The sequence below is a fragment of the Myotis nattereri genome (assembly GCF_964212035.1).
Source record: "Myotis nattereri genome assembly, chromosome: 17".
NCBI lineage: Eukaryota > Metazoa > Chordata > Mammalia > Chiroptera > Vespertilionidae > Myotis > Myotis nattereri.
The window spans coordinates 12836424-12908512 of record NC_138092.1 but is presented as its reverse complement, the minus strand read 5'-3'; the positions used below and the strand labels follow the sequence as shown (position 1 = coordinate 12908512).

The following is a 72089-nucleotide window of genomic DNA, read 5'->3' as shown; positions in this document are numbered from 1 at the left end:
GCTCCATACCCATCTGTTTAATGTGCCTACCATCTCACTCTGCTTGGGAGTATTGTTAACTGTGCATATGTCTGACACCCCCACTTTTTCATACTTCCACATTCGACTTACATAAGCAATGATATGGGAGGGTCTGAAATCAGACTGATCTGAATTCCATTTGGCTTTGGATAAATTGCTTCAATTCTATGAGCCTGTTTTGTCACCTGTAAAATTGGGATAATAATAGTCCCTTCTCAAAAAGCTGTGAAGTTTAAAGGGGATCGTGCATATAAACTTCTTAGTGCAATGTCTGGCCCATGGGAAATACTCAAAACATGATAGTTTCCCTTCTTAAGAAAAAAGCTTTTTATAATGAATAAAAATGTAATAACTCTTTGTAAAGTGTTTTATGCATATTTTTAACTAAATTTACTGGGGTCACATTGATTAATAAACTTTCATAGGTTTCAAGTGTACAATCCTATGACACAGCATCTGTATATTGCACTGTGCATTTACTGCCCAAAGCCAAGTCTTCTTTTGCCACCATACGTTGGACCCCCTTGGCCCTTTACTACTCCTCCACCCGCTTCCCTCTGGTAACCACCATACGTTGTCTGTCTCTGTGAGTTTTTGTCTGATTCTTTTCCTTGTTTTACCCAGCGACCCCTTTTCTGGGTATCTACCTGAAAAATCTGAAAACATTTATTCATATCCCTGTGTTCATTGCAGCATTATTCACAGTGGCCAAGGCATGAAAACAACCAGAGTGTCCCTCAATAGATGATTGGCTGAAGAAGATGTGGTACCTATATACAGTGGAATACTACTCAGCCATAAGAAAGGATGAAATGCTGGGTGGATCTTGAGAATATAATGCTAAGAGAAGAATGACAGAAAAAGTCAAGAACCCTGTGATTGCACTCATATGTGGGATTTATGCATATTATCTTAATCCTAATATAGAGCCTTGCGATTAGGAGACAGGTTTCCAAGGACAAGTTGACATTCTTTTACAATTACGATGAAAGACTAATTGATAAATCTGTCTGGAAGGTAATACGGTAACAGGGACCAAAGACATAACCTCTGACCCTGTAGGGCATGCATGCAAAGATGTATATGCAAAAAGGCCCATCGAAATCTTGTTAATTACACTGAATTTTAAAAATCAAACTAAATGTCTAACAAATGGTAAATAAATGTTGGTACACCCATACAACATGAATGAGGAACCTTTTAGTTGCCAATTATATATCTCAGCTCATGCTAGCTTAAGTCAAAAAGAGGACCTTCTGGAGTAACCAGGAGGGGCAGGCCTAACTCAGACGCTACTGCTCTCTAAAGCTTTCTCTGACCCACCAGGCAAGATGAATCACTCCTCTCTGTGCTGCCAGAGTAGACTTTTTCTATTTTTCTGTCTCTAATGCCTAAAACAGTGCCCAACCCCAGCTAAGAACTTAGCAAATGAATCAATCAATGATTTTATGTGAGGGGTCCAAAGGAAGCAGAGTGTTCTAGTGAAAAGAGACTTGAAGGCAAAGAGTCTTGGTGTAGGACCTACTGCCACCGCTTACTAGCTATGTTACCTCAGGCAAGCCACTCAAACAACCTGAGGTTCAGGTCTCCTCGTGTAAAAGTATAGTTATAGTAGCCACCTGAACCAATAACTGTGAGGAATGAAGAAGATTATATATATATATATATATAAATTTGCAAACCGAATCCAGCAATACATTAAAAAGATCATATACCATGATCAAGTGTGATTTATTCCTGAAATGCAGGGTTGGCATAATATCTGCAAATCAATTAATATACACCACATAAACAAAATGAATGATACGCCCATATCAGTAGATAACATAAAAAGCTTTTGACAAAATCCAGCACCATGGTTTAGTGGAGGAGACAACAACATTTACTGCGGCAAGTTGTTAAATAGAGAAAAGGCAGGGCTCTGTCTGACACAGACTTGGAGGACGAAGAAACGGGATATAGTCTGTGGTTGAAACCAGGAGACGGAAGCAAAGGGAGAAGAGTGATGAGCCTAGGCAAAGGACAAAATCCTGGGAAACAGGAACATTCATTGGGGTGCTTAAGAGTAAGGGGATAAGCAGATGAGAAAGAGTAGGCAATACTGGAGATGAGGAAGGGGCAGGAGGGAAAGGGGGGCCAGGAGGAAGGAGAGAAAACAAGTTGCCTTATGCCACTGACCAAGGATTATAGGAGCGAGAGGCTAGGAAGTAAGTGGCTAACCATGTTCAAGTTGTTTTGGAGCTGAAGCAGCCTAAGCTGTGTTAGGTAGTGTCTGGCTTGGCATGACCAGTGCCATGAACTCCCAGAAGCTCTACGTGGGGGTGCTGGAGGCTGCTCTGGGCAAAGGCTGCCTCCACGAATGCCCGGGAGGGACATTCCTTCTTCAAGTCCCTAAGGGGCTCTGCATTCAGCTGTGCTGGCTGCTTTGTTTTCTCACCGGAGCCCTCTGTTTCCTTGAAGCTGGTTGGTTTATACTAATTTCACCCTTATTCCTTCTTATAGAATGTCACAGAGTCACCCCATTGGGGCCCAATGTTTCATGAAGCTACCCCCAGCCAGAGCCTATCATCCAGGTAGCCAGATGCTTATATATATATAAGTCAATGAAACCGTGCTCTTGTGGCACTGACGGCCTGCCTGTCGGAAAGGCTTCTTTGCTCAGAGCAGACTCACCTTCACACTGGGTCCTATCCAGGCTGATGTTATAGGTGCCTGCCCTTCCTGAGCAGCTGTGGCAGAGAACGGGAGGGCGTCCCAGAACCTGCGGGGGCACAGGCGATGTCACAGTTGGGTTAGACACTCGTCATAAAGATGTAAGGAAAAGATATTCAATCCTGGACAACCAAAACGTACCTTTGGTAAAAACAAGACGTTGAGCCCTGGCTGCTTTGGCTCAGTGGATAGAGCGTCCGCCTGTGGACTGAAGGGACCCAGGTTCAATTCTAGTCAAGGGCAAATCCCTGGGTTGTGGGCTCGATCCCCAGTAGGGGGCGTGCAAGAGGCAGCCGACAGCTGATCAATGATTCTCTCCCATTAGTGATGTTTCTCTCTCTCCCCCTCCCTCCTTCCTCTCTGAAATCAATAAAAATATATTTTAAAAACAAACCAAAAAAAACCCCAAAAACCCAAGAAGTTGACTCTCAATAATGAGGCCATGGTGGGGATGTGGGAGAGAACCAGTGTCTGGGGAGATACATTTAGGGAGGTGCAGGAATTTCTTTGCAGCCAGGTAGCTTCTTGTAGTAGAGTGTGCACTCGCTACCCGTGCCCCCTGTCTTCTATCGCATTCATGGTTCTTTATAAATACTGATGCCCTCGATAGCCTCATGAATATCTGCCTATGTCATCATTCTTCAACCAGGGTTTTGGAGTGAGTCATCACTTTGGTTGGTACAGTTCAGGATTTCATGTGCAAGGTTCCTCAGTGAGAAGCAATCAGATGGGCTCCCCTCCAACCAGTATGCCGAAATTCTTTTTTTTCTTTTCTTTTTTAATATATTTTTACTTCAGAGAGGAAGGAAGGGGGTGAGAGAAATAGAAACATCGATGATGAGAATCATTGATTGGCTGCCTCCTGCATGCCCCTACTGGGGATTGAGCCTGCAACCTGGGCATGTGCTCTTGACCGGAATCAAACCCAGGACCCTTCAGTCTGCGACGCTCTAGCCACTGAGCCAAACCGGCTAGGGCCAGTATGCTGAAATTCTTAAAGCATCAATATTTGTTTGGGGCATCTTAATATTATTATATTTTCTCATTTTGTTTGATTCCTCTTTACATCTCAAACTAAGACATCTCCCTACCCTGGCTTTTAAGGGGACGGAGTTACAAAGCTTGAATGCTCAGAGATTCCTGGGCCGCTGCGGCAGAAACCGTTCATGCTCTGCGGCAGAAAAAAGTGAGAACGGCATGTCCATGCCCTGGCCTCAGTCCCCGGGCCTGTGAGTGGGCAGACTGACAAAGCCCCACGTGCCCTGGCTCCACGTCCCTGGGTTCTGGACCCCAGGCCAGGGCTAACATCCTGAAACTGAAGCGGCCTGTTCTTTCTTTCTGAAACGGCGGCTAAGTCAGGCGCTCACAATCAGTGATCCTGCCCGGCTGCTGCCCCACATCCTGTGTGCCTACATACAAACAAGCCTTCTTTGATGAGCAAACGCTCTTTGCTACTTCATGTTCTTGCCGTTGAAATGAATGACGGTCACACAGGATGTTAGTCTTGTGCGGCAGTCCTCTCTCTAGCTAGCGGGGTCTCTCTATCACATTTAAACGTTAGAAAGTCACAGAGAAATGGTAATAGCAACTGTATGGGAAAAATAGGTCAGAGAGATACAGACTTTGGAGCTGAGCAGAGCTGAAATTCCTGTTTTCCAAGAAGACAACGGTGAAATGATAAGCCCCAAATCATAGAGCTGCATTTCATGGCAAAGTGGAAACTAGGAAATAAATAAATAAATAAATAAATAAAATAGCTCGATATTACTTTTAATGTAATTATTACAAAAACAACATATGCACGTGATTTTTTAATAAATTCAAATAGACTAAAGGGTGTAAAATAAAAATAAATATATTCTTCTACTAAAAAGAAAAATGGAAACTAGGACTTTTGATTTCAAAGCCAGTGCTCTTTCCACAACGTTCACCAACGAATAGTGAGAGACTTGGGGAGTCTGCTGAACACATCACCAGAGGCCCCAGGGTCAGTTCTTTCATTCCTCAAGTTCATATATAATCTCACTCTAACCATCCAAGTCATCTATATGTCTCCATATGTCTCTTTGATAAGGGTTTGGCTAGAAAAAAAAAAACACACATAATTTTTAGGAGTGTGTTGGATGACTTAACAAAATGTACAAATTTCAACAGTGCAAAACAGAAATAATGCAATACGAGCCACACTTTGTGGCCCGGGTGTGCTGTCCTTATTTCTGTTAATGTTTGGTGAGAATGCACAGTTCAGGAGGGCAGGGATTACACTGTTCTTTTCCACGGCTTCCTCAGCGTCAACCAGAGTGACGAGAATAGAGTTAGCACTCAGGACATATTTGTTGAGTATAAGACTGTGATGGAATATTGTTAAAAATTTAGAAATGAATGTTATATGACACAAAAGATGGATATTCTTGGGATGATATGATTGTCAGACTTTTTAAAATCTTCAAATGCCTTTATATCACATTGCTGACCTAAAAAACTGATTTACTCCTATTATTATTTTTTTTACACTACATCATAAATTCCATAAGGTTAAGAACTATTTCTGTGTTATTCACCTCTGCATCCCCATGACTGAGCCCAAGGCTTGGCACAGGCTAGGCACTCCACAAATTACGGCTGCAGTGTTTCTTTTTTACAATGCAACACGAGCATTTGCCAAGTGGCCATTTTGTGATTGTCAACAAGATTTGCAGCTCTTGCCTCAGAACACTGGCTGGTTTCAAGGCTCCGTAGCTAGCTTTAACTCTTCGATGGCAAAGACATATGACAAGCCGCTTAACTTGGGGCCAGATGAGCTCTTAACATTTATAAATACAATAATAATCAAAGTGCCAATGAGCACATCAGTCAGCTTGACTATGGGACTGAAGAAATAAGAGTTCCATGAACTCTCAAAGAATCAGTAAACCTCCCTCTCACTGAGAGAAAAAACTAACTTTGGCAGCTCTCTCACCAACTCTACTTTCTCATCTAAGGGGAAAATGTTTTCCAAAGTATTTGTTCTGTTGAGAGCTTACAGATGGCAATGACTTAAAAGCCTTTTTAATACTGGTAGCACAGTGCATGATCCTAACCGAATCCCACATGGCATCAGTCGACTAGACTTGAAAGCTTGGAAGCTCCCAGAAGTACGTGCCAAATGCCTGTCAATTACATTCTGAAACAGTTGGCAAAGATGTGGGTGGGAAAGATGCCTAGATACAGGGATGACATGGAGAAAAGTACCTCGATAGGAAGGAACAAGGATTGTGTGGTTGACATGAAAAAGACCAGTATAAACAAAACACTTTCTGAACAAGAGATAAGACGAGGTATATACATTGGGTTCATGGCTTCCTACCAAAGGCCTTGAATTCCATGGGAGTGAGTTAGCTATTGCTGTCTCACAAACCACCATAAAACTCAGTGCTCAAACCAATAGGCATTTATTATTGCCCTCCATCGTAATCTTGCTGAGGAGTTCTTTTGGTCTTGGCTGGGCTCACGCATACCTCTGCAGTCTCCTGTGGCTTGGGTAGGCAGCTCTGGTCATGGGATCCTTCTCACATGTGTGGTCATTGCCTCCCTGTATGGTTATGCAGGAGTTAGCACTCTCGGCCTGATGCTGCTCTTTAGAAGGATCTGCTGGCAGCGCTGGCCCTGGGCTCACATCCGGGAACTTGGACTTTGTAATGCTATGTTATTAACTGTACTCATTTTCTATTGCAGATGTGATCAATTACCACACATTTAGTGGCATAAAAGAACACGTATTTATTGTGTTCCAGTGCTGGAGACCAGAAGTCTAAAATGGGTCAGCAAGTCTGTATTCCTTCTGGGCTCTAGAGAATAATCCATTTCTTTGCCTTTCCAAGCTTCTGAAGGCCATCTGCATTCCTTGGCCCCTTCCTCCGTCTTCAAAACCAGCAGCATAGCAACTTCAAATCCATACTTCTCCTCCCCTTCCCGCCTGCTTTTGCCATCATCTGTCTTTAACTCTGATCCCAGATAATTCAGGAAAATCTTCCCATTTCAAGATCTTCAACTTAATCACATCTGCACTGTCCCCTTTGCCGTGCATGGTATCACAGTAACAGGTTCTGGGCATTAGGACATAGACATATGCAGGTGATGAGGGAGAACAACATGGATTCACAAGCAGGAAATCCTAGAGATGAAGCGAAGTTAGAAAGCTATAGTCAATTATTCAAAATGCAATAACCAGCTAGAAAACTAAGTAATCTAATGGAGACTATTTGAAAGCTATGTTAATCAAGACCTGTTTGGGTCAAGCTTATGGTATTTATACTTATTCACTCAATATTTCCTTTCTATCCTTAATTTAAATTTTTATTGTTGAAAGTATCACATATGTCCCTCTTCTTCCCCACTGACCCCTTCTTTTCTTGAGTGTGTACTGCATGCTGGGACTACAACAGTAAATGAAACAGACATGTTTCTGTCTCGATGGAGCTTACCTTCTAGTTGGGTGCTTCGAAAAAGGACACATTTAAGCTGAGCCACAGAGACTTGCTGGTAGAAAGAGGCAGTTCTACAGAAGAGAGGGAGTTTCAAGAAGAAATGGCGTGCAGAGAGCTCTCGGACTGGGGAGAATGTGGTTCTCTGTAAGTGCAGTCTAAGACCAGTGTGACTGAAATGTGGAGAATGAGAGGAAGCTTGTACGTAATGTGGCAAAGAAGGTGAACAGATGCCAGTCCATGCAGCATTCCATGAGTCTCAATGTCATTCTAAGCATAACTGTAAGTCACTGAAAGGGTTCTCGGTTTCAAAATAACTCATGTTGAGGAGCAAGAGTGCAAGTGGGAAAATTAGAGACTTGCTACTGCTCAGTGTGGTCCAAAGACCAACAGCATCAGATAGACCAGAGCTTTTTGGAAATGCAGACTATGGCCCCCTCCCCAAATCTAGCATCAGAATCTGCATTCTAAAAAAATCCTCAAGTGATTCATTTGTACATTAAAGTTTGAGAATCACTGAATTGGAAAACCGTGGTAGCTTGATCTACGTAGTGGCCGAGGAGATGGAAGAGAGAATGTCTAAGTCATAGGCACTCAGAATTTGTGCTGGGATTAAAAGCTGTTATAAAAGGACCATTGTATTAAAAACAAAATAGAAAAGCTGCCAAGTTCTTTGGCATGTGGCTGGTTGGTATGAAATCCTTGCTAGATGCTGACGCTCAAGCTGTTGACGTACTAACTGCCTACTTTAACAACTGTCAGAGAAACATGGTGGGGTAAGGTGGTGCTTTTAAGAAATTGTTCATAGACTTCTGTAAAATGCAAGATAAGTTAAAGTCATTTTAACATAAAAAACAAACCTGGTATAAAGAGGACAATGTTCAAGACACACAGAGATGTCAGTTAGATGTAGGTGTGGAACACTAGTCTGCGATGTCAGAGACGTTTTTCAGGCAGAAGTCCAGTACCCTGGAGAGCTCCCACAAAACAATGGTTTTCTGAAGATGAAAGTCTAGGATCTATAGAGAGATGCCTTTTAGACTCAAAACCTTGAAGTCATCCTTGACTATATAGTCTTTGGGGGTAGGGGGATTATTTATTGAATTTATTGGGGTGACATCTATATCCTATCTAATAATAGACAAACATGGTAATTGACCGTACCTTCGCTACTCCTCCCATTGGCTAATCAGTGAGATATGCAAATTAACCGCCAACAAAGATGGAAGTTAATTTGCATACATAGGCGCAAAGCGGCGGAGTGAAGACTGAAGACAGCTCCGGCTGGAGCAGCGAAGGCTTGAAGGCGGCTCCGGCCGGAGCGAAGGCCTGGGTCCCGGGTGCCAGAGGAAAACCGGTGCCGGCAGCCAGGGGAAGGGAAGGCCTATTGCACGGATCTTTTCGTGCAACAGGGCTCTAGTATATATATAAAAGTCTAAGTGACTGTTTGACTGGTAGTTTTGATGCACACTGACCACCAGGGGGCAGATGCTCAACGTACAGGCATGGAAACATGGAACAGACTGATGATCTTAGAGGGAAGAGGGGAGTGGGGAGGGCAGGAAGAGATTAACCAAAGATCTTATATGTATACTAGAAACCTGGTGCATGGATTTGTGCACCAGTAGGGTCCCTTGGCCTGGCCTGTGCCCTCTCGCAATCCGGGACCCCTTGGGGGACGTCGGACTGCCGGTTTTGGCCCAATCCCCACAGGCCAGGCTGATGGACCCCACTGGTGCATGAATCTGTGCACCGGGCCTCTAGTTGGTTAATAAAATTTTATAAATATCAGGTGTATAATTCTATAATACATCATCTGTATATTTTATTGTACGTTCACCACCCCACATGACCATTTATGCCTAGTGAAGCTCTGATGATCACTGAATTAAGCTCTATGATTCCTGGGAATCATCTTCAATACCCAAGGCACTTTCTGTTCCACATGACAGAATGACCATAATATCTGATCTGACTTGCATACTACAGTGAAACTATAATCCTGAAGGAGGCCAGAAGGCTGAAATGAGGTAGAGGTGAGAGGAAGATACCCTTCTTGATACTACCTGCCCTCAACAACCCTCTCTCTCCTGGATCAGAAGTTGGAGTTTGGACCAGGTTCAGGAGTTCAACCCCAAAACAGAAGCTGTCAGAGCACTAACTACAACTCTGAAAATAAAGAAAAGGTCAGATGTGGGGAGACTCTGAAGGACAATCAGTAGAACATGGTAAAGGATGGGAAGAAGGGGAGTATGGAGCACCAGATCCCTGATTGCTGCCAGGGTCCTCCTGCTGGTCCCAGCTGTCCTGCCTAGATGCAAATACACAAAGTTCCATGAAAATCCCCCGACCCTATGAGATACCACCATGCCACTCCCATGGAAATGATTGAAATGAGGATGTAGAGCAATTAAATTTCACACACTGTTGGTGAGAATGTAAAATGGTATAACCATTGTGGGGAAAGATCTGACAGTATCTTATGAAGTGAAACATACATTTACTGTACAACCAGCAATCAAACTCCTAGGTAAAACATACTTCCAAAACCAGACTTTTACAGGAATCTTTATGGCAGCTTTGTTCATAATTCCCAAAAAGGTAGAAACAATCCAAATGTCCCTCAACTAGAGAAGAGATAAACAATTTATGGTGCATTTATATAATGGAATGTAACTCAGCAATAAAAAATAACAAAATGTTGATCACATAATAATGGTAAATCTCAAAACATGAGTAAACTAATTTTGGCATATTTATATCATGAAATATTCACTACCAATTAAAAATAATAAATGATGGATACCAGTGACAACAAGGATTAATCTAAAATAATAAGACTCTAGACATAAGAAAAGTAGATTTAAAAATGATATACGGTATGATTCCATTTATAGGAAATTATAGAAAAGACACAAACTAATCTATGGCAATAAAAATCAGGAAATTTGTTGCCTAGTGGGTGGGGCAGGAATAGAAAAGAAGGGGACAGAAGACCATTTCTGGAGGTGACAGAAAAGTTCTACATCTTGATTGGGGGGTTGCTTACTTAGGTGTATACATTTTAAAGAATTCATCCAATTGTACACTTAGGATCTAGAAGAATTATTGTATATGAAATTTACCTCACTGAAAATAAATTCTTTTCTGTAGTTGTTAATCCTCACCTGACATTTTCTCCATTGATTTCTAGAGAGAGTGGAAGGGAGGGAGGGAGGAGAGAGAGAGAAACATAGATGTGAGAGAGACACATTGATTAGTTGCTTCCTGCACTAACCTGACTGTGGTTGGGGATTGAACCTATAGCCCAGGCACATGCCCTTCAGTGCCTAAGCCAACACTCTAACCACTGAGAATACCAGGCAAGGCTAAAAATAAATTGTTAACAAAAAATCCCACTGGCCTTTGCCACATTTCAAGGACACATGTACCTATATTGAAGGATGCTTCATACCAGAAAAAAATCTGTAATACTCAACAATCTTTCTGGTCTGGAAAGAATGTGGCACAGGGGCTGCCAGTTTGCCCAAGCAGCTGATGCAAAGCTCAGAGCAGCTGGGCTTACCAAAGCTTTCATGCAGGCTTAGAACAATGCCCGTAACGTATGACCATGAAATCGGAACATGCCCACTGGAGCCTGTGTGGCATCAGAAATCTCATTTAGAGTGGGCCGGAAGCTCTTTCTAAGCCACAACGAGCCTGATGCATTGCTCAGCTGTTCTTTAAGGCAGTTCTGATTTCAATGCCAACTGAGGGGGAGGAAAAACCCAGGTTTTCAGTGTTGTGAAAATTCAGTCTAGTATAAAGGACCCTAAGAGAGGAGTCAGTGAACAAGAGGACAAGAGAATGAGGCCACATACTTGCGGATCTGCTCTTCTTTTTTCACCATCAGCAACTTGGTCCCAATTCTAGCGGAGCTTTGGAACAAGAGGGTGGGCCCTCTGTGAGCGTCCACAGACCGCATCTTGTAACAGAAGCCCAGTGTAGCGCCCTTCATCGCGCTCTGTACATGACTGCACACGGTGCGAACTGTGGCCCGTTCCTTTCTATTTCCCCACCATTGGTCAACCCAGAGCCTCTTCTTTTCCTTTTCAAGGGGACTGAGCTCTACACTGAAGTAGCTGAAGTACCTCCACAGGGTGCCTCTGGGGCCCTTCACAATGACTGTGCATCCCTGCAGAGTGATGTCCACATTTTCTGGGATGTCCACAGTCTGTGCGATTGCTGAGAATGGTCTTCCTCCTCGCAGTAGATGTAGCAAACAGCTGTCTTTCACTTTGAATGGAACCCTGGCACATTCCTTGTGGGGATGTAAAATGATTCAGCTACTCTGTAAAAAGTTGGGTGTTTCCTTAAGAAGTTAAACATAGAATTACCATATGACCCAGACATTTCACTCCTAGGTATGTACCTTAAGGTATTCAAACAAAAATGTGTATACAAATGTTCATAAAAGCTTTGTTCACCATTTCCAAAAAGTGGGAAGGATTCATACATCCACCAATGGAGGAACAGATAAAATGTTATCAAAGGAATGAAGCACTGACCATGCTACAACATGGAAGCGCCTTAAGAACATTCCGCTGAGTGAGAGAAGACTGACTCCAGAGGCCCCTGAGCTGGGAACGCGGACAGTTCCAAACCCTCGGAGCCTTTCTGTCTTGTCGATGGGGTAGAGCCTGGGTGCAGCGGTCCTCTCTGTCCACACCTCCCCCCTTCCAGATGCACAGTGCCCATAAAACAAACTAAACACGTCTGAAAGGCTCTGACCTCAACACCTGCAACTGTGATAAAGTGTTGAAACATTATTCCTTCAGATGCACAGAGAGCAATTCTAATTTAGTGTTACAAACAATACTGGATTATCTGGTTGCCTTGGCAACCCGCAGTTCTACCCTAGGTGACAACAAAGACTGGAGGCTCCAATTTCCTTCTAGCTCTGAAAATTCTCATCCTATGAAAATCTGGGGCTGTAGAGAGCCTACCAAAGGGAAAATGGTGCAAAAGTAAAACTATTAAATTTTTAAAGAATAGAAGCAGGGCCCAAGACGGCTGGCTGCCCAGGAGGCAATTTGGTGGAACAGCCGGGGAAAGACAGGCTTCCATGGGCAGAGTGTGGCATCTGAAGTGTCCACGAGCAATGGTCAGTTAACAGTAGCTTCAGTTACGCTCCGCCCACTCTGTTAACTAAGGCAGAGCCATGAGAACATGTTGTTGAAAGCTTGTTCTGTGAATTTTAGAAATTCAACTGTCACATTTCAGAAGCAGCGTCCTTATCTAGAACCATTCTCTGCGAATGCATGATGAGCGACTGCACCAGCTTTAAATACAGACACTCAGACCAGAGGGCAGGCGCTCCTGTTTGATCTGGTCCAGGGGCATCTGGAGGGCCAGAGAGAGAAGTAGCAAAACCGTCCAATGGGGCCTGAAGCCTCTGGCAGCTGCAATGGGACAGGTTGTCCTTTTCACGGGAACAAAGTGCACATTAGATTGTGACCGAAGCTCTCGAGCTAGATAAGCTAAGGGTGGCTGCTCCCCTTTCTGTCAGATACGTGGAGTTTCCTACTGGGGAAGTATGAATGATATCTGCCAATCCCATACCCTTTTGTTTACTGTTCCTATTAGTTTATCTTTGGACAGAAATATCCCCGTTAAAAGCCCTGGCCCGGTAGCTCAGTTAGAGTGTCATCCCCATATGCCAAGGTTTGGGGTTCGACCCCCTGTCAGTGCACATGCAAGAATCAACCAATGAGAGAGAGAGGGAAACACTGATTTGTTGGCTAGGGCCTGAGCTGGCTGTTTTGAGCCTTTTTCCGCAACCCCGTCTGGCTGAGAGAGGCAGCCCCACGTGTCACCCCTAAAACAGACTACTCATGATGGTTAGACAACCTGGTTAAACCTTGCCAGTTCAGGAAAATGGCATACCTCACACACTGGTTCCCTGCCTGCCAAGCTGTGGGTTCCAAATGCTGTTCACTGGCAAGATCTGCTCTGCCAGGGTCCTGAGCCCCTAAGTCTGGAGGTAGGGGGACTTGGAACAGCGGGTGGCTCCACACCTCAAGTGCAGTGTGTGCTTGGGGACAGGACGGCTGCCCTCACCTCCTTGCCAGTGTCCTGAGCCACCGGCATTCCAGTAAACACATTGTGCCGGGGACACGGTCTCCTGCCCAGAGCCCCTGTGCCCTGCTGCTGGCCCAGCTCTTCTGGGAGAGGACCTGGCCCGGGGCGCTTCCCACTTGGCTGGAGACGCTCCCTCAGGCGATTCCCCAGCTCCTTTCCTGCCCAGATTTCACCACCCCCCCCCCCCTCCTGGGCATGTCCCTGATGCTGCCCATCCCCACAGGACCCTGGGAACTGTTGCTGCACTTCCCTCCCTCCCTCCTCTGTCCCCCCTCCCCGCTCCCCTCCTTGGATCAAACACTGAACCCAGACGTCTCCCTGAGAGTTGCTGGCACTGTACCCTCGAGGCAAAGAGAACTGGCAGGAAACCCACAATGCCTCTCAGCAGGCATTTGCCTGGCACGCACTGTGAGAGCCGCTGGTAGGAACCTCCCAGCCCCTTGTCCTCTGCGCCCCTCTCCCCAGTACTGCAGCATTCGCCCCCTTTTCCTTTTCTCTTATTCCCTCCTTTTCCTTGCTCTGCCTCACTGTCTGCCTCCCTTCCTCTTTCTCTTTGTACGGCTGGGTGATGTTTTTATTCTGCCTTTTCCCCCTTCCACTTCTCTAAGTTTCTTCCTCTCTCCCACACACAACTGTAATCTGGTTGCCAGCATCTGTACAACAGCCTCCTAAAAACCCCTCTGCAGAGGCCTCCAATTCTCCTGTGTTGGGCAGAGTGACGGCTTTATATCACTCGCTGACTCAAGGCCCTGACCTGGCTCCCCGGGACCCACAGAACCGAGTCCACGCTCCGGCATGGCAGACAATGCATAATGTTGCTACTGCTATGAATCGTAATGTAAATATCTGATATGCAGGATGGTCTTAGGCGACCCCTGTGAAAGGGTCGTTCGACGCCAAAGGGGTCGCGACCCACAGGCTGAGAACTGCTGATCTAGGGGCTGGCCTGCCTTTCTTTCCAGCCACCCCACTGTTTATTGGTTCTGCAAACACATCAATTTAGTTATTGAGTAACAGATACTATACAAGGAGCGGGAGATAAAATAAACACAGGATAAATACAAGAATATTTACAAATAAAACGATGTCTGCTTCCAAATAAGCCACAGAGTGGGGGAGGGGACATTAGTGAACTGGAAGAGGTACAGAGAAAACAGGATTGACCACAAGTTGATCATTATTGAAGTGGGGTGCTGTGAATGGGGTTCATTATTTATTTTCTCTACTTCAATATGTTTTTAAATGTTCCGTTAAAAATAGGGTGGGTGGGATCCTAGCCCATTTGGCTCAGTGGATAGAGTGTTGGCCTGCAGACTGAAGAGTCTCGGATTTGATTCTGGCCAAGGGCACATGCCCGGGTTTTGAGTTCGATTTCCAGTAGGGGGCGTGCAGGAGGAGATGATCAATGGTTCTCTCTCATCATTGATGTTCCTATCTTTCCCCCTCTCTTCCTCTCTGAAATTAATAAAAATATAAAACAAGCAAAAAAAACCGTTCAAATAAAAAAATAAAGTTTCTCCTCAATAATACACCACCCGCGTCAAGCCATACTTTACCACAGAGCATATGAGTATGAATTGTATCAAATGACTTGATTTATTATTTGATAGAAGTGTCAAGTGCAAAATACTTTCTCGTGGTGTGCTGGCGTGACATACATGGCTGGTCACACATCTGCTTCTCGGAGCGAGGCCTTTCCTGAACACTGTACCTACAGCTGCCACCCCAACCAGGCTTGCTCTCTCCTGTTCAGTTTTTCAATAGCATCATCACTACCTACAATCATGGTTTACTTATTGGTGACCTACCCTGCCTTCCCCCTCAGAATGTAAGCAACCTGTAACCAGGGGCTGTCTGACGTGAACCAATGCTGGGCACACTGTAGATGTTCCTGGGCACATGGCAGGTGTTCCATGAATGAATTAGTGAGAGGCATTTACTACCGAGCAGGGCCCCTCTGCAATAACGAAGCAAACTTTTCAAAACAGTCTTGTGATTGTGCATTTATGCAGGACGTTATAAAAATCTTCTTTCTGTAAAATATGCTAAGGCAATAACATTACCTCTACATATTAACAATATGAAATGAGTGAGAGAGAGAGACCTCTCATCCCAAGAGCTTACTCTGTAACCAAAAGAAGGTCTGAGTAACATAAATAATGTCATAAAATGTTGGCGTTGTGACCTCCTTTCAGTTTTCCAGAGGTGTACTTACAGAAGTGCTGTCTAACCAAGGAACAGCCTATAGCGCACACAAACATGGAAACATCTTTAGTACACGCCTTGAGAATTCTTCCATACCAGCAATTTTATTTTTTTTAAATATATTTTATTGATTTTTTTTACAGAGAGGAAGGGAGAGGGATAGAGAGTTAGAAACATCGATGAGAGAGAAACATCGATCAGCTGCCTCCTGCACACTCCCTACTGGGTATGTGCCCGCAACCAAGGTACATGCCCTTGACCGGAATCGAACCTGGGACCCTTGAGTCCGCAGGCCAATGCTCTATCCATGGGGCCAAACCGGTCAGGGGCACACCAGCAATTTTAATGGCTACATGTTCTTTTGCTGTAGGGATTTCCTTATCGTTAGACATTTAAGTTAATCACAATTTTTTATTTGTAAGCAGTTATTATAAAAATGTACTAATAGTTAACATCATTGTGCTCAGTAATTACTTCTGTGAAATAAAGTTCTTACAAATAAAATTCTTCATGGAAGGATATAAATATTCTCAAGGCTTTTGCTAACTTTTGCTGACAACCTATTTCCGAGTTTTTGATCTATGAAACTGAGTAGATCTTCACTCCACCCTGAAGCTGGAGTGCTGCCCTGTGCCTCTCCCAGTGGGCGGGAACTTGTGCCCTCATATGCTCACCTCCCAGGTATCTACCTCCTGTCTGCCTCTGCCTGTCATGGTTAGAAGTATGTCACAGGGAGACCGTCTGCCTGACTGCTGTCCTGTCTCCCTTCCCAGGCTCCCTGCCCCGCTGCTCTGGCTCCCAGGACAGACCATTTTTCTGAACCATATTAGAGATTTCGGGACCCCTTGCACTGGGTCACCCCTGCCTTCAGTAAAGCCAGGTGCTGTCTTTCTGAACTTCCTTCTCTCTCTATGTATGAACACACACAATAGTCTCAAGTCCTATTACAGTGTCTTGGCTCTTACGATATATTTCTGGTCATCTCTGCAATTCACATAATACTGTTTCCTTGGTCCTGTACCCTTAAACGTAATTTTCAACTATAACATTGTTCCTTTAATAAAACATGATCTTCTTTACAATGATCAACTATCTCACATGGGTTCTAGGATGCTTTGTGGAAAAACTGGATGACAACCTTTAACAACCCATTAAGAGACTAGCAGCTCTATTTACCCTAAACACAAAAGAATGATATTTAACCTGTTTTTAATTTTTTTTATTGTGGTAAAAATTATATAACATGAAGTTTACCATTTTAACCATTTTTAAGTGTACAGTTCAGTGGTATTAAGTACATTTGCAATGTTGTGCAACTGTTACCACTATAATTTTCAAAACTCTTTCATCACCCCAAACAGAAACTCTGTAACACTGGTTCTCAACCTTCCTAATGCCTCGACTCTTTAATACAGTTCCTCATGTTGTGGTGACCCCCAATTTCATTGTTACAAATTGAACATAATTAAAGCATAGTGATTAATCACAAAAACAATATGTAATTATGTATGTGTTTTCCGATGGTCTTAGGCGACCCCTGTGAAAGGGTCGTTCGACCCCCAAAGGGTCGCGACCCACAGTTTGAGAACCGCTGCTCTATAACCACTAAGCAATAACTTCCCATTCTCTACTCTCACAGCCCTGGTTAACTTCTATCCCACCTTCTGTCTTTATAAATTTGTGTGTTCTATATATCTCATTTAGTGGAATCATATAATACTCGTCTTTTTTGGATCTGGCTTATTTATTAACATGCTTTCTAGGTTCATCCATGTTGTAGTGTGATTAGAATTCATCATTTTTTGTGGCTGAATAATATTCTATCATATGAATATATATACCACAGTTTACCTATTCATTTTTTGATGGACATTTAGGTTGTTTCCGCCCTGTCGCTATTGTGAATAATGCTATTATTAAATGATTAGCTATTCTAATTACCCTAATTATAAAAGAATGGTATTTAACCTGTTCTTGTGTTTCACCTCTATTTCAAATATATATATCACTAGTGAGAATCTCTTTTAATAATCAGTGCTTTAAACAGTGTACCAAACGAGTCTAATTAATTTTAACCTTAATCTAGGAATTATTTGAGGAATTTTACAAAATAAAAAAGGATTGAAATAGGTAAAGAGAGGAAGATGAGGAAAACAAAATATTGTAAAATAAAGCTAGGAGTTACATACAAAAAAATGTATAATATACCAGAAATTCTGGCAAAGTAGGTAGGTAATTTCTAAACTTCCTAGTTACCAAACAAAGAGAGGAAGGATCAGTCCTAAGAGTCATAGGGAGTATAAGATAAGCAAGCAAACAAACAAAAACTATCTACTGCTCAGGAAAAAGAAGCCTAGATGTTCCCAGTGTTAAATTACAGGAGAATTGGGGAGAACTATTTGGTATAGATTATGTCTCCCTGACTTTCTTAGTAAATATGTACTGAGTTCCATGTGGCTGTTCTTTATAGTACTTCAAAGAAACTAAAAGTATAATATAAAGTGAAACTCAAGAAAACAATGACATGGGGAGGCGATGGACAAAAGCTGTACAAATACTCAGTTCTCTGCCCCAGGGATGAAATTTGGATTTTAACAGGAATGAATGGATTATATGTTCTCAAGAAATGATTTCTTATTTATGATTCCTTATACCTAAATTTGTTATAAGAGTTAAGTAACAGAAAATATTAGGTTATATTTTGTAAAAGGAGCCTAAAAGCCTTTTACTCATATTTCTGATGAAGGGAAAATTGATTAATGAGTAATCTTCTAACCAGAATGTAGGCTTGGCATCCCCTTATTAAAATTAGAAGACCTAGAGAACATCAAAGGTTAGTGGAGATGTGGAGCAACCAGAATTCTTAAACATTGTTATTGGGAAGGTAAAATGGTATAACCACTTTGGAAAAATGTCTGGCAGTTTCTTAGAAACTAAATATGCACCTATCATATGACCTAGCAATTTCACTCTTATATATTCACCCAACATAATTAAAACATATGTTAATAAAAGGACTTGAACAAGAATGTTCATAGCAGCACTCAGGATTTTTCCAGTTTTTATGAATAATCAAAAACTGGAAAAAGCCTGGGTGTCCATTAGAAGGAGAATGGATAAGCAAACTGTGGTTGACCTGTATAATGCAATTCCATTCAGCAATAAAGAGAACAGATCAACTTATACAAGCAACAACATGGATGAATTTCAAAAACATTATGTTGATGAAAATTTGGTAGAAGAGGGAAATAACATGAACACTTATAAGTGTGCCGAGTCAAGATGAGGATTCTAATCTAGTTCCAGGGCCCAGAACAAATTGCCTAAATTTTATCATGGGGGAAATGGGATAAATAATCTCTGGTTAAGAGAATTAAATAAGCATGCATGTGATTTTATTTTGTATTTTAAGAATTTACATATAAATTATCTGTATGTATCTTTCTGTAATTTGCTTCCTTTCATTTAACCTTGATTTGTAAGTACTTGGTAAATTAGATCAGTGTGGAACAAATATAAGATTATTAGTAGTCAAAACAAAAAAGATACTGGTTGATAAGAGGCAAGAAAAAAGAAATACTATATAGCTTGAGTAGAACATCATGTAATAAATTTATTATGTTTGTTGCTAAAAGAAGCCTTACCAAAAGTACACATTGTACAATTTCGTTTATGCGAAGTTCTAAAACAGACATTTTATCCATCCATCTATGGGGATAAAATCAGAAGAGCAGTTACCTCTGATGGAGTGGGGTAGGGATCAACTGGGACAGGGAAGGGAAAATGGGGTGATGCCAATGTTCTGTATTTTATAGGCATTCAAAGGAGACCAAAACTCATCCCATGGTACTCTGAAGATTTGTGCACCAAACTGAATGTAATCTTTACCTCAAAAGAAAGAAAAGTAATTATTAACAAATATTGAACTATCACCAGTGAAGTGCATTTAGGGAAAAGTATACTGATGTCAATAACTTAATTTAAAATTCATTAAAAATATAAGAATAGACAGAGGGAGAGGTCTATGCATGATACATGACAAATCAAGTAAAATGTTAATGGTAGAATCTCTGCGGGGGCAGGGAGTAGTATATGCTTACATGCTGTAAAATTCTTTCAATGTTCCTGTATGCTTGAAATTTTTTGTATTTTAAAAAACTCCAAAGAACAAACTCGTAGATACAGAGAATAAACTAATGGTTGCCAAAGGCATGAGGGTAGGGGGATAGGTAAAAAAACAGGGGGAAGGGGCTAGGAAATACAAACTGCTAGATATAAAATAAGTTATAGGAATGTAAAGTACAGCATAGGGGACATGTCAATAATATTGTCATAACTATGTGTGGTATCAGATGGTTACTAGACTTAGTGTGGTGATCACTTTAAGATATGTAAATGTCTAATCACTTTGTTGTACATCTGAAACTAATGTAATATTGTATGTCAACTATAATAAAAATGAATTTAAAACCCAAAAGAAATTAGCAACCTTCACCAAGACTCTTGCCCAAAGTTATGACCCCTTCATTTCTCCATCAGAATGTGCCTAAGTAAAAAATAAATTAAAAAATACATTTTAAAGGAATATTAAAAGAAACCTAGATACCCTTGGGATTTTTATTATTAACCAATGATGGGCTTTAAAATGTGTATTAACAGTGTCTGTCAATCACATTTAAATGACATAAATCATAAAACATGAACATCAGCTGACATGTTCAACCCAGGACATTACTACTGCAGTTTTGAGTATAACCCACCAGGTGGCAGAGAAAAGGAATCACAGAAAACATGCACATTTCTAAGTGAAATGAATAATGGAAAAGATCTTATTACTTCTGTTAATGGAAAAGATTTGCAGAATTTTAACATGAAATTCACTATACAGGACACAAAACTCAATGTCTGATCTAAATCTGAACTCCAACCTTTGCCTGAGGACATTTGCTTATATAAAAAAAGTGGTGATTATCTGATTTGCCACGCTCGCTTGCACAATTTCACTCTCTTTCGGAGGTTATCTTTTACGATTTGTGAGAGAATGACTGCAGTCAGCCCTTCTCACTGCTCACACGATGAACCTGTTCCCCACTCCCACCAGAACCCAGAAGCCAGGAAGCTTCTCAATTCTTCATCACTGTTAATAGATCTTTAAGTGCTCCTCTTCTTACATTAGGCAAATGCTTTACCTGCTGTGATGACAATTTCAAAGTAGCAGTAGAAGTAAAGGATATAAAGAGAAAAAGAGCCCTAGCTGGTTTGGCTCAGTGGATAGAGCATTGGCCTGTGGACTAAAGGGTCCCAGGTTTGATTCCGACCAAGGGCACATGCCTGGGTTGTGGGCTCGATCCCCCCACCCCCTCCCCGCCCGTGGGGGACGTGCAGGAGGCAGCCAATCAATGTTTCTCTCTCATCATTGATGTTTCCATCTCTCTAGCTCTCTCCCTTCCTCTCTGAAATCAATAAAAATATATTTAAAAAATAAAGAGAAAAAGAAAATATTCCACAATGTAACTACAAAGAGGTTAAAAAGGAAGTAGACAAGATACAATTGAGGTATTCATAGAAATCAACATGTTTATACATGAGATCAACCTCATAATTATTCCACTTGAGCAGGACTGGATTTGTCTCCTGTAATTTTCCAGAGGGAGTCCTGGTTGGTCTGCACACTGAATTAAGACAACCTGTCCACATTTCCCGATGATTGAAGAAAATGTCTAACTTATTTGTTTGGAAGGTGGAAGAAAATAAAAATAAATTTATGGAGCCAGAATTCCTTTCAGAAAATAGACTGATCATATTTTTAGATGACGGGGAAATGACTGTCATTCTGCAGGTGTCTCAGGCCACTGGGACACGCTAGTCGGTTCTCAACCTGTGGGTCGCGACCCCTTTGGTGGTCGAACGACCCTTTCACAGGGGTCTCCTAAGACGATCCTGCAAATCAGATATTTACATTACGATTCCTAACAGTAACAACATTACAGTTATGAAGTAGCAACGAAAATAATTTTATGATTGGGTCACAACATGAGAAACTGTATTTAAAGGGCCAGAAGGTTGAGAACCACTGCCTAGGGATTCTCTGTGTACAGTGACATGACATGTGGGGTACTCAGCTATAGCAGGCAAAACAGCGGCCAACCGCTCTCAGAGACTAACTGCACTGATAATACCAAAACCTGGCTTTAACATTGAAATCCTATAGCCCCGTTTTCAGGTTTTGTTGAAAAGCACATTTCTTGGCAATTTTCTTTTTGCCTGACAAATGTCATTCTATGGGAACAGAACGTGAGAACTCTCTCACCAATTCAGAGCTTCTCCTCAGTCTCTGTTGGACTCGTCTAGCAAGTCGGCTCATTTCTTTCCTAACTAGGCAGCAACCAGGGATGTTGGTGTTGTTTAGGATCACGCCCTGCTTTAAATGCTTATTCAGCCTCATTACCAATATTCTGGACCTGCTACCTCCATTCATAGTTCAATACAGGCTTATGGATTGAAGTTTTAACTCTGCCACTCATGATCACAATTCAGACTAATCATTTATATTAGGAAATATACTGAAAAATACACTCTAATAATCACAATACTATGTTACAGCAAAAGGTAGTTTGCCTGAAAATTAAGGAACATTGTGTTATAGCAGCTTTTATTGACTAGTACACTTTATTGCAAGAGCAAGAAAAATCAGGGATTAGGATTTGTATTTTCCTCAAAAACTTTTGACTCAAAAAGAGGAAAAATTATCTTCCTATTCTTTCAATGTCCTTTCCTCATATAAAATTTTCTCCAAACTGAAAATGTTTGAAGAAGCATTTAAAAAAAAAAGCCAATTTTCAACTTAGTTATAGAACGGTTTTTAATTTTGTATATTGTCTTTCTCTCCAGTTGATTGGGTTATTTTAAAAGTGAGTCAACTACTTATAGTCAATATATACCATCAGGTAAAATACTGGCTTCCATTGAGAATCACAGTGGTATTATTATCCCTGTGGAAAAATGTAAAAACTGAAGCACAATGAGGTAACGTGACTTGCCTGGCTGATGTAACAAGTTCACATCTCCTGAATTAAGTGATTGGTGAAGACAGTGGACTAGGCCAGTGATGGCGAACCTATGACACGCATGTCAGAGGTGACACGCGAACTCATTTTTTTGGTTGATTTTTCTTTGTTAAATGGCATTTAAATATATAAAATAAATATCAAAATATAAGTCTTTGTTTTACTACGTTTGCAAATATCAAAAAATTTCTATATGTGACACGGCACCAGAGTTAAGTTAGGGTTTTTCAAAATGCTGACACGCCGAGCTCAAAAGGTTCACCATCATTGGACTAGACTCTAGGGCTAATGGGAAAAGGCCTTGGGTCCAATCCCCTGGTAGGACAGATAATAATTCACTATTATGGTTACAGATTCTAATGAGCCAAACATCTGACTCATGTAAGCCATAGGTCAAAAGATGGATCAGGCAAGAGAAGGATCTGTGTATATCCATCCATCCCCACTGACAAAAAGACAGCTGGAAGCACGGCCCTGGCGAGACCCATCAGTGGTAAAATTAAATACTAAGACTCACAAGTAGACACACATACACCTTGGGAATTTTAACTATGCCAAGTATGCTGAAGTATCCTGATGACTATGTTGGATGAACCCACACATCATATTGCATTTGTTCCAAATGACACATCATTTGTTTATTAAAGACATCCATTTCTTAGTTGTACTTTAAATTCTGAGCTATTAAAGATAGCTCTCTTTAAGGTTAACCAGTTTATGTTCTTTGTTGACTTTCTGAAATTATGTGAAAGAAGAAAAGTAAAAATGTTCAGCTAAATAAAACTAACACACTTGGATAGTTTGGGTACTCCAGATCTACTCTGGAAATAAGGATATAAAATATAAATTTCTCATACATCATACTTAGCACAGTTATAATCATATTTTAAAAAAACCAAGTTATTGCCCAGCCAGCATAGCTCAGTGGTTCAGTGTCAACCTATGAACCAAGAGGTCACAGTTTGATTACTGGTCAAGGGCACATGCCCGGACTGTGGGCGCAATCCTTAGTGTGGGGCCTGCAGGAAGCAGCCAATCAATGATTCTTTCTCATCATTGATGTTTCTATCTCTCTCTCCTTCTCCCTTCCTCTCTGAAATCAATAAAAATGTATTTTTTAAAAAGTAGGTTGGAAATAAATTATAAATTATTTTTAAAAAAAGAATTCAAGTTATCATAAACAACATCTACTCTAATCCCTCATTTTTCAGAGTAAGAAGCAAGAGCCAGAGATGATAAAAGATTTCCCTGTGCAACCAGAAGAGTATCAGCACATGGTCATGCCATGGAAAGAGCCTTAGTGGCCATGTTAACTATTGCATGACTGATACGGGGTACCAGTGGTTCACAGCCGGATGGAAGAGGAATTCTGCACCATGGAATTCATTCCAGTGCAGTGTAAGGTATGGGAAAGAGTAAAAGATTTGGAATCAGATAGATTTGGATTCTCAATCCTGGCTCTTTACTTACTAGGTCTCCACCTTCTAGCTGTATGACAATGAGAAAATTAATCTCTTGGAGTCCAGTTTCTTCATCAATAAATTGGAGATAATCAGACCTAGTGTGAAGGTCTGTTGTGAGGATTAGAAATAGATGGGAGGTGACCAATTACTTGTAGCTATTATTATTATCGTTACGAGGCTTTAAGCAATAATGAACTCAATTGCATATGGGAAGATAATACCAGGGAGCTAGCTTCATAGGGGCATGCTCAATGACTAAGTGTTCCAGAAGGAACAAGCAATAGCTGCAGTGATCATCTGCCATTCTCCATTCCTATCCCCAGATGCCTTTGTCACCTTATACTTTAAAAAACAAATAATTTATTTTGAAAATTCAGCCCAGTCCAGGGGACGGATGTATGATCCTAAAATATTACAAAGCTATCCGGCCTGCACAGAAACTGAGTTAAAAGTCTGGGTTCTCATTTGTAAGGTGTCCTATGCAAGTGAAACAACCAGCCACAGCCATAAGGAGCGTAGAATTCCCCCAGTTTACTAGGCAACAAAACTGAATGTAGGTCATTATCTCATTTGTTCCCATGGAATTTTAATCTATGGAGAAAACTGAATGATGATATGGAGCGGTCAATGCCATTTACAGAAGAATTAATACACACATTTCCAGAGAGGAGTGGGCACGCCATGCCATACAGGGCCACATGGGGAGCACTAAGTTTTGGTCAGGAGGCAAAAGCAGGAGTGAAAAGTCGAGATCAGCACCTTTATTGGGGTTGTGTGGGAAAGGCAAGGCAGGGCAGGGTAAACATTTTAGGATTAGCCAGCGTGAATCATTCTGGCAAGCTTTTCGGCTTTAGGGGTGGTCTCTGATAGCCTGGTACTTGCCCCTGGGATAACTTAGGTCAGGGAAAATATTGGTGTGGAGTGTGAGAGTTAGATAAGAGGAATAGTTGGAGGTATAGTCTCAAAATCGGTTGGTTTGCATACAAAAGGTATATTCCTAGGCAAGTTGTTATTATAATTGGGAATTAGCTAACCCTGGGAGATGCAGTCTCTCCCTGGGTCTGGAAGGCCCCCAAAATATTAAAACATCATAAGATACAGAAAATAAAAAACAGGATTAGTTACAGTTCATGCTATTTTCTACTCATCCCTTAATCACTTAGTACTCTCCTATGATATATAAAAATTACATTTTCATTTTATATATACACAGTAAGTAAACTTTGTTTCAAATTTTCATCTGGATGGAGTGTGGGGTGATTATTATTTTGCCTTTCATAAAAATAATTCTTTTAGACCCTGAAGTTCATGTTGAGTGATCAAGCATAGAAGTCCAAGGACTAGAGGGGTCTTGGAAGTCACGAGGACCAACTCTTTCGTTTTACATCTGGAGAATCAGTCATAAAAAATTCTTCTGAGGCGTAATGGCTTAACTACTATTAAAATCAAACAGAATATAATTAAGCATGTAATTAAAAGCATTAAGAGCCACGCTTAGCCAAAAAGTGGTTAAATGCCAGAGTGTAACTAAACTTGTTTTTCTTTTCTTGGCTCCTCTCCTCCAAAGTAATAGTTGAAAGTAGAGACATTAGAAAGAACTCTCTGCAGATCATCAGAAGTTAGAAAACAACTTCAGGAATCCTTTCCAGGACAGATTTCTCTATCTGGAATCAACCTGCCTTCACCATTGCAGTCAGCAGATGTTAGACAAAATCAAGACCATCAACCACGCTAAGACAGCTAGCTTTACAGGTACAATCAATGCAAAGGCCCTCACCTGATTGACACCTGTATGAATTCCTATGAGAGAAAAATGGATCACTCTGTTCTAGTTTCCTGTTTTGTTTTGTTTTTAGCCCCTGCTTAAGAATAATAATGGTTGAGATTACACACACACACACACACACACACTCACACTCACACACACACACACACACACACACCCTGGAGTAATACTCAGCCATGAAAAAGAATGTAATCTTTCCATTTGTGAAAACATGAATGAACCTTGTGGTCACTATACTAAGTAAAGTAAGTCAGACAAAGACAAATATCCTATGATCTTACTTCTATGAAAAATTAAAATTTTTTTCATAAATACAAACAACAGATTGGTGATTGCCAGGGCTGGGGGGTGGGCAAAATGAGTAAAAGGGGTGAAAAAGCACAAACTTCCAATTACAAGTAAATAAGTCATGTAAATGTAATGTACAGCATAGTGACTATAGTTAATAATATTATATTGCATCTTTGAAAGTTGCTAAGAGATATATCATAAAAGTCCACATTACAAGGGGAAAAAATTTGTATAACCATATATGGTGACAGATGTTAACTACAATTGTTTTGGTGATCTCATATATATATATATATATATATATATATATATCCATATGATACACCTGAAACTAATATGTTATATGTTAATTATATTTCCATTTAAATAAATAAATAGCTAGCAAAAATATTTTAAATGAGTAATAATGGAAAAACAGCAAGGGCAGGCACATTAAATTTGATTTCCTTTTTATTTTAGAGAGAAAGAGGAAGGGAGAGAGAGAGAAATGTTGATTTGTCATTCCACTTATTTATGCATTCATTGGTTGATTCTTACATGTGCCTGACCAAAGATCAAACCCTAAACCTTGGTGTATCAGGATGGTACTCTAACCAACTGAGCTACCCAGCCAGGGCTAAATTTGGAACTTATTTTTTCCATAGCTTGTTCAGCTGCTTGAGAGTCTAATGATAAGGATGATATGCAAATAATTAGAAAAAAATGAAATGGTAGACACCTAGGCAAGCCCTTACCTGGAATGAAACGTAGAGACTCTAATTACAGGGAGATGCCACGGGTGCTAAGAATACCTGGCTTATGATAATACCTGGCCTCATTCATTCATCTTTCTGAAGCACTGAGCACTGTGAAGCTATACAGACAGATGCCTAGAAACAAACACGGTTATACAATTATTAAAAATAAAAATCATTTTGTTACTTAGTTTTATCAGTAATACATGCACACAGTTTAAAAAAATCAACTAGTCCTACAAGACTAGTTACAAAATAGGATATTTGCTGTCATATTTCTATAAGACACCAGCTGGTAGTAATACTAATTCATCTTTCATTTACTGTTTGTCACTTCACAGATCTTAAATACTACCTTTCTTTCTTTCTTTCTTTCTTTCTCTCTCTCTCTTTCTCTCTTTTTTACATATAAAGTTACTATAATACCATATCCAAGCAGAGGTTCTCAACCAGGGGAGATTTTGACCCCCAGAGCACATCTGGCAGTGTCTGGAGACATTTTCAGTTCTCCCAAAGTGTAAATAGCCCCAAGGTTGAGAAACCCTACCATGTTTATATGTACATGAACTTTCTGGGGCAAAGTCCATAGCTTCTACCAGATTATCAAAGATGGTACAACTTAAAAATGTAAGAACCACTGGCTTTAATGGATATTTCACCTGGGCCTTGGTAACAAGTGACACATTAATCCCACTTCACAACAGAAATCACCTCTCGAGTTAAAAGGACATCCTGCCAGCCAGGTGGCTCTATCCCTTTCCACTGCCCACTCTCATTCACGGCTACACACACAGCTCTATGGATTCCCCCTCGATAGATCCTCCACGTATCCCATCCACCTCCTCTTAGCCAAGTTAATACAGTTATTTTGGTTATGGTGGCTATTCGGGATTAAGCTATACTTCACGATATGCTAAGAAAAGTCCTGCTTCCTTTAAACACAGCCAGTTTGCTCAACATCCATTTATTCAGCGCCTATGATGTTTAACACATGGCTAGACAACTGGGTCCACAGTGATGAAAATGAGCTTACATTTGAGTCCTGCAGAGAGAGATTAACAAAAAATTTAAACATAACTATTTAAAACTGCAGTATAGCCCTTGCCGGTTTGGCTCAGTGGACAGAGTGCCCGCCTGCGGACTGAAGAGTCCTGGGTTCGATTCCACTCAAGGGCCTATGCCCGGGGTTGCAGGCTCAGTCCCCAGTGGGGGGCATGTGGGAGGCAGCTGATCAATGATTCTCTCTCATCATTGATGTTTCTCTCCCTCTCCCTTCCTCCCTGAAATCAGTAACAATATATTTAAATAAATAAATAAATAAATAAAACTACAGTATAGGAGCAGAAGTGTAAAAAAGTGGAGGTGAGAGGAGTTGAAAGGAGAATGAAAAGGCAGGATAAGGCTGGACGGAACAACCAGATCACTGCATGCGACCCAAAAGCGATGAGCAGCTAACGTCTTCCGGTCTATCTTAACCCCGATATCTATAACCAGGTCACTGGAGCTGTATATACTAACATCAACTAACGTGTCCTGGGCGCTGACAGGCAAATTCGGGCGAGTGGAGGCTATGTGCAAGCTGAGCCTGTCAAATGCAAAGGCTTCCTTTTCCCCCTGTTGTTGTCAGATCTAACCACAAAGCAATGCGTGTGTAGCCCGGCAGTGGTTCTCAACCTTCTGGCCCTTTAAATACAGTTCCTCATGTTGTGACCCAACCATAAAATTAGTTTTGTTGCTACTTCCTAACTGTCATGTTGCTACTGTTATGAATCGTAATGTAAATATCTGATATGCAGGATGGTCTTAGGCGACCCCTGTGAAAGGGTCGCTGGACCGCCAACGGGGTCGCGACCCACAGGTTGAGAACCGCTGGGGGGTAGGGGATATGCAGAATAGAGCCACTGTGGCAAACGCCGTTCCCAGGTAAGTCCGCGGATATAATCACCTTTGCAAGCACCACCGCTCTTGGTGGATATTGGAAGTTAAATGCAGCGGCCCGCAAATCAAGACACAAAAACAAACGTAACCATTCTCCCAGCTGTTAGCAAGCCAGTGTATTGTTCGTCGTCACCTACACCGGCCAGGAAGGCCGAGCCAGCGGGCTTCACTGCGGCTGCCAGGCTGTGTCCTGACCTCACCTGAAACCTCAGGCTGGTCAAGTAACCGGGTTCCCGTGGGGACGAGGTGCAGGGCGCCTGATGAGGGAACAAAGGCGCGGCGCGGCCCCGTTAAAGGCCGCCGGGCCCGCCGGCCTCACCGAGGGCGGCAGCGTGCGCGGGTGGCGGGCTCCCCAGCCGCTGACCCACGTCGCCCGGCGCTGGCGCTCCGCTCCGGCCCCTCCCCCGCCTGGTGCACGTGAGGGCACCGCCGCGGAGGCGCGAGAGAAGGGACGCGGGGGCTGAGGTCTGCCCGCCACCCGAGTAAGTGAGCGAGCGAGCGGCTTGGGAAACACGCTGTGGGCTGTCGCCTGCCAGAACCGAGATCACGCGGATCCCAGGGCCCGCAGAAGGGCCCGCATAGAGAAGGCTGGAGGGAAGGTGAGGACGCCTGGGCTGAAGGTAACGTCCCCTGCAGTTCCCGTCCCGCTCGGCCGGCCCCCGCCGCCAGGCCCCGCCCCTCGCGCTTATGTAATAGGGGAGCTCTGCCATTGGCCGGCGCGACCGGAAGAGGCGCAGGCGTGCGCGCGGGGCGGGGAGGAACCCGCTGCCGGAAGGCGAGTGGGCGGGGCTACGAGGAGCGGGCGGGCGGGCTCGGGGCGACTGGGAGAGCTTCGCGCGTGCGCGGGCACGAGGCTCAGTGGCCTTCCCAAGGCTGAGGCGGCGGCGGGCGCGCGCGGCGGCGGCGGCGGCGCAAGGCGCGGGCTGTTGTGCTCCGGTCTCTCCTCTTTCCCGTCCTCGGTGGGTGGAGGAGACCGAAGCGGTGCTGGGCGAGCTCCCCTTTCCTCTGCCTCCGGACACCTCCCCCGGCCCCTTCGCGCTGCGAGGTCTCTCCGACGCAAGACTGTCCCGGCCCGGGTGAGCGGCTGTGGGGGCGCCGCTGACGCCGCAGAACGCCGGGAACCGCGGTGGGCGTTCGCTGCTGGGGAACCGGGGTGGGCGTTCGCCGGCGGGGTCGGCGGGGCGTGTGAGGGTCGCTTTGGATCGCGAGGGGCCGCCGGCCTCCCAGCCTCCCGGGGGGCGGCCGGGCTAGTTGTGCCCCGTCGCGGGCCGCGGGCAGGAGGGGAAGCTCGGCGCCTGCCAGGCCCTGCAGGTGGCCGGGTCGCAGGCCGGCCGCGGGAGCTGAGCGGTAACCTTACCCGCTGGCGACAGCAGCTGGTCGGTTCCTCGCCGCCGGGTATCCCCGTTGCCGAGGGGGCCGGGTTTCGGGCCGTCGAGGCCTCGGGGAGGCGCGTCCCAGGCCGGGGTCGTGCGGAGGGGAGTGGAGGGTCGGTGGGGGCGGTGTGGCCCTCCGGCGGCTCCCGGAGGCGGGAGAGGCGGGTTTGGGGAGGCAGGTAGGTGGGCCAGCCTGCAGCTGAGCTCGGTGGAGTGTTGGTGAAATAGACCCGAGTCCCGATGCTGTTTCATCCACCGTCTCCCCTCCACAAAAGGATGGAGTTGCCAGCCGGGGTCTGCATGCTGGCCCCTGCTCGGGCCTCTGGGTTTCGGATGGTTCTGGAGAATGAGCCTACTTCCTGGATCTACAATCTCGTCCCTGCGAATTCTGGTTTTGGTTTTGAAGCGAGTCTTCTGGGGGGCAGTGCTTACTTGTTGCCTCCTGTAAGGGCTCCCCGGTTCAAAAGAGCTCGTTATTCTTTCTACTACTTCCCTCTCCGCAGCCCCTGCAGAAAAGCCACGCCACACGGGTCCCATTAAACGCCAGCCTTTAGGTATTTGGAAAGGACTTCTTGCCCCCCCCCCCCCCCCGGGTTGTCGCATAGAATCAAGGAGCAGTTATGCGTAAGATTCTGTAGAAGATTCGATGGGCTCGAGCAAGTCCTAAATGGAGCTGTTGTCCAAAAGCAGGTGGCCTGTTGGTTTGCATTTCTGCTTTCAGAAAGGAAATCGGTGCAGTATATTGTTAGAAGTTAGGGGCCTACCCCACCACGAAGTTAGACTGTTTGATTCTGTTTCCTTTACCTGGTCTTAAGTTTTAAAAGTCAGGAAAAGTGACTACAGCCTTGTATTTATTTATGAAAGCTTTTGATGGCTTTTTGGTTCGTTTAAGATACAAGGGAAAATGGGTTAAATCTATTGTGTCATGTTCTATGTTAGGAGAAGTCATAAGTACATACAAAAGTAAAAAAAAAAAAATAAGGTGTATCTAATGACACTGCTCTGTACAGAGGACTGCCTGAAAGGGTTATCAAAATAGCCAATACCTTCTAGATATCACAGAAACCTCTGTAGTTAGTGGCCTGCCATCTGACGTGTTTTCCACTGCAGCGCGATGAGAAGGTTACCCACACCGTCCGTGTATTAACATACAGAGCACACGTGCGGGGAGGAGCTCAGATGCAGGAGAGGACTGAGGTGCTCTAACTTAGGGCACTGATGCCAGGACACTGAGACCTGATACCGTTTGGGCACATAGAGATTGAATACCTGTCATCCAGATAATATGTAAGCATCCAAATCTGTTTCCATGGGGATAGGTTTGTAAGCTGGCCATATCACTTGAACTTACATGCACTTAAAAAAAATCATTCCAAGCCAAATGGTTTCAAAAATTGGGTTTGAAAAAACACACAAAAATGGAAGTTTAATCTTCAAGGACTAACACATCTGGTAATATTTGCCATTATTTGGTAGGAATAGGGTTCTTAGGTTAGGCTAACATGCTAAACATGTTTGTAATTTGTTAAAATATCCATCTGGCTTCTTAGAAAAGCACTGATCCTCCTGTATATTTTATTTGACATTCAGGTCAGTTTTTAAAGCTGGAGAGAACTTGTCCAATTGGTGTATTTTTTCAGTTTCCCTTCTTGAGAGAAGCTCAGGTGTTTCTATGAAATGCTTTGACCTTATATTCGTTAACTACTTAGGGTTCCAGTCAGGAAAAAAGCCAGCACTCCTTTCTGGTGAAGTTGAGGTAGATCCATTGTATGTTCATGTCCTGCAATAATTTAAAAGTTTAAAATTTAGCCCAGCCAGTGTGGCTCAGAGGTTGAGCATCCACTCATGAACCAGGAGATCACGGTTCGATTCTCAGTCAGGGCACATGCCGGGGGTTGCAGGCTCAATCCCCAGTGGGGGACGTGCAGGAGACAGCTGATCAATGATTCTCTCTCATCCTTGATGTTTCTATCTCTTCCTCTCCCTTCCTGTCTGAAATCAATAAAAAAAATATATATTTAAAAATAAATAAATAAAAATTTATAATCCACCAGTAGTAGAAAGAGGTATCTTCCATTTTTATGTAAATATCCTTTCCCCTTTTATAAGGGTTATTCTCTCAATTGGGAACTAATTTAATCTTATTTAATAATTTGTCCAGTAATCCTGCAAAGACCAACTTTTCAGGAAGGTTTAGAATAGCACAGTAGTTTTATGAAACCTAAGTATTTAAGAGAACAGTTCCCATTGCTCTTATGATCCCCTTTAGAGGCATTAGATGACAGCTCTTATTTCTCTTCAAGTTGTAAGTCTCAGGTCACAACAGTGAATACTGGAAGGGGAAAGTACCTCTGCAAAGTGACCAAACAAATGATTGAGGAAGGAGGCTAAACTTTTCTTTTGTAAACTCTTAAAGATCACATATAGTAAAGTGCAAAAGTCTTAGGTGTATATGTATGTAGCTCAGTGATTTTTACAAGTGCACACACCTGTGTAACCATTACCCAGATCCAGATGTAGAACATTATCAGTACCCCAAAATCCCCCTCATGCTCTTCCCATTCACGACCTTCCAGATCAGCTTTGCCTGTTTTGAACTTTATACAATATGTGTTCTTTGTTTTGGGTGTCTTTCCTTTAAAACTGAGATGTAATCATGTTGTTTCCTGTAACATAGTTTCTTCTTTTTGAATGCTGCATAGTATTTCATTGTATAAATATACAAGTTATGTATCCATTTTACTATTAATAGACATTTGGATTCTTTCCAGTTTGGGATTTTTTCTATTAATAGAATTTGGATTTTTTCCAGTGTTGGAAACAGTAGCTCTGAACATTCTGGTACTGTGTCTTTTGGTGTACATACATTTGCATTTCTGTTGCATATATACCAATGTGGAATTGTAGGTTATAGCTACCGACAGTTTTCCACAGTGATTGTACTAGTTATTCTCTAGTAGCATTGTATGTGAGAATTTGAAAACCCATACATCTTTTTAACTTTATTGTTGAAAGTATTACAGATGCCCCCCCTTTTTTTTCCTCATTGACCCCTTCTAGCCTGTACCCCCCGCCATACCCACCCCAGGCCTTCACCACACTATTGTCTGTGTCCATGGGTTATGAAACGCCTACATTTTGATTAACAACTGTTTCTATGAAACTTAAGCTGTCAACTCAGAGTATTATGTTTAGTTTACTCTGTATTCGAGTAAATAAATCACTCTAATGCCTCAACTTCTGTTTTTAGATATGGCTCGTGGACAGCAGAAGATTCAGTCTCAGCAGAAAAATGCCAAAAAGCAAGCCGGACAAAAGAAGAAACAAGGACATGACCAAAAGGCTGCTGCCAAAGCTGCCTTAATATATACCTGCACTGTCTGTAGGGTAAGGGAATTGTAAGACATAGCTTTCCCCTGCACAGTTTTTCATTAGAGATTGGTTTGTATAGGTTAAAATTTCGCAATCATGGCAAAATAAATGCTTTACTGAAATAGTAGGTTTAAGAGCTGGTTATTTTAGTACTCCATCTTTCATTCAACAAATATTTTATTGAATGGCTCCTGTGGCCAGGCTGTTTTCCAGGTGTTGGGGAAAGGAGTGAACAAAGCAAAGTTCCTTTCCTCAAGGAGAATAAAGATGCCTTCTTAAGGGAAAACAATACACTTGAACTTTGTAAAGAAGTCAGATCCACATTCTTAATTTAGAGCTCAATAAAACTATGTAAGATACCAGTGAATAACACTCTTGTTACATGGTGGGCTTTTTTTCCTTTTATTAAGTCCATAGTTAGGATGTCTATAAAACTAGAGTTTGTTCATATTGAGGGCTTTTACTAGAATTAATGTGTTTATTAGATTTGAAGAATAATTATAGCAGCTGCTATTGAGTGCTTTCAGGTGCCAGCCACTGATCTAGGTGTTGTATATGTATGAGCCCACTAATCCACACAAACACCCAATGAGATAAAGTACTTTTATTATATTCATTTTACAGAAGAATAAATTGTCATGGGGAGTATATCATTTCCACAGGTCACCCAATTAATGCATAAAAGAGCTTGATCTTGCCTAGGGAAGTCAGTATAGTGTAATGTTTGAGAGCTACAGTACCTAGTACTAGGCTAAAGCATAGGTCTTGGGCAAATTAAGCTCTAGGGTTTAATTTCTTTAGTAAAATGAGAATAGTAGGAACTAATTTAAGATTACTATGAAGGTTCAGTGAGAATTCAGGTAACATGCTTAACATAGTAATAGTTCAGTATAAGCTACCTGTTTGCTGTTAGATAAGCAGTATTCTTCATTCTCTGTGACCACCCCTATGTGAAATGTGGGAATATGTTAGGAATTTCTCTATTACATGGTCTTTTTTTATATGACAGCAATTATCTATTATAAGCAGGCTCAGGATTTTTAAAATGTTTACACATTTATGAATAAGCTCTAACTCCTTTTTTGTACAATTTTTGTAATTAGACACAAATGCCAGACCCTAAAACCTTCAAGCAGCACTTTGAGAGCAAGCATCCTAAGACTCCACTTCCTCCAGAATTGGCTGATGTCCAGGCATAAAGTTGTTTACAGGTAATTGACTTTTTTTGTTGTTGTTACTGTAAGGCTTGTATACAAGAACAAAATTGTTTTCTGTAACTTTGAAGTTGATTTTTACCTTCTAGCTGACTTTATTGCTTCCTATTTTTCAGTTAATGTTTAACTTTACAATTATTAAAAGTCCATTTTCCCAGACCATATCCTGATGAAATAGAAGTTCCTAACTACATAAAAGTTCTATTTTCTACTGGGGGGATGGAGGGAGGCTGACCAACTCTGGTCCAAGAATGGAAAAGACATGTAAGCTTAAAGAAAATAACTATTACAAAGGTATTGAGGGTCTTGCTCAGAGAAATGATGCAGACCAACGTTCCTGAGTGCCTTTTGCAGGTATCTTACTATAACAGTGCTTAGCAGAACTTCCAAGTGCGTTAAAATATAGGGCAAGATGTAGGTACATTGTATAAATCTTGGTAGTTGCTTGAAAATAATCAGGTTATATTTTCTGTAAGAGTTTTTTTCTCATAAATGGTTGTGATGTTGTTGGTGTGAGAATTTTTTTTTTTTTTAAGTAAATCAAAGCTCAGTTTATAAAATCCCCTTGGCAGATCTATCAGACTAACTTGGTAGCTTAGGCATGTGTTTGTTTTTTTTCCTTAGGCATTTGAAATGTATATAAGTTGCATTTGTGCAATGTTTACCTTCACAGAAAATTTTGCTTATGTTTTATAGGTGAATTCATGACACCTTTGACTCTTCTACTGTCTCAGACCTTAGGTAACAAACCTGCAGCTGCTTTTCTAACAAACTGTTGATCAGCAACAATAAAGGGGCTACAGAAACACTCATTTTTATGCTGTTCCCTTTTGGGCTTCATGCAAAGACAATTCTGTGTAAATGTACAGTTGACTCTAATTTGGAAATCTGAAAATCAGTCCATCCTTGTTATAAAAAATTTTTTACAATTGTAATTATATTGATGTTCATATTGTGTAAAATAACTCATTTAATAAAGTAGTACTTTGATTTTACAACATCACAGGATAAATGGTTCTAGAAATTCTGTTCTAACTTTTCCACATTATTTGCCTTATAAAAATCTAATGAATTCATCAGCTAGAATTGTAAGCGCAATTCTTATCTCCCTCTCAGCTCAGTGGCAGGTTCGTTAAACTAGAGCAGACTCATTCATTGAATTTGTGAACACAGTTTTATTGGCAGCCGCTGATCTAGAAGAATGACTTACCTGCTGCCTTAGTATATTGCAATCATGTGTCATTTTCCCCTCTGATTGTTTCCTGTTTGAGGTTGGAATATTTCAACTTGCTGTATGACTTGGCTATAGCTGCCAGCCAGGTACACCTTGTAGATACGTGATAAATTCCTAAAGTGGTTAGATCGTTAGTAAGCCCTTCTGAAAAACTAGGTTTTGAAGTATGTCATAATGAAATAATCAGTAAGCCTAATCATTTATTACAAAATATGATGGAATATGTGTGAACTGGTATAGATTTATCTTTTATAAATTATGTTGGATTCTTTGAAAAGGCTTCAAATTCTTTCATTTGAAATTGAAACACATAATTTTGGAGGAGTTTTTGGAAGTTAATGATTTGATCAATTCTAGAATGAATTTTGCATTAACAGTAAGATTGGAATAACTTGTGGCTGGGTTAATTCCCAGAACCTTCTCCCTCCTTTCCTTTTTGAGTCATTGATTTTAGGAGTTTACTTTGTGCTGCTTCCTAAAATCAAAGACTGTGTACAGTATGACTTCCGTCTGAACTAGAAAGTATTAAAATAGGCCAGTATCTAGATTGATTTGGTTCCAGGGACAGGGAAATGGGTTGGTTCAGATGGATGAGGTAAATCCTACCCAGTTAAGGGAGACTAATTTTAGGGTTCTTCTAATTTGCTTTTGTCAGCTATTAACTTTATGAGTGAAACTGCTGTAACTCAGTTGAAATTTTAAAGTTAATATAATAGGAAGAACACTCAAATATTTCCTGGTAATTGTTTAGAGCCACAAATATGATCCTGTGGATTAAAAAATGCATTCCCTCCTTGTGCTGCAACTCATCACTGCATTTGTTTTGTAGCTGTGCATATTCTGCCCACCTTGTTTGTCTTCACTGTAAGTTTAAAATAAGATATTTTTAAGGAAAATCGTCAGTGATGATAGTTCCTTAGCAATTTCTATTCTTATACTATTACTTTAATGATTTTTTTCATGTATTTAATTTCCTGAGTTTCAGATTTAATATGTTACTTCCCTATATGTTGATTACCAGAACATTAGAGTTTGCCTAATTGCTTGTGGTGGGTATTATAGAAGTTATGGTTAAATTACAATTTAAAAGTTTTTTAAAGTGCTTTGAACATATGTATCTTTATGTTTAGCAACAAATCACTTAAAAACCGCTTACAAGTTTTTGTTTAATTTTTTTTCATTTGTTCGACTGACTCTAATTCAGAATAAAAGCTTTTTGTTCTTGTATTTAACTCTTTTTTATAAGCAGCTGAAGACATCATATTTAAGTATATTTCAGTGATGGGAATAGCTGCATTCTCGTCCTCTATGTGAGGATTATTAGTACAATCCCCTCTTTATTGTGTTTGAGCTAAATCTGCTATAAAGGAGAAATTAAAATTCTTAACTATCCTTGTTAATCAATTTGAAGATTCTTTAACAGATCCCAACAAAGTTTATTATAAAACTGTTACGGTGTCTTCAAAGACTTGATAAAATACACTGAGAGAATTGGTCCATTGTATTCTGTATTTCCATTAGTTGCCAAAAGGAATGGGGTTAAGATTAAACTTGTTTCCATTCTCCTTCGTATGGATCTACATCCCCTGTTTAACTGACACACTGGGGGCTCAGTTGTGTGCTGTAATGTCTTATTAAAGGAGATATTAAAGAAAACTAAACTAGTCTAATTTCTTCAACATTGTAGGGGTTTTTATATTGCCTATTCTCTCTTTTAATTTTTCAATTTAAAATTTATCTCTTGAGTTTAGAGCTCAGTAGTTCTAAGGATGACAAGAGATTTCTTTCATTTCTCTTTTTTTTTCCTGTAGTCTATTTTGGATCTATAGACTATTCTTAAAAATGAAAGGAAGAAGGTTGTCGTTCTGAAACCTCAACTCTATAGAATAAGTTGTTAGAAGAGGGAAGTAGTTGACTGTTAATATAAAAATAATACTAAAAAATGCTTAGGTCAGTTAATTGAATTGGATGGATAAGTCCTTTATGACATTGACTCAGACTTGAGATAGCACTTCTGGTTTTATATTTAAAATACTGTATAGCTAATTACTTACATTATAATTGAGTTCTGAAATGTATGTCACATGGATAAGATAGAATTTACCAACATTATCATTTAATCTTACTGAATCTGAATTCATTTGTGCTAGATTTTCATTTTTGTGGGGGTTTAGGGTTTGGTTTGGTTTTGGTCAGAGATACATAATTTTTGGAGTGTATAACAAATGAAGATCAACATTAGGGGGTTGTGTTTACTGTGACTTTACATTCTGAAATCTTCCAGACTAGCCTAATATTTTCTATTGTAAAAGTTTCAGAAAAAATCTTAGGCATTTCTAATGTGTAGATTTAATAAAACATCTGTCAACTTGACTGAAAAAAATAGATGTTTTATTAATAAAAGTTTATCCTGTCATTAATTGTATATTACCTTAGTAAGCTGAAAATTAAATGTCTTCTATTTTAAATGTTCTTTGGATAAACTGTTTACTGAATATACCATCTTTGGGGGAGAGGTTTTGTTTTTGATCAGCCATTCTTTAGCTCTAATTTTGTACTCAATATGGCTTCATATTTTAAAATCTGCACATGTAGAAAGACTTAAATTAATTATTTATGTCCACATGGGCATATCTGTACTGTGACGTAATTATGTTAAAATCAGTATTTTTAATCATTTTTTATGTATACAACATCTTTTTCTATACATATTAATAATAGCTTAGGTTTTTATAGGCCACATAGGTACCTCACTTTATCACTGTTTACTGTCTTATAAAATTGAGAATGTAGCTTGTATTTTGGATTCTTATTAAAATTTTAATTACTAGGAAGTAAGCCATTATAATATTTTCTCTATAACAGTGTAATAGTGTGTCTCAAAATGAGTTCCTATAGCTAGGGTGACCATACATCCTGGTTTGCCAAAGACAGTCTTGCTTTAAGTATTTCATATTAAACATCAAATTAATATTGGACAGTAAGGTAGCTCATTATAGGTTAACATTACCTCCTTTTACTCACATGTGTCATTTTATGTCAAGCAACTGCTTTTTTAAAATGTAGCTTTAAAAAAACTCATACTCAGAAATTCTTACTCATTAAATGGGAACATGTGATACTTAGCAAGGTTTGTCTTTTAAAGTCCTTGAATCTATTTTTATTTGTTATTTTAAAACTCCTAATGGAGACTTAAATATCTGGTAAAATGAACTAGATTCCCAAAACTTTGAAATGCCTTTAATTCGCAGGCATTTAACATATAAACATATTGTTTGTACCAAGTTCATACTTTTGTTTTCTATCATCTTTACACCCAAAGGACTTAGGGAAGATGGCCAGTTGGGATTAGAGGTACTGCTACCTGTTACTATAGAACACTTATTGAGGAAAGTAGGGAAATTAGCATTGGCTGCAAGTTAGATGTCTGCTGGACTAATAGTATTGAAAACTTATGGCAGATCTTTTGATTTTGATACAGGGGGCTTCTACATATTGATCTGGATCTCTGAAATTTTCTTTTTTATAATTCTTAATTTTGGAATACTTTTAGACCTACAGAGAATTGTAATAGTAGTCTAAGAGAGTTCTTGTGTCCCCTCACTTAATTTCAGTTTACCCCTATGTTCTTTTTCTAAAAATATATTTTTATTGATTTCAGAGAGGAAGGGAGAGAGTGATAGAAACATCAATGATGAGAGACAATCATTGATTGGCTGCCTCCTGCACGCCTCACACTGGGGATCATGCCTGCAACCTGGGCATGTGCCCTGACTGGGAATCGAACCGTGACCTCCGTTCATGGGTCATCACTCAACCACTGAACCACTGACCCACACCGGCCGGGCTTAATGTTCTTTTTTTTTTTTTTTTTTTTAATAATTGTTTGTTTTCAATTGTAGTTCATGTGCAATATTAAGGTGTACAACCCACACCTAATTAGTTCTATTCTTACATAACTGTGTTGGGCTTGTCAAAACTAAGAAACCAGCATTGGTGAGTTAACATTAACTCATTTGTCTATTAATTGACTTTTTCTGTTCCACGATCCAACTCAGAATGCTACATTGCATTTAGTTGTCATTTCTCCTTGGTTTCTTGTGGTCTGTGATGGTTTCTCAGTCTTCCTCTTGTTTTCCATGACCTTGAAAGTTTTGATGTGTAGGGAAGTATGTTCTAGAATCTAGAACATCCCTCAGTTTGTATTTGTTTAATGATTATATTAGGATAACAGGTTTTTGGAAAGAAGACCACAGAGGTGAAGTGCCCTTCTCACTCACCTTCAGGTGAATGATCCCCGCATGACATCACTTGATTAAGGTGCTGTCTGCCAAGTTCTCCCCTGGAAAGTTACTGTTCTTTCCTTTTCATATACTGGTTTTTCAGAGTAAGTCTAACCCTTAATCAAGGGGAGTGGGGATTTAGCTCCACCTCCTGGAGGGGAGAGTATATGTATATATGTATATTATTTGGAATTCTTCTATAAGGAAGTACTACAAGCTCATCTTGCATTTTTTTTTTCTTCCCAGCCCTAGATTGAGCCATTTCTTTAAAGAGTCCTGATTCCTTTTATTGGAGAATGGTATTTAGAAACAAGATCTGGTCACTGGGTCTGAGGTTTGTGGCAGGGTATTTTTGTGTGTGTGCTTTTTAAAAAAATTATGAAATGTTGAAATTCTCCCCACTGTTAACTAATATGATTTGAGGGTTGTAGGAAGAAGAGTATCTTTATCCCAGATTTTTAGGGTTTTCTACACATCATTGTTGAAGCATTCTCTTTTAAGTCACCAACATATTTATTGAGAATAAGTTATGTGAAGTTGCTTTATGAGCTGTAAAGCATTACATAAAAGCAATTTATTATAAAAAATGTAATTAAGTTTCCTTATCTATAGAAATTAAAATGCATTTTAGGAGATAGTGCATATGTTTATTTACATAATTTTAAGCTATATGGCTAAGTGTATAGACAATAATTTCTACAGGAATACATAAGAAGGAGATGACTTAGGAGTTGGAGAGGTTGATCTGTGCCTGAAAGGAGGGGGAGTTCGCCAGGGGAGGAGTAGGAGTGAATAGGGAATCAAAATGAGGATGGCTGAGTGAGCAAAAAACTCAGTCAAGTACATAAGTTTCTTTGAGAGAAAGTGAGTAGGCCAGCCAGAGCGTAAGGCTTGTGAATGAGAACCTTTGAGCCTACGAATGAGAGTGGGGAGCGGTCATTAGAATGGACCCATATTGTGCGATGTGTGCACACTGCAATAAATAGTTCAAATTACTCCTAACACAGTGGGCTAACCCTTTCAGGGTTTGGGGGTGGGGGAGTGACATGTTAGGAAGATAAATATTTACCAGTGATATATTCTGTTACTGTTTTGATAAGAAATTTTTTTTTTACAAACTCTTGTACTTTCCTTATTTTTTAGCGGAGTATACCGTCCATAATCTAGCCTCTGATTATTCAAGGTCGTTATGAATGCAGATTTACAGGCAGTAATTTTGCTCTGCTGTAACGCAGTGATACTGCTAGTACTCAGATGCTATATTTAGGAACGTTTGTCTCTGCACTACATGGTCCCCAGACTACAGTGTCTCTAAATGATATTTATTGTTTTCTACTTTATTATAACAGTAATACCTTTTCATTACATCTAAAAATTTGGAGAATATAGTAAAGTTGAATTTTAAATATTTACCAGGACAGATACTTTTTGATGATTATTCTCTCTCACACATATACACACATCTACACATGCATACATGCAAACACAGGGTGTCCCCCAAAAATGTATACACACTTTGAATGATTACGAAGTCAGTGTTTACTAACATATAATTCATTTTCAACATTTAAAATGATCTACAGAAATGAATAATTATTTTTGTTGATGCCTGTTTTCAAACTAATGACTGTTCTGGTCCAGGCACTGCTGATAACGCAAAGCAATAGAATCGCAAACATCAAGAGTCATTTCATTCAGTATTTGCACCCTCAATTTGTTGACTGTTGTCGGTTTTGTACCATAAGCTTTTATCTTTTATGTATAAGTTAATGCATATTTTTGTTTTTATGTAGTTATGTTTGCATGTTATGGTTTTGTCCTTTGCCATTTCAGTTAACACACATAACAAGAGGGTTTTTTCTCATGTTATAAACTTCTTGTGAAATTTTTGTGGCTGTATAATGATCCATTGGGTAGGTTTGCTATCTTTTTTTAAAAAAACAATTCCCCTGTTTTTAATCTGTGTAGAAGTCTATTTCCAACATTTAAAGATTTTTTAAATTTGATTTTTAGAAAGAAAGGGAGAGAGAGAAACATTGATGTGAGAGCAAAACATTAATCAGCTGCCTCCTGCATGCCCCCTACTGGAATCACGCCCACAACCCGGGCATGTGCACTGACGAGGAATCGACCCCCTTCACCCCTTACCCACCTCTCCCAGGCCTTCACCACTCTCTACTGTCTGTGTCCATGGGCCATGCATACATGTATATAAGTTCCCTAGTTAATCACTTCCTACCCACCCTTCAACCCCCCTCCGCCTTAAGGGAAATTTGTTATTCAAGACTAATGAAATCTGCTTTTAATGTATTGACACCTGCCTGTTGTGAAGAAATAGGAAAAGTAATTTTTATTATAGTCAGTTCAGAAAATTACAGTAACAAAATAGCCTTTGCTTCTAGATCTTTCTGATCTGCATTTTGTTAGGTTCTGTTATTTCATATTTTCATGTATGGATTTTATTGTAACAAAATAAACTGTACTTAAGCCTGGCTTTGAGTAGTCAGGAATATTTCTGATAGGAAGAGTTCCTGAAATCGGATAGGAGACTGTAAAACATGAGAATTTAAAGCTGGAGACCCCGTGAGAAAAATGACAAAGTCTAAGTTTAGATTTGGCTCTGTTTCAAAGATGAGTGAACTTGGACAGGTTACTTCACCTTTCTGAGCTATGGTATCTTCTGTCACCTTATAAAATGCAGAAACTAATACCTACCTCAAAGGGTTGTTCTACCTGAAAGAGTGACACAAGTATAAGTAATTACCTATCATTGGCGCTCATCCTTCTTTTTGCCCATTTCTTCTTGTGCTTTTCCTCATTGAAATGCTTCCATCTAACCCCAGTCTCTTTCTGTAGAAATTCTACCCATTCTTTAGGGCTCAACTCAAATGCTGATTTTATTTTTTCATGAAGCTTAGCACTTTAAGAAAAATGTATTAAATGTGGGAAAGAGAAATACATAGTACTAAAAATGAAACAAGGCTGAAAACTATAAAAAAATAATGTCAGGAGACTTGAGTTTTAGGAGGGCAAAGTTCCTAAAAAGTGGTAAAGAAAAAAAGCTTAGTTTTCAGCTAAGCATCAGTAACAAGGAATGTGTGTTCACTGGCACTGCCTTCGCCACTTCTGTTTACTCACCATGTATTTTGTAAAGTCTCATTATAAAAATGAAACAAGCCTAATATGAAATAATATGGAGGCATCTGATTTCATTGGGTGTTCACCTGGCCTTGATTAATTACAATTCATAAGGCTGTAAGAATTCACCTTAAATCAGAACCACTGTCATTCTAGGGAAGTGATATGGATGGGAAGCGACCCACGGGACTAGAGGTAGGTAATTTGTTTCTTGATTTTCAAAAAGTACAAAAGAGAACATTGAAGAAAGTGCAGAACTGTATATTTGCTCTTAGTCTCTAGGTAAATACACGCATTATCTTTTTGCTGTGAGCCTCCCTTTTTCTCATTTGGACTAATTTCATGTGCTTTCCCTGGACATGAGGAATTCTCCCGCAGCCCAGTTCCAGGCACATCCCCTCTGAAGCTGTCTGTTCTCCATTGCCCACCAGATGAGCCCCCACTCCTGGGCTGTGGCTGGCAATGCCTCCACAGTCGGGCCCAGCATGCGCTCCAGCCAACCCCTTCTGCTGCCGTATCTGATCCCAGGCTCCTGCTAAGGTGAATTATGTGCTGTACTTTAACTCTGACTGCTCTTTCTTACCTCCACAGTGTTTTGGTCTGTAAGCTAGGATGCCCTCTTTCTCTTCCATTCCTTTGAGATTGTCTCTGGCTTTTCCAGATGCTCCTTAATGTAATAGGATCACTTCTTGCATAGCTGGTTGGAGTAGTCTTTTATCTTTGCATCATTATGTATTCTGTTCTTTCTAGGATCCTTGGAACAGGAATTACTTGTTTTTGTGCCTACTTGAATGTTTATAACCAACCATGTGACTATTATCTTTAAATATAACATTTCCTGAATGACGACAAAATTCTCATTCCTTTTGCGGATTACTTTTTAAAAGCTTTTTTATTTACTTTTTTAGATGACTAAAGTCATAGGAGTGTTTGTTACAGGCAGTGCCATGCATGTAGAATACTTTATACTTGAAAAAGTATTTTTGCTTTTTTGAAATACATAAAACATCCGCAAAGCATGTAAAAAGTGTAAGATAAGATACATTATGCCCTTGAAAAAGTAAACTTGTAAAGGGTCTGTGGCAACATTTTGTTTTAGTATTTAACACACGTAGTTTGAAACTGGGACTTAGAAGTCAGGACTGAAGAGAGAGATTTGCATTAATCTTCATAACGGTGATCTTTGAAACCTTAGAAATAGATGATATCTCTAAGACAATATGTAGTCAAAAGAACAGGAAGCTGAGTATAAAACTGAAAAGCCCTCACTGTTATAGGGTGGGTAGAGATGGAGCTAGAAAGAGTAGTCAAAAGAGCAGCCAAAGGGTAAGAAGAGTACCAGGCCAATCTGGGCTCGCAGAAGAGACTAAGCAAGCCTGGGCAGTCGGGCAAGAGCTGCCATTCATTCATTGAGTGTCTGCTTTGAGCCAATGTGTGGATTAAGCACATTCTCAGCAGCAGTGGTCATTATCCCAAATGCTTTCCTGAGGTCAAAGAAGTGTAGTTTCAGGAAAACAGGAGGGGTAGAAGCTAGGAGGTAAGGAAGGAGCAGATGTAAGGTAGTGTCACATGACATGTGTTCATCCTTGCAATCAAGGCGTCCTTCAGAGCCACCTAGAGCACTGATGGCCAGGGAAACCTGTTTGTGTTTGGGCAGAAAAAGTGCTCACAGTTTAAAATGTACTGTAAGGTGTTTATTTTTTAAACACAATAAGTTTAACTTACACTTAAAATGTTGGCATAAAATACTAAGACGTGATTAAATATGCCATATTTAAGTATAGCATCTTAACCTAGCTCTTCGGTGTTTTAGTCCTCTGTGATATGTGAAACTTACTAGCCTTTATTGGTAGCATGAAAGCAGAGTATTCCTTGAGTTGGTTGGACAGGGAATAGAGATTCATTTTTAAGTTTTAAAAAAATATATAGTAGTGGTTATTTTCTTGAAAGAATTTCTAGAAGTGAAATTTTGGGCATGAAAATGCAGCCGATTTCACACTGGCTGTCCTTTGACATAGGGTACTAGGCCTGTGTCCAGCCTGTTTTGCATGGGGCAGTGGTGGAGACAGTCAGAAGCTCCTGGTAGCACTATGAGCAGGAATTTTTTTTAAGTATGTTAAAGTGCGTTTGTACCGTGTGAAGCCCTTTGAAGTGGTGCTGTAGTGGTTCTCCAGGGCGGTGCCAGCACACTGGTGTGTGGTTTCCAGCTGTGAAAAGCAAATTAACTACTGATCATTTTCTAACTTGAGATGGAGAGGAAGGGAGAGAGGGAGAGGGCGAGAGAGATCAACTTGTTCTACTTATTTACCCATTTATTGGCTGCTGCTTGTATGTGCCCTGACCGAGATCAAACCGCTCAGCCTTGGTGTATCGGCCAGGGCAGTCGTCCCTTACTTTTCCATTCATGCCATGAAACTGGTTTTCCTTTTGTTTTAATTGGTTCATTGAGTGATGGGTTGATTATTTGGGGTTTTTAAATTCAAAATGCTACTGTTGTTAAATGATTGTTTGCATTGTCTAAAGGGAAAAATGACTGCTCTTGATCTCAACGGGACCTCCTGTTCTTTAAAACCACTCAATATAAAACCCAATTTTAACTGGCCTGTGTTAAGAAAGGCCCTAATAAGAGAGCCTGTTTAAGGGAATAACACAGCCTATGGTATGTAAATCTAGCAACTAAAGTGGTGACACCTTCCTGCCTTTTCTGTTTCTCTTAAGCACTGATTTCTTTCACTGCCGCCAGAGAGGATACTGCCCCACTTATTTTGTCCTTGTATCTTTGGACCTTGAAGTGGGCACCTTAATCCTTTAGTGTCAGTGTCAACAGAATGCTGTCAGTGTCAGGACCACTGTCAGTGTTTTCACACTGGGATCCATGCACAGTTGACCCTTGAGCAAATGCGGGGCTTAGGGGTGCCAACCTGTCTACAGCCAAAAACTGTGTATAACTTAAGTCAGCCCTCTTCATATGCGCGTCCCAACCAAAAACACAGGAAAGGTAAAATGTAATTCTGTCCTGTCATTTACATGTTTTATTGACCTTTCATTAGTCTCCCAAAAATATAACAATATTTAAATTCTGGTTGTTTTGGGGGGAATGACTGTTCCTTGTCACTTGCGATGAAATAGGATAGCATGAGAATTTAGAACATGGGCTCTAGGCTCATCTGTGTTTTAGTTTCAGCCCTGCCTCCTGCCTATGTGATGTTAGATAAGTCGCTCAATCTAGCCAACCTTCAATTTCATTGGGTAAAGTAGGATGATAATGAGTTAATTACCTCTTAAATGTGATAAAACTATTAAGAGCTTGCTTAAAGCAGAGGATTCACTAAATGTTAACCAAACACAATAAGCAACCTAATTTTCTGACCCTGGCAGATAAGCTGCTTGACTATTTGGTATCTGAATTCAGAGAGTGCCAGGAACTTTGAGAAAGTCACTTGATCCTTCTGAGTTTCAGTAAAATGAAGAATGTACCTACCTCCCAGGCTTAAATGAGATAACGTCAAAGGACCTGGAGGAATATTTGCTCAACATATAATTACCAAGTGCTTTAGGGGATGCAGCAGGGGACAAAATAAACAGTTTTGGTGTTCATGGGGCTTACACAGAGTAGAGCTAAATTAATACTGATTTTCAATCAGAAAAGGCAAAGAAATGCCACATATTCAAGTTATAAAATCTTAGGAAGAGAGCAAGTTTTATTCACAAAATTAATGAAACGTCTAGTCACCAGCAGCTACAGAGATTTTTGTCACTAGTATAAAACAAGTGGCAGTGGTTGGTGATTGTCTACTAGGGCTTCATAGATACCTGAGTATGGATTTAAAGCCACCTTTCTGGTGCCACGGGCCTTGTGCCTGCATTCACCATGTTTGCCAGTGGTGACTCATTCTGCCAACTCCTGGGACAAATGTGAAATGGAATCTGGATTGTAGCTCTCGTGACCTGGAGCCCTGGTGGTGAGACAAGGGCTCTGAGTACAGGTGGTATTTTAATCTCCCATTAAAGGTCATGCCTGGGAGAGGTATGGGGAGTGAACAGATGGTGTGATATGTGGCCTCAAATAAGATAGTTTGTTTTTCCGCGCCATGGTTTATAGTATCACTATTACAAAGTTCTAAAGGGGCCCCTGGGAAGCTGCTGCCAAAATAGGATTGTAAGTTTAACAGATGAGGGAATCCACCTCTGAAGCATAAGAGGGAGAACGTGGGGACAGGGTGGGGAAGCCTTCTGACCACGGTGTGGTACTCACGCTGAAGAAAGGAAGCCCTGAGTAGAAAAGCCTCAGATTGCAGTGTATTCTGAGAAAGCTTCTGTCAGGCTATGGAGTGTCTCCAAGCCAGAGTCACCCAGGAGAGGAACCCTGTGCAGGACAGGAATAGGCCAGCACCACCCCTGCCCGGCTGTCGGTGGCTGGGGGCCGTGCCCAGGCAGGTGGAGAGCTTGGCCTAAGCACAAAGACGGGGAAGCAGTGGGCAATAGTTGGGTCTGTTAGTCAGTTAGGCTTCCCACAGCTGGTTGTCTTCAAGGAGATTTGAACAGCACTCTCTCATGGGTGCTGCAGACCCTAAATATATCCTTTTTGGTGGAGGGTGGGGAGATGTGGCATATGAGGTAGCCCTTAGGAATCCTATAGCCAAATAGACTCACATCTAGATCATTGTTCGGTATTGATCACCTATGTGCCAGGCACCGAGGGTGCAACCCCATGCATGATAGAAAGGCCCCTGCCTTCATGCACTTGGTAGTCTGCTGGGCAGACAGGAGAATGCCAGTGCCCTCCTGTAGACAGAGTGGTCACCAAATTTCTCTCGGGGGGCCAGTAACCTGGGCCTCGCAGGCTGAGGAAATAGCAAGTACACAGGCCCTGAGGCAGGAAAGAGGTCAGCCTGTGGTCGGAATGGCAAGAGGGACCATATGCTGGAGTGAAGGGAACATTCCGAGTATGGGGTGGCCTGGATGAGGTTAGAGTAGAGCAGGAGCCAGATAAGACAAGGCCTTGTCAGCTACAGCAAGGCTTTCAGACTTTAACATTTTTATTTACTTTTTAAATTTCAGAGAGGAAGGGAGAAAGATTGAAATATCAGTGATAAGAGAGAATCATTGATCAGCTGCCTCCTACCTACCCCCACTGGGGATCAAACCCGCAACCCGGGCATGTGCCCTGACTGCAAATGGAACCATGCCCTCCTGGTTCATAGGTCAACACTGAACCTCTGAGACACCACCTGGCCTGACTTTACTCGAAGTGCAATGGGAAGAACTGAAGATGTTCTAAGCAGGGGAGTGATGGGATCCAATTACATTTGGTCAGGAGCGCTCTCCTGCGGTGTTGAAGGCTAATCTGGAAGTGTGGTCATGGAACAGGTTAGGAGAGACTGGCAGTTCTCCAGGTGACGATATTAGAGACTCGGACTTGGATGGTGTCCACAGAGAAGTGGACTGATCTAAAAGGTATTCGAAAGGCAGCAGCATCTGGACCTGCGGGTGGCCTCTCAGGTGTGTGGCTTACCTGGCTGCTTAGTGATGCCATGTACTGACATGGGAGAAGGTACGATTGGGGAGTAAGGACTCAGTTCTGGACATGTTTGGGATGTGCACTAGCCAAGGGGCAATGTCAGGTACGTTGCACTTGAAGCAGTTATATCCAAGTGCATGTATGACTCGGGGGGAGACGTTGGGCTGGAGACAAATTCTTGAGTTGTCAACTTGTGGGAGGTATTTGAAGCTATAGGATTGGATGCGATCGCTTAGAACAGAGAAGAGGTTCTAAGCCCAAGCCCTAAGGAACCCTGTCAGGAGTTAGGTGGAGGAGGAGGAGGAAGATCCAGGGAGGAGGGCCAAGCAGCCCAGGGAATAGAGCACTTCAGGGAGGAACACTCATTGCTAAACGATGAGGCCAGTAAGACAAAGCTAGAAATGCTCTCAACATGAGGGCATATTGGCAATCTGAACATGGTCATTTTCAAGTGAGCGGTGAGGACAAAAGCCAAATTAGTGGGTTTAAGAAGGAATGGGAGGTGGGAAAGTAGAAATCGCATGTGTAGACCTCCCGTTTGAAGAGTTTTATTGTGAAAGGGAACTGCGGGATGGGTTAATCACTGGAGGAGGATGCCAAGTCATGGGCATCTTAAATTTTCATCTACTTGATTGTTGTTTGTTTTAAGATAGAATCTGTAAGAACATTGGGACTAAGTCTTCATCACAGAGGTGCCGCCAGCCACCGGGGTCAGCAGGGACTCCGCTGGATCAGGCTGGTCAGAGTGACGAGGCTCTGTCAGCAGGTGGGAGCCCTTGGAAGTTGGTTCTGAGCAGTGTCACTCAGATGTCCCTGACTTAGCTCTGAGGGAGTGAACCCAAATGTCCTCTAAGAATGCCGAGTGACCACCCCACAGGGCCCGCCGCTGAGGAGTACAATGAAAGAACAGCAACTGTTAGAGGCAGAGGCCTGCTCCCACCTCAGCAAATGAGCAGCAGCCACAGGAAGGACAGCCCAGCACTTGGGCCTCGGGAGCACTGAGAGCCACAGTGAAGCCAGGAATATGAGGCCTTTTCAGGGATCCCGCAGCACCCACACTGCGGATAGCACAAGAAGCCATGAGCCAAAAGTCATCTCCTGTTATTTTTGCCATAAGCGTTTCCCAACCCCTTGATTGCCTGGGGAACAACTGTTTTGCCAGAATGTGGGCTCCAAGCAAGGGCCAGAACTCACCCTGTGAAGATTCAGTAACTTCACCGAGAATGCTTGAAGCTGACATATCAAAGGGTGGGAAAATTGCTTGGGTGAACCTGTATCCCTTGATATTCATAAGAAAACGTGTGTGACATAACTTAGAGCAATTAGAGAATCCCTTAGTTTTGTTTGCATGGGAAAAGGTAAGGAATACAATACAGTAAGTCCTCTCTTACCCATGGTGTTGACAGGTTCTCCAACTTTAAGGAAACAGCTTACAACAAAATAACAGTTAAGTTCCTAAGGTATCTCATCAGTGTTATAGTGAAACAGTCTTATTCAAGGAACTATATCTGATTTCAAGTATTAAGCAAAAGGGATTTGAGATGTTAACACCTGGAAGAAATCAGTATTTCGCAGGTACCCTAAAACATGGAGCTCAGGACTGGCACATGGATGCTCTGATATAAGGCATGGCTGAGGAGTAGTGTATGTACAACACTTACAGAAGTGCACAGGGAGAAGCATTGTGGAGACGGTGGAGCAGAAAGAGAATCAAGTTATTTCACCCTGGGGACAGCATAAAGCCATCACCAGCATGTGTAGGCCATGGTTTCCTAGTCCAAGTTCCAAAAAGGTAAGACATAGTAACAAAAATGTATTCCAGCCTGGCTGGCATGGCTAAGGTTGAGCGTCAACCTATGAACCAGGGGCTCTTGGTTCAACTCCTGGTCAGGGCACATGCCAGGGTTGCTGGCTCGATCCCTGGTGTGGGGCATGCAGGAGGCAGCAGATCAATGATTCTCATCGTTGATGTTTCTATCTATCCCTCTCCCCCTCTGAAATCAATAAAAATATATCTTTAAAAAATGTATTTCAGTTATCTAAACCTTTACTAGAATGTTACTCTGCTAAAAGGGTGCATTTGGTAACTTTTGGGCACATTGACAATTTCACCTCTGAGAAGAATGAAAAATGAGGGTCAAGTATCTAGATATACTTCTCACCAATAATGAAAAATATGTCATTGTAGAGTTCGCAATTTCATATAGAAAAGGTATTGAAACTAACAGTGAAAAGTGGTGTGAAAACAAAAAAGAGCAAAAGCTTGCCGGATTCTAGTGGGAGGGCCTGGGTCAGCGGAACTCACTCGGGCCAGATGGAGTCCAGCTCACGGAGTCTTCACTTTAATGGGATGTAATGCAAAACGTGTAGAAAACTATAGGTAGGACTTCGTAACCGGTGACTAAAAGAGATTGGGGGCAAGAGAGATGAAGCCCTAAATAAGGCAGTTCTGTCACATAACCACATGTGATTGACAAGAGAAAGAAGGTACTCAGAGGCTCTAGTGGATGGGGGGTGCCAGGAGGGTGCCTGAAATAACATCAACTGTAGGACCAGCAGGACAGCCGAAGCTGGTCCCCAGGGCTTTTCAACCAGGGCTAGTTAGGACTTCGACTGTGTTTGGAGAGCAAAGGTCAGGGAGGAGTGTTTCTCAAGACAACAGCTGTCAGGAAACAGTGGAATACTGTGTAGGGAAGGATCGGTAAAGGAAGACCCCAGAAGTGATGGCAACAGTGCAGAGAGCATGGCTTTGTCAGCGTCTGTTTCTCTGGTCCAGGACCAGGCATTTCCTTTGAGTCTGCCGGTCAAGCGCAGACCTGAACTCTGAGGCAGCCCTGGTGTGTCAGGTCTCACACGTTCTCACCCAGCACTGAAAAGCTCTCCTCTGAACACACTAACCTGTGCTCGAGCTGCCGACCCACATGCCACAAGGTCGCGTGCCACTGGCTGAGGCTGCAGGACATTAGGATCCTCGGGGCTCACAGCCGGAACATTCCTTTTTATCCACCAAAGCTGCAGCCTAATTTATCGGACAATAGGCAAGGTTGCCTATGGAATAAGGCCTTAAAAATGTAATCCTTTTCTAGTGATTAGATCTGCAGCGATCCTCAGTTCTGCACATAGAAAAATACAGATGCTCAGTCCCCACCACAGCCAGACCAATTCAATCCGATCGCTGGAGAGGGGCCGGGCATGGCTTGGGTTGTTTTTTGTTTGTTTGTTTTTTCTGTTTTGTTCTGAGCTTTCTAAATGGCCCTGATGTGCAGCCAGGGTGGAGAACCTCTACTATTAAAACACTAGAAATGTTTCACTTTTTAAAAGGCTCCATTCTATGTGATACCTAGTTCTTTTCAAAGAAAAAAAAATCCTTTCCACTTCTCTATCAAAATTAGAAAAGATGAAACAAACATGGTTAAAAGAACATTCTCTATAGGTAGCTGTACAGTGTACGTATGCCTCGAGGCCCTAAATGCTTACTTTCAGAACACAAAAGACTCGCACGTGTAGCTGAATAGCCCTAGGTTCGTGCAGCTCATGAGACATGAGAATGGCCAAAGGGCAGGAAACAAGGAAATGTCAACCCGTTGTCCAAAAGGTGACTCATGGACAGTACAAGCCAGTAAGCTTGAATTCATTTCCTGGAAAAGCCACAGAATTCCAAATTTAAAAATATCTGTGAGGCTTCCAAAAGGAATCAGTAAGGTGGGAAGACCATTCCTGTTTGGGTAGATGGCGGAGGAGGGGTGGGGGGGGACGCTGGTGATGGGGTCCTCCCTCCATCTATCCAGATCACACAGCATCTCACGTTCTATCCACAGGATGTCTAGTCCTCTTTCTAGTTCTAAGATTCTTCGAAAGCTCCAGTTGTAAACCTCTTTATCATGGAAGTGGATTTTAATATAAAGAATATTGTCCCAAGGGATGCTATACTCCAGCCCAGGAATATATATGTGTGTGTTGGGGGGGGGGGGCAGCCGGACACAGATTCTCCCACATTACTTCTCTCCCAAGCTCTCCCTCTCCCCAGACACTGAAACCAGATGCAACAGACGTGCTTTGGCCCATTGGTCTCTTAGTCCAACCTCAGCTGCTGTTTTCATCTTGAACCGTCGTTGCCTCACTTGTGCTCAGTTCTTATGCAGACAACATGGCAGAGAGTCACTTCACAGAGCTGGCCTGGCCTTTCTTCCCTGCGGACATCCGAGGCCAGGCTGCGGCCACGCCGTGTGCATCCATGTTCTCTGTCCGCGCACGCTCCCCAGGCAGACTGAGTGCCTTCTGGAGACGCCCCTGAAGACTGCGTTGGAGGAGGTCAGCTTCCCAAAGACTCCTCTGTAGAAAAATCCCATGTGTATCCCTTACTAAGCCCAGTTTCCAGTCACATGAATTTTCTGGAGTATTTTTGGAGAAAACCAGATATACTGAGGAACTGCTAGGTAGGTCCTTTACAAACGTCTTTACCCCAGATGTAGACAAAGTTAAATTTATTCTTGGCATATAAATCATCAGAATAAGAAGGTAGCATTGAGTCAAGAAGGTGCTTTTGTTCAACTGCATCTAACAGAGACCCTCAGCTTAAGCACTGTTGAGGCTTGTCTCTCTCTCCCCTAAAAGTCTAAAGGTCTGCCTCTTAGGACTAGTGCAGTGTCTGCGCGGGGTCAGGGACCCCGGCTCCTCAAGCTTTGTTATCCATCAGGGAGGGCCCAGGTGGCCCACTGCACCCACATGCAGGCAGGAGAGAGGCAGGGCATGGCCTCCGCCCAGATGCAGCACCCAGTGCTTAGACACACGCACGCACGCACGCACGAGCTCCAGCCACTCCAGCTGGGCAGTGTCGTTATTTTGGGCAACCAGTGAAAACATTCTGTGAAGAGGAGAACAGACAAGGGGAAAGACAAGTAGTCTCTCTAGCGTACTCCTGGAAAAGGAAACATTTCAGAGGGGGGAGGGCCAGGAATCCTGACATCTGGCTGAAGGTCTCTGAGTCACAGCCAAGGCGTGTGCCCTCCCCACTGCTCCTGTAGAGGGAACACTCCCCTATAACCAGGCCGGCGCTCCTCCGCTCCTCCCTGGACTTGGCCCTGGGGTGTGAGGTGGCCTTGAGGTCAGCAGTTTCTGACCCACCGTCAGAGCCAGCCCACGGCCTCACTGGGACATCACCGAAACCACAAGCCTGGGCTGGACGGTGGTCAGAAACCGGAGAAGATTCTCCCAGCAGCCAAGCTAATTAGGAGGAGGACCTGCTTTCCACCTGCCTCGTCAATATGTGCACATCCGTTCTCGTCATTGCATGCCTCGCCTGCCGCACAAGCGTTTTCCATCAATTCCTGGGCGCTGCGCTTCCAGCACTCTCTCCAAAGTGCTCCTTTCCTAACTCCTCCAGCTGCTTAAAACAATTGTCTCAAGCATTTGAACAAACCCACATACACTCCCCTCTCATGCTTTTTGTTGTTGTTTAAACAAAGAGAATGCTGCTTTCAGTGTGTGTTTTTGGAAAAAAGCCAGAGAGCCCTGACCAGTTTGGCTCAGTGGATAGAGCGTCGGCCTGTGGACTGAAGAGTCCCAGGTTCGATTCCGGTCAGGGGCATGTACCTTGGTTGCAGGCACATCCCCAGTGGGGGGTGTGCAGGAGGCAGCTGATGGATGTTTCTCTTTCATGGATGTTTCTAACTCTCTATCCCTCTCCCTTCCTTTCTGTAAAAATAAATAAAATATAGTTAATTTAAAAAAAGCCAGAGACTTGGCCGACTAGCTCAGTTGGTTGTAGCATTGTCCCATGCACCAGAAGGTCTTGGGTTTGATGCATTCTCTCTCCCCGTCCCCTCCCCTCCCCACCCCTCCCCTCCCCTCCTCTCTCCCTGCCTCCATCTCTAAAAAAGAATTGCAGAATATGTTAAGTTCACTTGCCACACTGAAACTCACTGATTAGCAGAATTAAGCTTCTCCCTTCCCTTTCCAACCCCTTAAAAAAAAAAAAGCCAGAGCAGGCTCTGTCCTTCAGGGCCACGTGGCAGATCTAAAATCGCACCCTCTTTCTACCTGTGCGGAGCTTAATTAGTTTAGGTGGGAGTCTGTGCCAAGGAACGCCCGGTCTCCCAGGCGCAATCTGCCACGCAGAGCTCTCCCCAATGCGATTCCAAACTGAGCGCTGCTTGCAGTTGTGATACCAACTGTGCATTATTGGACAACAGCTCTGCCTCTCAGAAGGAAACGAATAATATGGCCCTCATTTTGGAAATATTATCAAACTGAGGCTTGAGGAGTTAAGTCTCTGAGAATGAACTAAAACTGGGTCCAATCTCTCGGTGTTGCTAATGTAAGATGTGAAAAGAATGGGTATGTGTATGGGCAAGAGAATGGACATCTATATTTAACCATGTGCCAAATGTTCTTTTCTTCTTGCCACAGTCCAAGATTGTCCTAAACTTTGATTTGATAGAATTATTTTTCACATTCCTTTGGAATTCTTTCCTGCCTCTGGGTCTTTTGCTCTGAGGTAAGGATTGGGAGTGCAGATCTTTCTTACATAATCTCTAGGTCTTATGTTTCTGTTCTCTACCTGAAGATTCGTAATACCACTTTGATTCTACCCCTGTAAAGAAAAACAAGCTCTCGTTCCTGCTACTTAAATATTAGGTACTTAAGATTAAAGGGGTTGTACATAAATATTGCTTACCCAGAAGCCTTCTGAATATTTCATTTCTAACAGAAATGCTCAACGTTTTAAAGCAACCTTCTCCATTATAAAACAATTTGAAAAGGAAAAAAATATCCCACGAGGGTAACAAGGGCTGGGTTTTTTGTTTGTTTTTTTGTAGGAAAAGGTGGTTTTCACAGAAAGTACTGCTATCAGTTTATAAGACTGCTAGAAAATAGATTCTATTAAAAATAGCCACGAGCCCAATCATTGTTTTAAAGGTGCTTTAGGAGGGAGTAAGTGTTCAGTACTTTTAACATGGATTAGCATGTATCTGGAGGAGCTTTTTAAAGAAAAAAATCACAAGTTTTATAAGATTGAAGAAACTGAAACTGTGTCATTTATAATGTAAAATTAATGCAGTTGAAATTTAATGGTTGACTCATCACTCCCACATTTGTATTTAGTTCTCTTGAGCTCATATGGTTTTCTTTAAAAATTGGTGATATCAGCTAAATGGGACTATTTCCCACTCCTACTCTCTGAGAAAAGTGCTTTTGTGAACATGTCAGCTCTGTTCCATCATTGCATGCCATCACCGAGTGACACAGAGCAGGCTGGCTGCTCACACGCCCTCACCAACATCAGCACAGGTTCAGGACCACAGTCCCGGTAAGACAGCCCTAAAGCTTCCATCTGTCTAGCGCAGAGGGGTTCAGCAACTTGCAGCTGAGCCTAGAGCCCAGGCCTGGGGGATGCCCAAGCGCTTTTCACAGCCTGCATTGCTGCCACTCACCAGGACCTTCCATTGGTGCCATGCTAATTAGGAGGCAGTTTCACAGGGTTCTGTCAGAGCCCTCCACGTATGTACAGTAAAGCCAGCGACCTTCTCTCTCCCTAAATCTGCTCAGCTCTGCTCTTTGCAGTCCAGTTAGGTTTCTCCAGCCTAAGCAGTCCCATCACTCCCTCCTGTGACGTACTTTCTAGTTACCTCTTCTGGACACATTCCACTGATACTTTCCAGTTCTCAGTACCCTTTTTATTCAAAGGGGACCCACCCCAAATGGGACTCCTCCAACTTGTCCCTCTGCTGTCATCCCACTGCCGTCCTTCCTGTCTCCCCTTCCTAAAAACTCAGTCACTTGGCCTCCCCTTCTTCCCTCCCAATCCAGCCTCCAAGCAGTTTCTCCCACACTCTCCCTCTTCCTATTTCCACTACTCAGTATTCTTCCCCTTGACTTGGAAATAGTCCCTTTGCAGGTTTGCTTGTCTGGTGTGTCCAGAAATGCTTGTCTAAACTCCAGTAGCTGTACACAGTCTAATTGCTGTTGGTTTACCCACACTTCCCCCACCCCCTGCCCGGACAAAGAAGCCACAGTCCTGGGTTGGGGTTCTGCTGTGCCTCTACCAGCTCTGTCTTTACTAGTAGGTACATGATTTACCCTTTCCTGCGTGTAAGATGAAGATGTTGAGCAACATGATCTCTAAAGAGACTCTGCTAATTCCAAGGCGCTATGTGTTTCTCCATTCCAATCTGCTTCCAGAGAAATCTTCCTAAAACACTGATCTGTTCTTTTTTTTTTTTCTGCAAAATCCTCCAGTTGCCCCTCCTTTCACATACTTCCTAAGCTTGGCACTCAGGCCCCAGACAGATTGGTGCTAAACACTCCTACCTGATCATCCTATTGTCTTCAGGAGCCCACACTCAGCTACAGTAAATTCAGCTACTCCCTTTCTGGTACACTTGTGCCAAGCTTCCTACCTCTTTGTTTCTGTGGCACCAAAAGCTTCTCCCTTGTCCTACAGGTGGAATACATGCCATGTCTTTGCAAGCTGCTTGAAAGCAGGGGATACTCTTTTGTCATCCTTGTCTTCACACAACACCTAGCACTTAGGAGGCATGTGGTAAATGGCTGTTGTATAAATGTATTTGCCCAAAATTGCCCTAAAATCTTTGGCCTTCACATCATGTTCTTGACTCACACTGGGCTTCCCGTCAAATAAAACCCTTAAACCTTTTAAAAGCACAGTCTTAACTAAGCAACTTATCTTCATCCTTTCCTTTTGTCCACTTTGAACTGATATTTAGAACTTCATCCACATCCATTGTTCTTAACTGAATAGACCTTTTTTGACTCTTGATGCTCTTGTCTAGTCTACTGGCTGCCCACTGTGGTCCACAGGTGTGATGTGTACACTGACTGTTTCATTAAACAATGAAATGATGCAAATGTTGAACAGGAGGAAGACCAGTGGATTGCTTGATTGGCACCTCATTCTCTATCTTCTTATCTAGCAGTCTTTGGATATGTCATTTAACCACATGTCACTAGCTGCTCATTTTGTTTCAATTAATTGTGTACATAGACAGAGTTGGAGAATATTCATTCATTGAACTCATTATTGAGAACAGTCATATCCAAGGCAGTGTGCTGGGCTTTGTGTAATAAAAAGCAATGATTACAGTTAGGCCCCTGTCCTCTGAGCCACAAAGAGCAAATAAGGGCTTCCAATTGCATGGTCAGGGTGACTGCCCCAGTCCTCACCATGCTCAGCGGAGACCAAGGTGTACCACTCTGTCATTTTAAGGACATAACCAAGAAGTTGCTTACATTGCTTCTATTTATATCACATTGGCCTGACTTAGTCACATGACTACACCCAGGCTGAAAGGGAGTTTGGGAAATGTAGTCTTTTCACTGGTAACCCCATGCCCAGCTAAACCTATTACTTTTGAAGAAGGAGGAACCTGATACTATTGGGAAAACAACTAAACAGTGAACCACAAAGAGAAAAAGAAGAATTCCACATGAGAAGAAAAACTGTAAGAGAGGGAGATGATTGATTAATTATATCTCAACAGAGTGGAAGTTACCAGGAGCATAGATTTGGATTTAGCAGAACAAAATTAGAACTCTTAAAGAACAAGTGGGCTGTCTTGAGAATTAGTTCTCCACCTCTGAAAAGGATTTAGGGAATAGTCAGAAGAATTTACCCTCAGAGGAAAGCTGGATAAAAGGTCAGCCTTGAAGACTGAATAGCTGTGTGATTGTGGGTGACATAGAGAGGAAAGGTCAGGAGACAGGCAGTGTAAACTGTCAGGAAACTACAACACCAGCCCTGGTGTGAGGCAGAAGAGGTGGAAGCAGTCAGAACGGACTGGAAGGAACAGTGAATAAAGAGCTTGGCTGTCCACGTGGGACTACAGGTGCGATGTGTGCCCTGTGCCCCTGGGGGTGAAACTGATTTATGTCTCTCTGAAGGTACCTGGGGGCAGGGAAAGGCAGGGAGCACATGAGCTTGGCCCTCTTAGAGATACAGAAAGGTGGGCTCCAGGAGGCCCCTTCTTTGCGTGCCAGGTGTGGGCCTTACTGCATCTTCCCGAGCCCAGGGAAGGGAAGCCGGCCTCCCTGCGTAAAACAATGGGCATCATGACGGGCTCTGCTCCTGGGGAAGCGGTTCTTCATGAGCAAGTGCTTTTCTCACTCTGTCCTCATTCTCGCTTCTATTTAAACTCAAAGCGTTGCCGAATTTTAAAATCATGTGGCCTGCTTTTCCCTGCTGCCCTTCAGGTCACCACAGGTATTTCATCTGTTTGTTCTGAAGAGGCAACTGTTCTCTGGATTTCTATGTGCTCTGATAGCAAATGTTTTGTGTCACAATAAAAATTATTCCTTCTGATGGATGCCACGGTTGCTTTGTGCTCTGTCCAAGAATGTCATTTCACATCTGCTAAATTGCAGCATTTCCCCCACTAAGATTCCATGGGTGGCCAGTTTGTATTCCAAACCCAGGGACTCAAAGTCTGGAGCTCCCAATGGTTGTTAGGGTCATGTCTCAAGGGGCAGAGCCACAGAGCAACATTCTTCTCGAGCAGCCCCTGCGGATCCCTGGGAAAAGGGAAGGAGGCCTGAAAGAAAAGGCTTCCACTGTGGTCCCTCTCTCCCCTGTGTATCTGAGGCACTTTGGTCTAGAAGGTGGAAGTACCAGTAGTGTTGGCACAATCACAGGAGCTTCCTTGTGGAGGACACCCACTGTGTGCCACGCCCCGGCTGAGGTCTTCTGTGCATTATCTCCCTTACCCCTTGTAAGGGCCCTTTGAGACAGGTTTCTTCAGAGCTCTCATTGTATAGACAAGGAGCTGAGCTCAGAGAGGTTAAGTGACTTGTGCAAGGTCACACAGGACTCAAACCTCATTCTGTTGGACTCCAGAGCCCAAGCTCTTAATCACTACACGGTACTCTTTCGATGGAGTTCACACTGGTGCGGCAAAGCCCGTGTCTCTGCCTTTCAGCGTGTAAGCCACCGCCGTTTCCAGGAGCTCAGTGAGAACCAGCAGAGCCCGAAGGGAGGTGGAGGGCATGGAAGAGGAGCTAGCTGGGGGAGCACAGAGGCAATTCCAGCCTTCAGGTGCACCCGACTCACTCCATGGAAATCGAGTGGCATAGGGGTGAAGAGCACAGGCGCTGGAGGCACCTTGTGTGACCTTGGCCACGGCAGTAATCATATTTCTATGCCATAGTCTTCCTCTTTTTCCAAGTAATGACTGCCAGTTTTTAGCTGGTCACATAGCCTTCCAAAATAAAGACTACAATTCCCAGCCTCCCCTGCAGTGATGTACAGCCATATAACTGTGTCTGGCCAATGAGATATAAGCTGATGCTATAAGGTCACTTCCTGAAAAGGTCAGCTGGCATATACCATTTGCTCCTTTTTTCTCTTTTGTTTTTTCTTCTAGTCTTCTGCCTGGAAAGTGGATATGATGTCTGGTATCTAGCTGCCATTTTGGACATGAAGATGAGGGCAACACCCTAAGGATGGTAGAACTGTGAGCCGGAAGGTGCCTGTGTCCCTAAAGACTTCATGAGCAAAGCCACCATACCAGTCCTTGACTACCTACTTCTGTACTTTCACATAAGAAAGGAATAAAAAAAAGAAAGGAATAAACAACTATCTTATTTAAGCCACCGTTATTTAGGGCCTTCATTGCTCATGGTTGAGCCTAATCCTTTTTTTTTTTTAATCCTCACTTGAGGATATGTTTGTTTTTTATTTTTATTGATTTTAGAGAGAGGAAGGGAGAGGGATAGAGAGATCGAAATATCAATGGATGAGAGAGAAACATTGATCAGCTGCCTCCTGCACACCCTTTACTGGGGATTGAGCCCACAACCCAGACATGTGCCCTGACCAGGATCAAACAGTGACCTCCTGGTTCATTAGCCGACACTCAACCACTGAGCCACACTGGCCAGGCTGTTTATTATTTTAGATTGATTTGAGAGAGAGAGAGAGACATTGATCAGTGGCCTCCTGCATGTACCCCAACCAGGGATTGAACCTGCAACCTGGGTATGTACCCTAACTGGGAATCAAACGTGCCACCTTTTAGTGTACGGGACAACACTCCAGCCAACTGAGCCACACCAGCCAGGGCTGGTTAACCTTAATCTATAAAACATATAAAACACTTGAAGCGATACCTGGCACATAAGCAATTCAATAAGTATTGGATAAATATTATTAGTGTGTGTGTTAATTAATCGATTAGGTGAGACGAAATTATAGAAGGTCTTGAAAAATCAAGGAGAGAAATTTGACCTTGATGTGATAAGTTTATATTTGTTACTTCTAAAAAATTATTTGAGAAGAATTAAAGTAAAATAACCATAATCACTAGGACCATCCCATAAAGATAAAAGGCAAGAGCTATGGAAAGCAGGGGAGAGAATTGTACCAGAACTCTAAGCTAAGGCTGGTTATTAAAACCATACATAAAATTTGGTTCTGAGTTGCCTGGCTGCTTTGGTTCAGAAAAAAACAGAAGCCTTTGCAGGCTTTTGAGTGGAGGTTTCCTGTTGTGCGAACGCAGTTTAATCTAGCACTTCTGTGCAAGATAGATTGGATGGGGAAGAAATCAGAGTTCATTAAAGAAGCCATTGCAGGAACCCAAATATGAAGTGATGAAAATGATGGCAGTGGGATGGAAGTCAGGGAGCAAATATGGAAGATAATTTGAAGGAGATAAAGGAAATGCAGACGTCCAAGATGACTAAAGTTTCATATCTGAGCAATTACAGTAGTCAGGCGTCTGCTACTAAAGTACTGAGTAAGAAACAATCCCATAATCTATGCCTGACAACAACAAACATTTATTTATTGCTTATGGGTGTGCAGGTTGGCTAGGATTCTCGTGGGTGGCTGGAACCAGATAGGCTTGGCTCCACGCTGCCAGCTGTTTTCAGATCTATTCCTCATCCTGGAACCAGAGGCTATCCAGGCAGATTCACCTTGGGCCAGGTGGCAAGAAAGTGCAAGAAACTAAGCCAAGCTGTGAAAACATATTTAAAGCCCCTGCTCACATCACTTCCACTAACGTTTTCATTAGCCAAAGCAAGTCCCTTGGCTAAATCCAAAGACAATGGGGTGAGGAAGTATTGGCCAACTCTGACAGGAGGTGCTGCAAGGTTATATGGTGGGAGGAGTACAGGCTAGGCAACAGTAATTCCATCTGCCTCAACAAAGAAAATAAGAGTGATTCTCCAGGCATGGGCATTAGGAGTGGAGCGGAGGAGGATGGTGGGTTTCTTAAAGTGAGGCACACCTGTAACATGACAGCCACCTGTCTCATGCAGAGTTGAGACTGCAGTTGGGATTTCTGGGCTCCAGATCTAACTTGGGGGCATATTCAGTCTTTCTCTTGTTGTTATTTCTGTGCCATGGATGTTACAAGTGGACACCCCCCCCACCCCCCACCCCCGGATCTAGATGTATCATCCTCTTCCCTTTCCCTCACACACTGTGGTCAGGACCCTGCTGTGCAGTCACTTCTGAGATCAGTCTTGCAACTGACATTGGTGGATCTGCCAGAAAGACAGCTATCAAAACTGGCACCTACTCTTAGATGAAAAATCTAGAAGGACATATCCAAGAGGGTATTCCTGGTGGTGGGACTTCAGGATACTTTAGGTCTGTCTGTCTTTTCCAAGCTGTCTACAGAGAGCATGTATAAAATTTATAATTTCAAGGACTGTTCAAATGATTTTTAACAAACCTTGTCATTGACTCAACTGTTTCATCCATCCTTTGCCAGTACATGTCTAAAGGAAAATTATCTCTCTGAAGCATTAGTCAGCACACGGGCCTGCCAAGCCTGCCTTCCTTGAAGGCACACACACAAGGGCTGTTCCTGTCCTTCCAATACTAAGGTCTCAGATAGTCTTTTTTTTCTCCTGAAAATTTTTTTGGGGGGTGAGGCGGGCATGAAGGTGGTTTTTAGTTTGAACACAAAAGAGCAAATTGAGTTTTTCCTCTTTTTCTTTACATACTTGTTGTTTTGGGTTTTGGCCTGTCTAGAATGACGTCAGGCAGGAAGCAGGCACAAGAAATCCACCAGCCAGTGTATGTTCCCAACGTTCTCCGGCCCCTCCCACACTGAGTCATGCCCCACAGTGATGCATCTGACAGCAGGCAACAGCATTGACCTGAAAAGACTGCTCGGCTGGGGTTCTCTTCCCATCAAATCCCCATTCTCTCGGCCCACAGGAGAGCAGGTTTTGAGTGCAAGGAGCATGAGCTTTGAGTCAGGCTAATCCTGATCCCTCTACACCATTATCTAGTTCCTCAAAGCTAACCTTTCCTTTCATCTCCCCCCGAGACACTGCCCCCTCTTCCTCACCTCCCACTCACAGCCTGGCTTCTGTTCTACACCTTGTTTGAGGGACACTAGCCCACGGATCCTCCATAAATCTACTTGTCAAATCCCAAGTTCAGCCCCTCATTTACTTTGGCCATTGGTTGTACACAAAATCTTCAATGACTCATTCTTCAAGCTCTTACTCCCTTGGTTTCTATGGAGTCATACTCTGCTTGTTCTCCTGGTTGCCACCCTCTGCTCACTGCATTCTCACCCCCACTCTCTCAGTGTCTGAGTCATTCTTTGTTTCAACCACGTTTCATATGCCGACAACGCCAGCCCAGACCTTTCCCCTCTGATTCATGTTTCCTGAAGAGCTGGTCATCACAAGGATATCTCATGGGCCTGACACCCAGGCATGTCCAGAACTGAATTCGCCACTCCATTAAGGCTCTGGTTACAAACACCAGGGACTGACCCATCCTGATGAGCCCAGGCACAGCTTAGTGGACAATGAATCCTTCCTTCATTGGAAGGATTGCAAGGTGGTTTTTGGAATCAAGAAAAAAACCACTGAACAAATGAGGTGTCTAGGAGGCAAGAACCAGCTCACGGCATGGATTCAAGTTCCCAGGAGTGAATTTGACATGTCCAGGCTGGGTCACGGCTCCACTCCGTGCGTCTGTTTCTGCATAAAGGGGGACGAGGTGCAAGAAGTCCCAGACAGACAAGAAATAGCCACCATACCTCCAAGTCTGCTTTCCCCCTACATTTTCTATCTCAGTTGGTGATTCTATTACCATCTACCACTTAGACTGGGAAGGAGTCTCTCCCCCACTCACACCCATCTTGTATAGCAAAGGCAACCAACCATTAAAGTCTGAGAGTTTACCATTTAAAGTAGCTTTCCAAACAGTTGCCTCCTCTCCATCACTTGGACCTCTGCCCTCCATTGGGGCCTTATTATCTCTTGCCTGGTTGACTATTAAGCCTCCTAAAAAGTCTCTCTCTTACCACTCTGCCCACCTCAAATTCTTCCTCCATGTAAGAGTCAGCGCAACCTATCAAAAACCCATACTGCTCAGCCGGCATGGCTCAGTGATTGAGCATCAACCTATGAACTAGGGCAGCGATGGCGAACCTTTTGAGCTCAGCGTGTCAGCATTTTGAAAAACCCTAACTTAACTCCGGTGCCGTGTCACATATAGAAATGTTTTGATATTTGCAACCATAGTAAAACAAAGACTTATATTTTTAATATTTATTTTATATATTTAAATGCCATTTAACAAAGAAAAATCAACCAAAAAAATGAGTTCGCATGTCACCTCTGACACGCGTGTCATAGGTTCGCCATCACTGAACTAGGTCATGGTTCGATTCCCTGGTCAGCGCACATGCCCAGGTTGTGGGTGCGCAGGAGGCAGACGATCAATGATTCTCTCCCATCACTGGTGTTTCTATCTCTCTCCCTCTCCTTTCCTCTCTGAAATCAATAAAAATATATTTTAAAAAAACAGCAGGGGAACTGTTTCAGCAAACCCGCCCAGCACAGGGCCCCCGTAGTGGTCAAGACCCTAGACTTGGAAGACTTGGGAATCAGACTGGCCAGGACCTGAATCCTGACGTTGTGACTGGCTGTGAATTTGGGCCTCATCTGGAAAATGGAAACAGGCGCACCAGTGGGGTGATGTTAAGATGAAATGCAATATGCAATTTGCTTTGCATTTGTTAAGTGGTAGCTAAAAACCCTACCATGGTAATGTCTATAGCTTTGGTCTACCGTAACTTTTGGCCTGATTACCCATTCCAACTTTCAGAATCCTTTAAGAATGGATACTTCTACAACTCAGAAGAGGGTAATGAAACCATGTAGGGGTTTGTAGTTTTTTATTCCCTTCCCTTAGATCAGTGGCTCTCAACCTGCCTAATGCCGCGATCCTTTCATACAGTTCCTCATGTTGTGGTGACCCCCGACCATAAAATTATTTTCGTTGCTACTTCATAACTGTAATGTTGCTGCTGTTATGAATTGTAATGTGAATATCTGATATGCAGGATGTATTTTCATTGTTACAAATGGAACATCATTAAAGCATAGTGATGAATCACAAAAACAATATGTAATTATATATGTGTTTTCCGATGGTCTTAGGCGACCCCTGTGAAAGGGTCATTCGACCCCCAAAGGGGTCGCGACCCACAGGTTGAGAACTGCTGCCTTAGATGATCAAAATCTGATTATTACAAAAGCCCAGTGAGAAAGACTACAGAAATATGACTTTGCCTCTTTTAAAGAGAGAGAAAGTGACACCCAAAGAGACGAAGGGATTTGGTCAAGGTCACGCAGGCAGTGAACAGCTGAGGGAACGGCCCCCTCAGAAGGCAGCCCCTCCCAGCAGGTCTCTGGAAGGGCAGGTCCACACCGCCTCTGGGAGGGGCGGCCATGTGTGCCCACATCACTTGGCAGCAGGCTTTGGGCCGCTGGGTGCTGCGGCCCTTCACAATGCGTGTTGTCCCACATTGTAAGTACGTCCTCCATATGCAGCCAAGGCTCTCTGAGCCACTTCCCCCCGCTCCCCCCCCCCCCCCCCCCCCCCCCCGCGCTGGCTTCTCCTGGCAGACAGTGTGCTCTCGCTGTGGCCAGGGAGAGCGAGCGCAGCCCTTGCGAGGTTTCAGCGCCTGCAGGTGGACGTTCTGCAACGAGAAGCCAACCTTTAAAAGCACACGGTGCAGCAGCATCCTCTCATTTGGAGAGAGCTATTTTTATCTTTCGTCTTCAGAGACTAAGTTCTAAAATATGGGAGGCAGAGGCCAAAGCCAACGTCTCCAGCTCAGAAGAGAGCACATCATGGCCATTCCTGCAACAACAGCAGCCACAGCACCAATCGAGAGCACACTGAGTTGGAGCCAGCTGCACTGGGTCTCTTTCCGAGGGATTTCTCTCCATACCCTTCAGGAACAGGGTTTGTTGCCATGGTTACCAGCAAACCACATGGCAGCCTCCCTACCTAGAAGTGTAGGAGAACAGCCAGCCCATCAGCCTCCCAAGCTCAGTCGCTTTTCCTTAGCAGACCTGATGGCCCAGTGTCTTCCTCATTTCCCTTCTCCCCAGCCTAGGGGTGAAGGGCCAGGCATTCTTTGGGCACCAGTCTATTGCTCTGATAATAAAAGCAACACAAGATTGCTTCCAGTTTCAGGAGCCTCTCTCCCCCTTTCCAGCCCCTTCCTTCCCTGGCCCCTCTCACACACACACACACACACACACACACACACACACACGTGCTGTGGAGCATGCAGCCTACACCACTTGAAAAAGCTCCTTTTTTAAAATCCAAGGATGGCATGAGGGAATTTTGACGCTGAGATACAATCAGGACACTGATGCCTCAAGGGGGTGGAAGAGGGTGGGAGGGAGCCCCGATTCGCCCAGTTCCTGAAGAGAGCAGGTAGCACCTGGTTTCCCAGGCACAACCTTGGCGGGGTCTGTAGACTCTCAGACTCCCTCGGAGTCCTAGAATCGGGTCCACTCTGACCACCTCTTGTGGGATGGTGGGCACAGCCCCATGGGCATTGCTTTCTGGAAAGAGAAAGTCAAGGCCTGGAGAAAGCTCTCAAACAACAAAGCACTTTGCCCCTCCACCCCCTGTCCCCTTCCCTATGGAACCAGATGGCATGAGCGGGCTGGCCCCAGTCTGGAGCTCCTAGCAGTTGGCTGTGAGTGGGTGTGCCTCAGCCCAGCAGCACGGGCTAGACGTGCACATTTTTCTCTCTGACAGTTATGGGTTGCCTGCTTCTCTGGGTTCAGATCACATCTCCTTGGGTCAATCCCATCAGATTGTTCTGGTCTTCTTTCCCATCGCAAAGGCAAAGTCAGGATGATAGCAAGACCTAGAAGCCACAGCAGGAAGCAGAAGGTGAGGCCTGGGAGGTGCTAGATGGTTCAGAGGTCTGGCCTCAGGGGTCCCCTGCCTTAAGGAACAAAGTGTAGTGGAGGCGGGCAGGGAGAAGAAGAGGACTCACAAATGTAACTAAAGTAACTAACCCTTCGGGCACCACAGGACAAGGGGGAGGACACCAGAGTTCTCTAAAATGAAGGGGCAGGGATGCACCCCAAGGGCACATGAGACTCTACCCAGTGAATGACAAAAAAATATTAGAAATTCCATTTATAGTTACTTTATCTCTTCTTTTTCTATGCCTATTTTGGTATAAGTATTATAATGTACAGTATATAATTATATCAAGTAGAATCAGATTTGGCTGAGATTAAGGAAGAAGAGATTATGCAAAACAGTAACTTAACTAAGAGAGAACTTTATTTCTCTCTCATGTAAATGGAGTCTGGAGGCAAGCTGCTCAGGGCTGCAGTCTAGGCAGGAGGAGGGATAAAGAAAGGAATAACTACATGCACCTCCCATTGACACCTCCTGAAAATTACAGCCTACACTTCTGAACATTCATATGGCTAACTTCTAGCTGCAAAGGATCCTGGGAAATATGTACAGTCGAATCTGGATGTCATGTGCTCATTAGGGAATGCTATTCTAAGGAAGTAGGAAAGGATGGACCCTGGTGTGCCTCCAGCAGTCCTCACCACAGTACTATCGTAGTAGAATAGTATATGTATATATAGTACTTACAAAGAAATAAATGTATTAGTTGGAGGCAGAGTCAAGATTAGTTTTTATATGTTGGAGTTCAGTGACTACTACTGTGGATTGCAGTACCCTAGAAATATGTAGAATCGATTGAAGGAAGGAGTGAGGGATAATTTTTACCACCTTGCACCTATTCATTATTCTCCAGTATAACAGTATGGAGAATGCTGTGTGAGAACTCATTTCTCTTCCACTCCCAGCTATGTAGTTGTGAGAACCCTAATTAGTCTTAGCTCACCAACTTCTCCCATCTCCTTGGCTACTGGGAGTGCTGTGGGCTACTGAGAGTCAAGACTCTGAGAAGGGAGACCCTGGGCACAAAGCACATGAAGTGTGGAGTTCCCCTCTCACAAACATGACGGGAGAGCTTGTCTGAGAATATGGTCAACATCCTTAGGAGAGAGGAGCTATGCTGAGAGGACCTGGTCATGGTGATATCATTTTTCCTCCCATTGCTACATCTAAACAGCTGCATCTGAACACAGTGTGAGTTGTGATCAGGAGCCATCTCGAACCAGATGGATGAGGTCAACCCCCTGGAAGAAACAGAGCAACAAGATGGAAAGAGCCTGGGATTGGGTGACTTCCTGGATCAGAGCCACAGTAACTGGCTGAGTGTTTATGTGAAAGAAAGATGACCCGACCAGCATGGCTCAGTGGTTGAGCCTTGACCTATGAACCAGGAGGTCACAGTTTGATTCCTGGTCAGGGCACATGCCCGGTAGGTGTTGTGCAAGATGCAGCCCATCAATGATTCTCTCCCATCATTGATGTTTCTCTCTCCCTCTCCCTTCTTCTCTGAAATCAATAGAGATATATTTAACAAAAGAACGACAAAGCAATTTCAATCTTGTTAAAGTCACTATCTACTTAAGAGTCTTCCTTTTAGTAACCAGTCTACAACCTAACTAGCTCACGTGTTATCTCATTTAATTCATTTTTTACTTACCTCAGATAATTATCTAAGCAAGTGAGTGCAGAACAGGATTTGAATCCAAGACTGCCCGACTCAGGAGCCCATGCTGCTAGCCACACCTTCAGCACTCAGCGCCTGTGTCCCTGGACTAAATCCGTTCCCTACATGCAGAGTGGGGTCACGCACTACACTGTGCTCTCATTGCCTCTGTGCCTGTCAGTGCTTTGGGGTCAGAGGGCTGGGCTGATCCCCCTTGCACTGCTCAAGTCTGGCAGGGCTTGGAGCTCTCTGTAACTGTTGCCCAAACACATGTCTTCCCGAGCTTCAGAATATCTAGCAGGCTATTGGAGGATCAGATGAGTTAAGTTTAAGAAGATGTTTTGGAAACCACAAGCCAATACTCACACTTTGGTTACAGTTAGCCCTCTCATGAGACATCTGAGGGGCTGCGAGACACACCTCTGCTGCCTTCCTACCCCCACTTCTGTGACGTTTCCCCTAAGAGGTCAGGTCAGTGGCCCTCCTAACAACTGGCACTGAGATAAAAATGCGACTCGGCAGTGCAGGCCAGGAGGTGAGTTCCATGCCGTTCCCCAGGTCTACCCGTGGTCCTCCCCTCCTTGTCTCTGCACATCTTCTGTCCACCACAGTCCAGAGTCCTCTTTCAAGGTCAAGGTCACCTGCTCTGCAGAAGTCTTCCACGTCCAGTATCTAGGTGGCCCCTTCTTTTTCTTGTGTGTTACTTTGTACTTAACTCTAATAAGATGTATACCTCACATGATACTTTTATTTGTGCTTTCTAAAAATAAACCCCACTTCATCCCAACTACCACCTCTGATTCTCTCAGGTGAGATTTTCAAGGGCAGAGACTGTGTCTTATTTGATTCTTCAGTACCTACCTCAGTGCCTGGCACTTGTTAATAATTTAATAAATTCTTGTTGAATGGATGAGTGAGTAAATATGTCTCTGGCATTAGACAAACTCGTCAAATCCCATTAATTAACTTACTCATGTATGCACTCATTCATTCAAATTTTTATTGAGTATCTGTTCTATTCTAGACACCCCGCTAGACACTAGCATAGGGCAAGGGGAGGGACAGAGTCCCTGCTCTCATAAGCTTATATTTGAGTAATAGAAACTGAAAATAAACAAGCAAATCAATAAATAAACAAGCTACCTACAGATTCTGTTATGTCCCATGAAGGAAATGAACAGGGGAGAGTGACAGAGGCTGAGGTTGCCAATGGGCTACTTTAGATGGCCGGGCCCGGACATTTGAGCTCAGTCCTGAAAAATGAGAATGAGAGATAGCCTTTGAAAGAACAGGGGGGAAACAGATGATAGCCCCAAACAGAAAAAAAGAATAAGAATAAGAATAAAAGAAGAAGAAGAAGAGGAGGAGGAGGAGGAGGAGGAGGAGGAGGAGGAGGAGGAGGAGGAGGAAGAAGGCTGGTTCTCCCTCTCAGGATTAATTTCTCATCTGTAAATTGAAATATTTTTTTTTTAAGACTATGTTTTTTTTTTGTTTTTTTTTAAATATATTTTATTGATTTTTTACAGAGAGGAAGGGAGAGAGATAGAGAGTTAGAAACATCGATGAGAGAGAAACATCGATCAGCTGCCTCCTGCACATCTCCTACTGGAGATGTGCCCGCAACCCAGGTACATGCCCTTGACCGGAATCGAACCTGGGACCTTTCAGTCCGCAAGCCGACGCTCTATCCACTGAGCCAAACCGGTTTTGGCTAAATTGAAATATTAATAGCACCCACTTCATGGTTTGTTGTGAAGCTTAAATATATTGAGACACTTAGCATAGTGCCTAGCACATAGAAAGCTCTTACTATCAATTATGGGGTATTGCTATAGAAAGGAAATGAGGGTGGAGCCACGTAACCCTCTGGAATCTCTACTTCCTTTTCTACGTTCTCCCAAGCCATCTGTTAAATAACCCAATTAAGAATGTTTCTGGGCATCAACCTCAATCTCTGGCCTACATTCTCAGTCTCTTCAAAATGCATGTAAATACCTTATAAGGTTGAGACGGGGAGCAAATCTAATGTGATGAAGTCTGTGAAAGCCTTCTACAATGGTAGTTATTACTACTGTTTCCTCGTAGTTTCTCCATCATTTCTGGCTGCAAGCACACCATCTAGTTGGCCAAGGACCTTCTTAAAATGAGGCCCCTGAAACTGAACGTGGAACTTAAGCAAGTGCTGGCTGAGCTGGGACCATGCCTGAGGCCCACAGACCCAACGCGGCCTTGCAAGTAGGTAGTACATTAGCCAAGGCAAGAACAGAACTCAAGACTACCACCCCAGTGGGCCAACCAGATGCACCTGCTGTGGCCCAACAGGTGAGTAAACGTTTGCCATGTTCCTCCAGAACCAAGGCTGCCTTTCAGAGAATTGCAAGACGCTTATAAGGCTAGTCTGAGCTCCTGGGCAGATGGAGATCTGTTACAGGAGCAAGTAGAAAGATTCTAAGTATGTCAGAGACAAAAGCTTTTCTGCAGTTCAAAGTCCTCTGAACCTGTGGTTTCTCTGATAACTGGTGTGTGTGTGTCTGTGTGTCCACACACGTGTGTGCGCATGCATGTGCATACAAGACAGGAGAAAGCATAGGCTCCATACTCTAAGTCACTGACTCTTGCAGATATGATTATTTTATTTATTCATGTTTTCAAGTCTGGCCCTAAATGGCAACATAAACAGAAATATGCCAAGGCGAGTGACGGAACAAGGGCTTAATTATAGGGACCTTTGTCCAATTAACACGCCGATAATTTGCCCAGCTGAATGATTCAGCAGAAATCCTGCCAGGTTCCCAAAGAAAGCCCCTATCTGAGATGATGTAATGCCTCTCCACACCCACTGTCACATGGTTGCCATCTCCTCCCCAGAGCCACAGTTCCATCTGTGACATCTTCGCTTGCCATCTGCATTGTGACAGATACGCATTTTATTATTTAAATGGCATTACAATGTACAATATTACTAATCTAGCCCTTCATGTTTTAAAAAAAATTCAATGGAAAAGTGAAGACAGAAAAAAAATCCTTGCCTCTGGTGAGTTATAAATCAGCAAATTATGCCTACAGAATGCCGCCAGTATCTCAAATTGGATATTTGATCCATGTACCCCATGAATATTTATACTTTGAGGCAAAGTGATTGATTTAATTTATCACTGGAAGCTGAGGTGACTGTCTAGACTTGCGGTGTGGTAAGCGCTGTGAGGAGAGAGGGCCCCGGCCCCACCCTGCCCGACGCACCTTGCGTGAGGCTGGCAGATACTTC

The 72089-nt window shown here is 42.8% G+C and overlaps 1 protein-coding gene across 5 annotated transcripts; it reads left to right on the top strand.

Moving 5' to 3' along the window:
- The first annotated feature begins 29233 nt into the window (after positions 1-29233).
- Positions 29234-60447, top strand: ZNF706 (zinc finger protein 706). 5 transcript variants are annotated; one of them, XM_081111143.1, is made up of 4 exons: positions 29234-29282; positions 33424-33560; positions 34649-34756; positions 35456-37220. In XM_081111143.1, the coding sequence occupies exons 2-3, from the start codon at positions 33426-33428 to the stop codon at positions 34742-34744; spliced, it is 231 nt and encodes a 76-aa protein (XP_080967269.1). In that variant the 5' UTR covers positions 29234-29282; positions 33424-33425; the 3' UTR covers positions 34745-34756; positions 35456-37220. The 5 variants fall into 5 exon arrangements, with proteins under 5 accessions (XP_080967269.1, XP_080967268.1, XP_080967266.1 ...); XM_081111142.1 differs by lacking the exon at positions 29234-29282 and adding an exon at positions 29339-29420; XM_081111140.1 differs by lacking the exon at positions 29234-29282 and adding an exon at positions 29682-29876.
- Positions 60448-72089: the final 11642 nt, after the last annotated feature.

What these genes read in the sequence shown, in the direction of transcription:
- ZNF706 (XM_081111144.1), top strand. Translation starts at nt 33,426, where the DNA reads ATGGCTCGTGGACAGCAGAAGATTCAGTCTCAGCAGAAAAATGCCAAA. An exon ending in ATACCTGCACTGTCTGTAGG is followed by an intron (nt 33,561 to 34,648) that starts GTAAGGGAATTG and finishes TTTTGTAATTAG; the next exon opens with ACACAAATGCCAGACCCTAA.